At 45.5% G+C, this 72,089-nt stretch overlaps 2 protein-coding genes across 3 annotated transcripts; one reads left to right on the top strand and one right to left on the bottom strand.

Moving 5' to 3' along the window:
* The first annotated feature begins 23,875 nt into the window (after nucleotides 1-23,875).
* Nucleotides 23,876-26,144, top strand: LOC123127338 (cytochrome P450 711A1-like). Its single transcript, XM_044546989.1, has 2 exons — nucleotides 23,876-24,201; nucleotides 24,281-26,144. The coding sequence occupies exons 1-2, from the start codon at nucleotides 23,942-23,944 to the stop codon at nucleotides 25,632-25,634; spliced, it is 1,614 nt and encodes a 537-aa protein (XP_044402924.1). The 5' UTR covers nucleotides 23,876-23,941; the 3' UTR covers nucleotides 25,635-26,144.
* Nucleotides 26,145-26,522: 378 nt separating this feature from the next.
* On the bottom strand, nucleotides 26,523-30,876 carry LOC123127337 (reticulocalbin-2). Of its 2 annotated transcripts, none has more exons than XM_044546988.1 (8): nucleotides 30,187-30,876; nucleotides 29,247-29,349; nucleotides 29,098-29,163; nucleotides 27,661-27,825; nucleotides 27,471-27,567; nucleotides 27,113-27,239; nucleotides 26,927-27,034; nucleotides 26,523-26,824 (listed from the first exon to the last, which is right to left on the bottom strand). In XM_044546988.1, the coding sequence occupies exons 1-6, from the start codon at nucleotides 30,773-30,775 to the stop codon at nucleotides 27,123-27,125; spliced, it is 1,137 nt and encodes a 378-aa protein (XP_044402923.1). In that variant the 5' UTR covers nucleotides 30,776-30,876; the 3' UTR covers nucleotides 26,523-26,824; nucleotides 26,927-27,034; nucleotides 27,113-27,122. The 2 variants fall into 2 exon arrangements, with proteins under 2 accessions (XP_044402923.1, XP_044402922.1); XM_044546987.1 differs by having other exon boundaries at nucleotides 26,927-27,031; nucleotides 30,187-30,875.
* Between the last annotated feature and the right edge of the window lie 41,213 nt (nucleotides 30,877-72,089).

The raw sequence follows: 72,089 nt of genomic DNA, 5'->3' as shown, positions 1-72,089 counted from the left end.
ACAGGCAAGAACTCCTTCTTTGACTATTCCATTTTGAACTACTTCAATGTAGCGACCCGACCCGAATGGATCAAGTGCTCTGTGCTCAAGTGTCATCCATGGATCAGTAATGCTGACACCACACAGTACATCGAAGGATTTATAGCAGAGTGGCAATCACACACTTATTACATCGTTGTCTCAAAGAGAACTTATTACAATAAAAATGGCTTAAGGCCATCTAATAATGATAACAGCGGAAGACTTGGAAGATAAATGGGTCCATCAACTCCAACGGCATCACTGAGTATAGAACCACGACCTAAAAGCACCTTACTCGTCGTCTGAAAAGTCTGCAACATGAAAGTTGCAGCCCGAAAACGGGTCAGCACATGGAATATGCTGGCAAAGTAACACATAGAGAGTAATGGAATGAAACAGCTATACTATATGCATATATGGCTGGTGGAAAGCTCTATGGTTACAGTTTTGCGTAAAGCCAGTTTTTCCCTACTGCAAAGGAATAAATTTATTTAACTATCATGGTGGTTGTTAAACATCGAGAATGGTTGACAGCATTCCGATCCCAATTAAGTGAACAATTAAAACCCAACAACATTAATTAGAAGTAACGTGATGAGATTCACATGATATTCAAGTACTAGATACTCAAGTTGTCCATAACCGGGGACACGGCTAATCATGATTAGTTTGTACACTCTGCAGATGTTTGCGCACTTTTCCCCACATGACTCGATCGCCTCCGTTTGTTTTCTCGCACTACATGGTGTTTGAGAAACGGATGACCGAGACACAGTCTTTCAGAATCGCTAGCACCTTACATGTGGGGTAGACCGTACCACCTACAACCCCTACATCTGCTAGTCCACCCCGTAAGAGTTCGCACAACTTAGTCAACTATGCCAGAGCCCATAGTAGCATGTGGCTGCACACGGAAGTTTCTAGCATGAATTATCTTATGATCCCTTTGAGCCTGGGTGGCGGTCCAAAAGAAAACAGGCAAGTCCTGATAGACATCAGGTGCCTCAATCCACCCAGATGTGTGTTTAAGTGGCCACCTTAGATAAACCATTAAAAAATATCAACTCACATCTGTCATGGATATCACTCACCCAATCCACGTCTACTAGCATAGCATGGCATAATAAGCAAACGTAGAAGTAACTCCCAAAGGTTTCATAATAATACAGGTAATAGGTACTACCTCATCTACTTCCCATCCCACAATTTAATTAGATCCTAATCATGCAATGTGAGAGGATTGATCTAATGCAATAAAACATGGGTTGTAGAAAAGGTATGATCAAAGTGTTACTTGCCTTGCTGATGATCCGCGAGACCTAGGGTTTCGAAGTAACAAGCGGCGCAATCCGGGTGATCTATCGCAGACAAACAACAAGCACACAATAAGTACTCATCTAATGCACAGGTAAAACTCTAACAAGAGAACGAACCAGAAAGTTCAACTTAAGAACTCCGGTTGCAAAGAAAGAACGAACCGAACAAAAAAACGGAAAACCAACGGCGGAAGAAAACAACTCGGTTCTAGCAAGTTGAAACTAGGTCAAATTTTACTGTAGCAAAGGCTTGTTCAAGTTGATTAGTCGGAACGGCGGTTTCGAAAAGAAACTCCAGGCGCTTGAATCACCTGATTCTGATAAACGAGCGAGAAGAAAGACTAGAACGAAGATCGGATCTGAGATCGCGATCGCGGAATAAATCCGACGAAAAGAAAAAGAAGAACGATTAAACGAACGGGCGTCGTTAACCGGGGAATAATTGGTGATCACGTTCATTGAGACGAACGGTCCGAAAGAAGAACGAAAACCGATCTAGGGTTTTTGGAAAAGAAAACCGAAACAAAGAACGAAAGAAAACCGGAACGGTTAAGAAAGAACCGGAACGGTTTAGAATAAAAACTGAACCAAGGGGAGAAAAAGAGACGCGGCGCGGGACAACCTCGGCGAGGCTCCGGCGTACGGCGGCGACGGCGGCTATAGGGCGGCGGTGGCGGGTGAGGGGCGCGGGGTGGGGCGCGGCTAAGGAGGAGAGGGGCTTGGGATTGATGTGAGGAGAGGGGGGGTTTGGGGTGTATTTATATAGGTGGGGGGGATTACTTGGGGTAGGGGGCAAGCAAAAGAGGGAAAACAAAACAAGGAAAGGGGGGGCTAACCGGCCTAGAGTCCCTCTGGGACTCGGCCTAGAGCGAGGGAGGCGGCGGCCTAGCGCTGCGCATGGCGCGCGCGCTGGCTGGGGAGGCGGCCGGCTGGCTGGGCCTTTGGCCCGGCTGGCCTTGGTCCTTTTTTTTGACTGGATTCGCGCGCAGAAAAACAAAAGAAAACTAAACTAAACGAACTCCAAAATTACTAAAGTAAATTTTCCCCGACTGCTAAAAATGAGTCGAACAAAAGGAACTTTACTCCGGACCTAGAATGCAATTTTTGAAATCGCGCATTTTTCCCTATCCAAATAAAAAGCAAACAAACACCGAAAACCAAAATTTGATTTATTCATTAGATCTTCATTTTTCCTAAATTTGGGAAAGTCATATTATTCCCTCTCTTATATTTTTGATATTGGAAAAATAATTGAAGATGCAATAAATAAATCAAATGATCCTCTTTTCCAAAATTTGAGAGAACTCAAATATGAAAATAACGAAACCTCCAACTCTCTCCGTGGGTCCTTGAGTTGCGTGAAATTTCTAGGATCAACCAAAATGCATGAAAATATGATATGCATGATGATCTAGTGTATAACATTCCAAATTGCAAATTTGGGATGTTACAAACCTACCCCCCTTAAGATGAATCTCGCCCTCGAGATTCGGGTTGGCTAGAAAATAGGTGAGGGTGGTCCTTGAGCAAGTCTTCTTCTCTTTCCCAGGTGGCTTCATCCTCTGAGTGGTGGTTCCACTGAACTTTGCAAAACTTGATAACTTTGCTGCGGGTAACTCTGCTGGCATAATCGAGAATCTTGACTGGCTTATCCTCATACGTTAAGTCGTCCTTCAACTGAATCGCTTCGAGTGGCACGGTATCTCTTAGCGGTACCTCCGCCATCTCGGCGTGACATTTCTTCATCTGAGAAACATGGAATACATCATGAACTCCTGACAGCTCCTCGGGTAATTCCAACTTATAAGCGACTTCTCCCATACGTTGCAAGATCTTGTACGGTCCAACGAAACGCGGTGCTAACTTTCCCTTAACTCCAAAGCGCTTAATTCCTCGAAGTGGGGATACTCGAAGGTAAACTCTGTCTCCGGTTTCGTAAACTATCTCCTTGCGTTTAGAATCTGCGTAGCTCTTCTGCCTGGACTGGGCTACCTTGAGCCTATCGCGAATCAACTTAACTTTCCGTTCAGACTCCTTAATCGAATCTGGTCCAAAGAATTGACGATCTCCAACTTCGTCCCATGACAACGGTGTCCTGCACCTCCTTCCGTATAAAGCTTCGAAAGGTGCCATCTTCAAACTAGTTTGGTAACTGTTGTTATAAGAAAACTCCGCATACGGCAAGTTATCGTCCCAGCTAGATCCATAATCTAGTGCACAAGCTCTCAGCATATCTTCCAAAATCTGATTGACTCTCTCGGTCTGTCCATCTGTCTGTGGATGAAAAGTTGTGCTGAACTCCAGTCTGGTTCCTAAAGTTTCATGCAACTGATTCCAAAACTTTGAGGTAAATTGGGTTCCTCTATCTGATACGATGCTCCTCGGAACTCCATGCAAACAAATGATCCTAGTCATGTATATCTTTGCCAACTTAGCACTGGTGTAAGTGGTCTTAACTGAAATGTGCTACCTTTGTCAAACGATCAACTACTACCCATATCGAGTCATAGCCTGCTTTCGTCCTGGGTAGTCCTATGATAAAATCCATGCCTATCTTATCCCACTTCCATTCGGGTATCGGCAATGGTTGTAACAATCCTGCTGGCTTCTGATGCTCTGCCTTTACTCTCTGACATACGTCACAAACTGCTACATATGCCGCAATATCCTTCTTCATTCCGGTCCACCAAAATGTTTCCTTCAAATCCAAATACATCTTGGTATTCCCTGGATGAATCGAATACGGTGAATCATGTGCCTCGTGCAAAATCAACTTCCTGATCTCTGGGTCATTGGGCACATAAACACGGTCCTCAAACCATAAGGTATCATGCTCATCCTCACGAAATCCCTTTGCTTTTCCTTCGCTCAATTTCTCTTTTATAGCAGCAATCTCCTTGTCAGATTTCTGAGCTTCTCTGATCTTATCCATCAATGTTGACTGAATCTCCAATGTTGCTACATAGCCTCTCGGAACTATTTCCAAACATAGCTCACGAAAGTTTTCTGCTAACTCCTTTGGTACTTCTCCCGTCACTAGGGTATTGACATGGCTCTTACGGCTCAATGCGTCAGCTACTACATTAGCTTTTCCGGGATGGTAATGCAATCTCATGTCATAATCCTTGATGAGCTCCAACCATCTCCTTTGTCTGAGGTTCAACTCCTTCTGCGTGAAAATGTACTTCAAACTCTTGTGATCCGTGTACACCTCACAATGATTTCCAATGAGGAAATGTCTCCATGTTTTCAATGCATGCACTACAGCTGCTAACTCCAAATCATGTGTGGCATAATTCAACTCATGAGGCTTCAGTTGCCGTGAAGCATACGAAACAACTCTCCCTTCCTGCATAAGCACTGCTCCAAGTCCTCGACGTGAAGCGTCGCAATACACCTCATAATCCTTGGTCTGATCTAGCAAAATCAATACTGGTGAGGTAACCAAGCGTTTCTTCAATTCCTGGAAACTAGCCTCACATTCCTCAGTCCAATTGAACTTAGTATCCTTCTTCAACAATTCATTCATAGGCTTTGCAATCTTTGAAAAGTTCTCAATGAACCTCCGGTAGTATCCTGCGAGTCCAAGAAAACTCCGGATCTCTCCAACTGTCGTTGGTGATTCCCATTCGGTTACAGTCTCAACCTTAGTGGGGTCAACTGCTATACCTTCTCCGGATATAACGTGTCCGAGGAATCCAACTTCCTTCAACCAAAACTCATATTTGCTGAATTTGGCGTATAACTGATGTTCCCTTAGTTTCTCCAAAACCAAACGCAAATGTTCCTTATGCTCCTCTTCATTCTTTGAATAAACTAGGATGTCATCAATGAACACTACAACGAACTTATCCAAAAACTCCATAAACACTTTGTTCATCAGGTTCATAAAATAGGCAGGTGCGTTAGTCAATCCAAATGACATAACGGTATACTCATACAGTCCATATCTCGTGGTGAATGCTGTCTTAGGTATGTCCTGCTCCCGAATCTTCAATTGATGGTACCCTGATCGCAAATCGATCTTGGAAAACACTTTAGCTCCTTGCAACCGATCAAACAGATCGTTGATCATTGGCAGTGGGTACTTGTTCTTGATGGTTACTTCATTCAATCCCCGATAATCTACAACCATCCTTAATGATCCATCCTTCTTTTCCACTAGAAGTACGGGTGATCCCCAAGGCGAAGAACTTGGGCGAATGTAACCTTTATCCAATAACTCCTTAATCTGATTCTTAATTTCCACCAAATCCTTTGCTCGCATCCGGTACGGTCGCTTCGATATTGGGCCTGTACCTGGCAATAACTCAATCAAAAACTCAATGTCTCTATCTGGTGGCATGCCTGGTAATTCCTCAGGAAATACATCAGGAAAATCCTTCACCACTGGTACTTCCTCTTGCACAACTCCTGTTAGGCAGTTTACTTGTGTCCTGTTTGGCACATGCCGGGATACATACTTGATCCTTCTTCCTTCTGGTGTGGTAAGCAAAATTGACTTACTAGCGCAATCGACGTTTCCTCCATACATCGACAACCAATCCATACCAAGAATCACATCCAGACCTTGAGATTCCAATACTATTAGGTCTGAGGGGAACACATAGTTACCAATCCTTAATGGTAACCGCTCACACCATCGTCTAGCCATAAACTCCGCTCCTAGTGAGCTTACTAACATGGGCGACCTAAGGGCTTGGGTTGGCAGGTTATATTTATCCACAAATCCCCTTGATATGTATGAATACGATGCACCAGTATCAAAAAGTACGAGTGCGGTAAATGACTTAACCAGAAACTTACCGATTACTGCATCAGGCTGATCTTCAACCTCCTCCACATTAATGTGGTTCACCTGTCCCCTATTGAAAGGGTTCGGCTTTTTCCCAGAGCTTCCATTGCCATTTCCATTCTGGCCTTCAGGACATTCATTGGCATAATGTCCGGTCTTGGAACACTTGAAACAGGTGACTTGACTCAGGTCTCTCTTGGTTGGGGTCGATGGGGTGGTCCGGTTCTGGCCGTTGCTTCCTCCATTCCCATTACCATTCTTGTGGCCATTATGGTTGTGCGAACTACCTCCTCCATGGGTATGCTGAAACTGAAATCCCGGTTTAGGGGCAAAACAAGGCTTCTGCTGGGCTCCAGAGTTATACTTCCCCTGTCCATACTTCCTCTTACGGTTCTCAATCTGCTGTTGCTTTCCTTCAATCATGATGGCACGATCTACCAACTCCTGGTAGTTGTTGAAACTCGCTACCATCAACTTCATGCTTAGTTCATCATTCAGTCCTTCCAAAAACTTCTCCTGCTTAGCGGCATCCGTAGCAACGTCATCTGGGGCATAACGTGCTAACTTGCTAAAATCGTCAACGTACTGGCCAACTGTCCTTCCTCCTTGGCGTAAGTTGCGAAACTCACGCTTCTTCATGGCCATAGCTCCTGCTGAAACATGGGCAGTGCGGAAAGCTTGCTGAAACTGATCCCATGTGACAGTGTCAACTGGGTAAGTGGCTGTGAAATTCTCCCACCATGCTGCCGCGGGTCCGTCAAGCTGGTGAGCGGCAAACTTCACTTTCTCACCATCCGTGCATCCTGCAGTGGTCAACTCCCTTCCTATCTTGCGGAGCCAATCGTCTGCTACTATTGGCTCGGTGCTACTGGAAAACACCGGCGGATTCAGCCTAAGGAAACGGGCTAAGTGGTCAACAGGTGGTGGTGGTGGTGGTGGGTTGTTGTTGTTGTTCTGCTGGTTCTGGACTAACATCTGCATCAATTGATTCTGCTGCTGGATCAACTGAGTGAGCTCCGGTGGGAATCCATTGTCACGTCTCGGAGGCATCTGAGGGTTTAGAAAAGACGAGAATTAAGAATAGAGTGAGGTCTAAAGGGAAAACACTACCCCAATGCACATGAGCAAATGCACACAAAATCACTTCATTCAATCAAACAAGGGCTTACAATCGGTCTAAAACTATCGCAAAAGTGCTCGAACTATATGTTTACATGGGGGAATACTACTACTATCTGGTGGTCATCTAGAAATTTGAACCGGTGGAAGACTCCATGATATCTGCTCCAGCTTCGTCTTCAAAGTCGGGTTCACTTGGATCCGAATCGGTGTCGTCGATGATGATGTAGTTGTCCGGACATGCGACGTACTCGTCTTCCTCCTTGGATGCTAACTTCCTCTTGAGTTCTTCAATCTCCTGCTTAAGATCGCCATTGTGTCTTGCTAGAGCTACGATCTCGTCCATGTAGTCCTTGCGTGTAGACTTCAGTTCTCCTTCTAGCTCGATGATCCTTGCCTTCGCATTCTTCAACTCTATCATATCATTGCACATCTGGTTCTCGTGGCGTCGAATGTGCTGGTTTAACTCCTGGATGAAAGATGCAATGGATCTATCCTTCTTGGTGCTGACTAACTCCCATTGTTCATCTCGGCGTCCGCAAATCTGGTAGATAGTGTCCTTGAGGTCTTCTTGATAAACTTCTCCAATGCGTCCCATGGTGATATGAGCTGCCATGCTCCTTCCCAGACTCCAGGTTGGTGCATTGAAAACACTATCTATGGGCTTCGTGATTGGTGCGAATGTCCTTCCCGGAACGTGAGCTTGAATCTTCCAGCGCTCCTCTTCAGGCAGAGTGGCGTTGAAGGTTCCCGTGAAGCTTGGTAATCCAATGTTCAGGTACTTGGTGACTTCCTTCAGGTGAAATCCAAATGGTGTGCCTTCATCCGGTTGAGCGTACTTAATCTTCGCGTTCGTCATCCTAAAAGAGTAGAAAAGATGAGGAGTTAGAAAATGAGAAGAGAATGGTGATCTATGGCTTTAACTTAGTGGTCGTGTCCTACAGTCAGCGTGTGCTCTGATACCATCTCTGTAGCGACCCGACCCGAATGGATCAAGTGCTCTGTGCTCAGGTGTCATCCCTGGATCAGTAATGCTGACACCACACAGTACATCGAAGGATTTATAGCAGAGTGGCAATCACACACTTATTACATCGTTGTCTCAAAGAGAACTTATTACAATAAAAATGGCTTAAGGCCATCTAATAACGATAACAGCGGAAGACTCAGAAGATAAATGGGTCCATCAACTCCAACGGCATCACTGAGTATAGAACCACGACCTAAAAGCACCTTACTCGTCGTCTGAAAAGTCTGCAACATGAGAAGTTGCAGCCCGAAAACGGGTCAGCACATGGAATATGCTGGCAATGTAACACATAGAGAGTAATGGAATGAAACAGCTATACTATATGCATATATGGCTGGTGGAAAGCTCTATGGTTACAGTTTTGCGTAAAGCCAGTTTTTCCCTACTGCAAAGGAATAAATTTATTTAACTATCATGGTAGTTGTTAAACATCGAGAATGGTTGACAGCATTCCGATCCCAATTAAGTGAACAATTAAAACCCAACAACATTAATTAGAAGTAACATGATGAGATTCACATGATATTCAAGTACTAGATACTCAAGTTGTCCATAACCGGGGACACGGCTAATCATGATTAGTTTGTACACTCTGCAGAGGTTTGCGCACTTTTCCCCACATGACTCGATCGCCTCCGTTTGTTTTCTCGCACTACATGGTGTTTGAGAAACGGATGACCGAGACATAGTCTTTCAGAAGCGCTAGCACCTTACATGTGGGGTAGACCGTACCACCTACAACCCCTACATCTGCTAGTCCACCCCGTAAGAGTTCGCACAACTTAGTCAACTATGCCAGAGCCCATAGTAGCATGTGGCTGCACACGGAAGTTTCTAGCATGAATTATCTTATGATCCCTTTGAGCCTGGGTGGCGGTCCAAAATAAAACAGGCAAGTCCTGATAGACATCAGGTGCCTCAATCCACCCAGATGTGTGTTTAAGTGGCCACCTTAGATAAACCATTAAAAATTATCAACTCACATCTGTCATGGATATCACTCACCCAATCCACGTCTACTAGCATAGCATGGCATAATAAGCAAACGTAGAAGTAACTCCCAAAGGTTTCATAATAATACAGGTAATAGGTACTACCTCATCTACTTCCCATCCCACAATTTAATTAGATCCTAATCATGCAATGTGAGAGGATTGATCTAATGCAATAAAACATGGGTTGTAGAAAAGGTATGATCAAAGTGTTACTTGCCTTGCTGATGATCCGCGAGACCTAGGGTTTCGAAGTAACAAGCGGCGCAATCCGGGTGATCTATCGCAGACAAACAACAAGCACACAATAAGTACTCATCTAATGCACAGGTAAAACTCGAACAAGAGAACGAACCAGAAAGTTCAACTTAAGAACTCCGGTTGCAAAGAAAGAACGAACCGAACAAAGAAACGGAAAACAAACGGCGGAAGAAAACAACTCGGTTCTAGCAAGTTGAAACTAGGTCAAATTTTACTGTAGCAAAAGCTTGTTCAAGTTGATTAGACGGAACGGCGGTTTCGAAACGAAACTCCAGGCGCTTGAATCACCTGATTCCGATAAACGAGCGAGAAGAAAGACTAGAACGAAGATCGGATCTGAGATCGCGATCGCGGAATAAATCCGACGAAAAGAAAAGAAGAACGATTAAACGAACGGGCGTCGTTAACCGGGGAATAATCGGTGATCACGTTCGTTGAGACGAACGGTCCGAAAGAAGAACGAAAACCGATCTAGGGTTTTCGGAAAAGAAAACCGAAACAAAGAACGAAAGAAAACCGGAACGGTTAAGAAAGAACCGGAACGGTTTAGAAGAAAAACTGAACCAAGGGGAGAAAAAGAGACGCGGCGCGGGACAACCTCGGCGAGGCTCCGGCGTACGGCGGCGACGACGGCTATAGGGCGGCGGTGGCGGGTGAGGGGCGCGGGGTGGGGCGCGGCTAAGGAGGAGAGGGGCTTGGGATTGATGTGAGGAGAGGGGGGGGTTTGGGGTGTATTTATATAGGTGGGGGGGATTACTTGGGGTAGGGGGCAAGCAAAAGAGGGAAAACAAAACAAGGAAAGGGGGGGCTAACCGGCCTAGAGTCCCTCTGGGACTCGGCCTAGAGCGAGGGAGGCGGCGGCCTGGCGCTGCGCCTGGCGCGCAAGCTGGCTGGGGAGGCGGCCGGCTGGCTGGGCCTTTGGCCCGGCTGGCCTTGGTCCTTTTTTTTGACTGGATTCACGCGCAGAAAAACAAAAGAAAACTAAACTAAACGAACTCCAAAATTACTAAAGTAAATTTTCCCCGACTGCTAAAAATGAGTCGAACAAAAGGAACTTTACTCCGGACCTAGAATGCAATTTTTGAAATCGTGCATTTTTCCCTATCCAAATAGAAAGCAAACAAACACCGAAAACCAAAATTTGATTTATTCATTAGATCTTCATTTTTCCTAAATTTGGGAAAGTCATATTATTCCCTCTCTTATATTTTTGATATTGGAAAAATAATTGAAGATGCAATAAATAAATCAAATGATCCTCTTTTCCAAAATTTGAGAGAACTCAAATATGAAAATAACGAAACCTCCAACTCTCTCCGTGGGTCCTTGAGTTGCGTGAAATTTCTAGGATCAACCAAAATGCATGAAAATATGATATGCATGATGATCTAGTGTATAACATTCCAAATTGCAAATTTGGGATGTTACATTCAAAATCTTGTCAAGGTATGTACTCATTGAAAACTTTTATCAAGCGTCTTGATCTATCTCTATAGATTTTGATGCTCAATGTGTAAGCAGCTTCACCAAGGTCTTTCTTCCAAAAAAACTCCTTTCAAACACTCCTTTATGCTTTCCAAAAAATTCTACATCATTTCCGATCAACAATATGTCAGTCACATATACTTATTAGAAAGGCTGTAGTGCTCCCACTCACTTTCTTGTAAATACAGGCTTCACCACAACTCTGTATAAAACTATATGCTTTGATCACTTTATCAAAGCATATATTCCAACTTCGAGATGCTTGCACCAGTCCATAGATGGATCACTGGAGCTTGCACACTTTGTTAGCACCTTTTAGGATTGACAAAACCTTCTTGTTGCATCATATACAACTCTTCTTTAATAAATCAATTAAGGAATGCAATTTTGACATCCATTTGCCAGATTTCATAAAATGTGGCAATTGCTAACATGATTCGGACACACTTAAGCATCGCTACTAGTGAGAAAATCTCATCGTAGTCAACATCTTGAACTTGTCAAAACCTTTTGTGACAATTCAAGCTTAGTATATAGTAATACTACTATCAGCGTCTTTCTTCCTCTTGAAGATCCATTTATTCTCAATGGCTTGCCGATCATTGGGCAAGTCAACCAAAGTCCACACTCTGTTCTCATACATGGATTCTATCTCAGATTTCATGGCCTCAAGCCATTTGCGGAATCTGGGCTCATCATCGCTTTCTCATAGTTTGTAGGTTCGTCATGGTCAAGTAACATCACCTGCAGAATAGGATTTCCGTACCACTTTGATGCGGATCTTACTCTGATTGACCTACGAGGTTCGGTAGTAACTTGATCAGAAGTTTTCATGATCATCATCATTAGCTTCCTCACTAATTGGTGTCGGAATCACTAGAACTGATTTCTGTGATGAACTACTTTCCAATAAGGGAGCAGGTAAAATTACCTCATCAAGTTCTACTTTCCTTCCACTCACTTCTTTCGAGAGAAACTCCTTCTCTATAAAGGATCACTCTTAGCAACAAAGATCTTGCCTTCGAATTTGTGATAGAAGGTGTACCCAACAGTCTCCTTTGGGTATCCTATGAAGACGCACTTCTCCGATTTGGGTTTGAGCTTAATTAGGTTGAAACCTTTTCACATAAGCATCACAACCCCAAACTTTAAGAAATGACAACTTAGGTTTCTTGCTAAACCACAGTTCATATGATCTCGTCTCAACGGATTTACATGGTGCCCTATTTAACGTGAATGCAGCTGTCTCTAAAGCATAACCCCAAAACAATAGCGATAAATCGTAAGAGACATCATAGATCACACCATATCTAATAAAGTACGGTTATGACGTTCGGACACACCATTACGTTATGGTGTTCCAGGTGGCGTGAGTTGCGAAACTATTCCGCATTGTTTCAAGTGAAGACCAAACTCATAACTCAAATATTCTCCTCCACGATCAACTTGTAGAAACTTTATTTTCTTGTTACGATGATTTTCCACTTCACTCTGAAATTCTTTGAACTTTTCAAATGTTTCTGACTTATATTTTATCAAGTAGATATACCATATCTGCTCAAATCATCTGTGAAGGTCAAAAAATAATGATACCCGCTGCGAGCCTCAACACTCATCGGATTGCATACATCAGTATGTATTATTTCCAATAAGTCAGTTGCTTGCTCCATTGTTTCGGAGAACGGAGTTTTAGTCATCTTGCCCACGAGGCATGTTTCGCAAGCATCAAATGATTCATAATCAAGTGATTCCAAAAGCCCATCAGCATGGAGTTTCTTCATGCGCTTTACACCAATATGACCTAAACGGCAGTGCCACATATAAGTTGCACTATCATTATTAACTTTGCATCTTTTGGCTTTAATATTATGAATATGTGTATCACTACGATCGAGATTCAATAAACCATTCACCTTGGGTGTATGACCTCAGAAGGTTTTATTCATGTAAACAGAATAACAATTATTCTTTGTCTAAAATGAATAACCATATTGCAATAAACATCATCCAATCATATTATGCTCAACACAAACACCAAATAACATTTATTTTAGGTTCAACACTAATCCCGAAGGTAAAGGGAGTGTGTGATGGTGATCTTATCAACCTTGGAATCACTTCCAACTCACATCATCACCTCGCCCTTAACTAGTCTCTGTTTATTTTGCAACTCTCGTTTCGAGTCACTACTCTTAGCAAGTGAACCAGTATCAAATACTTAGGTTGCTATAAACTCTAGTAAAGTACACATCAATAACATGTATATCAAATATACTTTTGTTCACTTTGCCATCCTTCTTATCCGCCAAGTATCTAGGGCAGTTCCACTTCCGGTGACCATTTCCTTTGCAGTAGAAGCACTAGGTTCCAGGCTTGGGTCTAGCTTTGGGCTTCTTCATGGGAGCAGTAACTTGCTTGCTATTCTTCTTTGAAGTTCCTTTTCTTTCCCTTTGCCCTTTCTTGAAACTAGTGGTCTTGTTAACCATCAACACTTGAAGCTATTTCTGGATTTCTACCTTCACCGATTTCAGCATCGTGAAGACTTTGGGAATTACTTTCGTCATCCCTTGCATATTATAGTTCATCACTAAGTTCTAGTAACTTGGTGATAGTGACTAGAGAACTTTTGTCAATTACTATCTTATCTGGAAGATTAACTCCCACTTGATTCAAGCAATTGTAGTACCCAGACAATCCGAGCACATGCTCACTGGTTGAGCTATTCTCCTCCATCTTGTAGGCAAAGTACTGTCAGAGGTCTCCTACCTCTCGACACGGGATGAGTATGAAATACCAATTTAAACTCTTAGAATATCTTATATGCTTTGTGGCATTCAAAAACATTTTTGAAGTCCTGGTTCCAAGCCGTAAAGCATGGTGCACTAAACTATTAAGTAGTCATCATACCGAGCTTTGTTAAACTTCATAACGTCTGCATTCGCTCCTACAATAGTTATGTCACCTAGCGGTTCATCAAGGACATAATTCTTCTATGCAACAACGAGGATAATCCTCAGATCACGGATCCAGTCCGCATCATTGCTACTATCACCTTTCAACATAGTTTTCTCTAGGAACATGTCATAAATAAAACGGGGAAGCTATATGAGAGCAATTGATCTACAACATAGATATGCAAAATACTATCAGGTACTAAGTTCATGATAAATTAAAGTCCAATTAATCAAATTACTTAAGAACTCCCACTTAGATAGACATCCTCTAATCATCTAAGTTATCACGTGATCCATATCAACTAAACCATGTCCGATCATCACGTGAGATGGAGTAGTTTTCAATGGTGAGCATCACTATGTTGATCATATCTACTATATGATTCACACTTAACCTTTCGGTCTCAGTGTTCCGAGGCCATATATGCATATGCTAGGCTCGTAAAGTTTAACCCGAGTATTTTGCTTGTGCAAAACTGGCTTGCACCCATTGTATGTGAATGTGGAGCTTATCACACCCAATCATCACGTGGTGTCTCAGCACGAAGAACTGTCGCAACGGTGCATACTCAGGGAGAACACTTGTACCTTGAAATTTAGTGAGATATCATCTTATAATGCTACCGCCGAACTAAGCAAAATAAGATGCATAAAGGATAAACATCACATGCAATCAAATATAAGTGATATGATATGGCCATCATCATCTTGTGCCTTTGATCTCCATCTCTAAGGAACCGTCATGATATCCTTCGTCATCGACATGACACCATGATCCATCATCTTGATCTTTATCAATGTGTCATCACATGGTCGTCTCGCCAACTATTGCTTTTCCAACTATTGTTATCGCATAGCGATAAAGTAAAGCAATTACATGGCGCTTGCATCTTATGCAATAATGAGACAACCATAAAGCTCCTGCCAGTTGCCGATAACTTCAACAAAACATGATCATCCCATACAAAAATTCATATCTCGTCACGTATTGACCATATCACATCACAACATGCCCTGCAAAAACAAGTTAGACGTCCTCTACATTGTTGTTGCAAGTTTTACGTGACTGCTACGGGCTAAACAAGAACCGTTCTTACCGACGCATCAAAAACCACAACGCGGTATAGTGATTGCTTTTTGATCTTCAGAAAGAACCCTGTTCATTGAATCCGATTCAACTAAATTTGGAGAAACTGACACCCACCAGCCACCTGTGTGCGAAGCATGTCGGTAGAACCAGTCTCGCGTAAGCGTACGCGTAATGTCGGTCTAGGCCGCTTCATGCAACAATACTACCGAATCAAGAAACAACTAGTGACGGCAAGCAATATGTATATACCCACACCCACAACTCCTTTGTGTTCTACTCGTGCATATAACATCTACGCATAGACTTGGCTCGGATGCCACTGTTGGGGAACACAGTAATTTCAATAAAAAATCCTATGCACATGCAAGATCTACCATGGTGATGCATAGCAACGAGAGGGGAAGAGTGTTGTCCACGTACCCTCGTAGACCGTAAGTGGAAGCGTTATGACAATGCGGTTGATGTAGTCGTACGTCTTCACAATCCGGCCGATCCTAGTACCGAAAGTACGGCACCTCTGCGATCTACACACGTTCGGCTCGGTGACGTCCCACGAACTCTCGATCCAGGTGAGTGTTGAGGGAGAGCTTCGTCAGCACGATGGCGTGATGACGGTGATGATGAAGCTACCGTCGCAGGGCTTCTCCTAAGCCTACGATGATATGATCGAGGTGGATTATGGTGGAGGGGGGCACCGCACACGGCTAAGCGATCAATGATCAACTTGTGTGTTCTAGGGTGCCCCCTGCCCCCGTATATAAAGGAGCAAGGGGGAGGCCGGCCGGCCCTTGGAGGCGCGCCAAGGAGGGAAGGAGTCCTCCTCCTAGTAGGAGTAGGACTCCCCCTTTCCTAGTCCAACTAGGAGGAGGAAGGGGAAATGAAGGAGAGGGAGAGAAGAGAAGGAAAGGGGGGCGCCGCACCCTTCCCTAGTCCAATTCGGACTAGAGGGGGAGGGGCGCGCGGCGCTGCCTTGGCCGGCCCTCTTTCTCTCCACTAAGGCCCATGTTGGCCCATTAGTTCCCCCAGGGGTTCCGATAACCCCCGGCACTCCGATAATTACCCGGTGACCCCCGGAACTCATCCGGTGTCCGAATATAGTCATCCAATATATCAATCTTTATGTCTCGACCATTTGGAGACTCCTCGTCGTGTTTGTGATCATATCCGGGACACTGAACTACCTTCGGTACATCAAAACACATAAACTCATAATACCGATCGTCGCCGAACGTTAAGCGTGCGGACCCTATGGGTTCGAGAACTATGTAGACATGACCGAGACTCACCTCCGGTCAATAACCAATAGCGGAACCTGGATGCTCATATTGGTTCCTACATATTCTACGAAGATCTTCATCGTTCAAACCGCACAACAACATACGTTGTTCCCTTTGTCATCGGTATGTTACTTGCCCGAGATTCGATCATCGGTATCTCAATACCTAGTTCAATCTCATTACCGGCAAGTCTCTTTACTCGTTCCGTAATGCATCATCCCACAACTAACTCATTAGTCATATTGCTTGCAAGGCTTATAGTGATGTGCATTACCGAGAGGGCCCAAAGATACCTCTCCGATACTCGGAGTGACAAATCCTAATCTCGATCTATGCCAACTCAACAAACACCATTGTAGACACCTGTAGAGCATCTTTATAGTCACCCAGTTACGTTGTGACGTTTGATAGCACACTAAGTGTTCCTCCGGTATTCGGGATTTGCATGATCTCATAGTCATAGGAACATGTATAAGTTATGGAGAAAGTAATATCAACAAACTAAACGAGCATCGTGCTAAGCTAACGGATGGGCCAAGTCAATACATCATTCTCTAATGATATGATCTCATTAATCAAATGACAACTCATGTCTATGGTTAGGAAACATAACCATCATTAATTCAATGAGCTAGTTAAGTAGAGGCATACTAGTGAAACTTTGTTTGTCTATGTATTCACACATGTACTAAGTTTCCGGTTAATACAATTCTAGCATGAATAATAAACATTTATCATGATATAAGGAAATATAAATAAAAACTTTACTATTGCCTTTAGGGCATATTTCCTTCACCACATACATCAGTATATATGGTTTCCAATAACTCTGTTGCTCGCTCACTTGTTCCGGAGAACGGAGTTTTAGTCATCTTACCCATGAGGCATGGTTCGCAAGTACCAAGTGATTCATAATCAAGTGATTTCAGACGTCCATCAGAATGGAGTTTCTTCATGCGCTTTACACCAATATGACCCAAACGGCAGTGCCACAAATAAGTTGCACTATCATTATCAACTCTGCATTTTTTGGCTTCAATAATATGAACATGTGTATCACTACTATCAAGATTTAGTAAAAATAGACCACTCATCAAGGGTGCATGACCATAAAAGATATTACTCATATAAATAGAACAACCATTATTCTCTGATTTAAATAAATAATCGTCTCACATCAAACAAGATCCAGATATAATGTTCATGCTCAACGCTGGCACCAAATAACAATTATTTAGGTCTAAAACTAATCCCGAAGGTATATGTAAAGGTAGCATGCCGACGGCGATCACATCGACTTTGGAACTAATTCCCACGTGCATCGTCACCTCGTCCTTAGCCAATCTTCGCTTAATCCATAGCCCCTGTTTCGAGTTGCAAATATTAGCAATAGAACCAGTATCAAATACCCAAGCGCTACTGCAAGCATTAGTAAGGTACACATCAGTAACATGTATATCAAATATACCTTTCACTTTGCCATCCTTCTTCTCCGCCAAATACTTGGGGCAGTTCCGCTTCCAGTGACTAGTCCCTTTGTAGTAGAAGCACTCAGTTTCAGGCTTAGGTCCAGAGTTGGGTTTCTTCACTTGAGCAGCAACTGGCTTGTTGTTCTTCTTGAAGTTCCCCTTCTTCCCTTTACCCTTTTTCTTGAAACTAGTGGTCTTGTTGACCATAAACACTTGATGCTCCTTCTTGATTTCTACCTCCACAGCCTTTAACATTGCAAAGAGCTCGGGAATAGTCTTATCCATACCTTGCATATTATAGTTCACCACGAAGCTCTTGTAGCTTGGTGGCAGTGATTGAAGAACTCTGTCAATGACACTATCATCAGGAAGATTAACTCCCAGCTAAGTCAAGTGGTTGTGGTACCCAGACATTCTGAGTATATGTTCACTGACAGAACTATTCTCCTCCATTTTGCAGCTATAGAACTTATTGGAGACTTCATATCTCTTAATCCGGGCATTTGCTTGAAATATTAACTTCAACTCCTGGAACATCGCATATGATCCATGACATTTAAAACGTCGTTGAAGTCCCGGTTCTAGGCCGTAAAGCATGGCACACTGAACTATCGAGTAGTCATCAGCTTTGCTCTGCCAGGTGTTCACAACATCTGGCGTTGCTCCTGCAGCAGGTTTGTCACCCAGCGGTGCTTCCAGGATATAATTCTTCTGTGCAGCAATGAGGATAATTCTCAAGTTACGGACCTAGTCCGTGTAGTTTCTACCATCATCTTTCAACTTAGCTTTCTCTAGGAACGCATTAAAATTCAACGGAACAACAACACGGGCCATCTATCTACAACAACATAGACATGCAAAATACTATCAGGTACTAAGTTCATGATAAATTAAAGTTCAGTTAATCATATTACTTAAGAACTCCCACTTAGATAGACATCCCTCTAATCATCTAAGTGATCACGTGATCCATATCAACAAAACCATGTCTGATCAGCACGTGAGATGGAGTAGTTTTCAATGGTGAACATCACTATGTTGATCATATCTACTATATGATTCACGCTCGACCTTTCGGTCTGAGTGTTCGAGGCCATATCTGCATATGCTAGGCTCGTCAAGTTTAACCCGAGTATTCTGCGTGTGCAAAACTTGCTTGCACCCGTTGTATGTGAACATAGAGCTTATCACACCCGATCATCACGTGGTGTCTCAGCACGACGAACTGTAGCAACGGTGCATACTCAGGGAGAACACTTGTACCTTGAAATTTAGTGAGAGATCATCTTATAATGCTACCGCCAAACTAAGAAAAATAAGATGCATAAAGGATAAACATCACATGCAATCAATATAAGTGATATGATATGTCCATCATCATCTTGTGCCTTTGATCTCCATCTCCAAAGCACCATCATGATCACCATCGTCACAGGCTTGACACCTTGATCTCCATCGAAGTATTGTTGTCGTCTCACCAACTATTGCTTCTACGACTATCGCTACCGCTTAGTGATAAAGTAAAACAATTACATGGCGATTGCATTTCATACAATAAAGCGACAACCATATGGCTCCTGCCAGTTGCCGATAACTCTGTTACAAAACATGATCATCTCATACAATAAAAATTTAGCATCATGTCTTGACCATATCACATCACAACATGCCCTGCAAAAATAAGTTAGACGTCCTCTACTTTGTTGTTGCAAGTTTTACGTGGCTGCTACGGGTTGAGCAAGAACCGTTCTTACCTACGCATCAAAAACCACAACGCGGTATAGTGATTGCTTTTTGATCTTCAGAAAGAACCATGTTCATTGAATCTGATTCAACTAAAGTTTGATAAACTGACACCTACCAGCCACCTGTGTGCGAGGCATGTCGGTAAAACCCGTCTCGCGTAAGCATACGCGTAATGTCGGTCTGGGCCGCTTCATCCAACAATACCGCTGAATCAAGAATCAACTAGTGACGGCAAGCAATATGTATATACCCACGCCCACAACTCCTTTGTATTCTACTCGTGCATATAACATCTACGCGTAGACCTGGCTCGGATGCCACTGTTGGGGAACGTAGTAATTTCAAAAAAAATCCTACGCACACGCAAGATCTATCATGGTGATGCATAGCAACGAGAGGGAAGAGTGTTGTCCACGTACCCTCGTAGACCGTAAGTGGAAGCGTTATGACAATGCGATTGATGTAGTCGTACGTCTTCACGATCCGACCGATCCTAGTACCGAAAGTACGGCACCTCTGTGATCTGCACACGTTCAGCTCGGTGACGTCCCATGAACTCTCAATTCAGGTGAGTGTCGATGGAGAGCTTCGTCAGCAAGACGGCGTGATGACGGTGATGATGAAGCTACTGGCGCAGGGCTTCGCCTAAGCACTACGACGATATGACCGAGGTGGATTATGGTGGAGGGGGCACCGCACACGGCTAAGACAATGATCAACTTGTGTGTCTATGGGGTGCCCCCTCCCCCGTATATAAAGGAGTGGAGAAGGGGGAGGGTCGGCCCTCTATGGCGCGCCCTAGGGGAGTCCTACTCCCACCGGGAGTAGGATCCCCCCCTTCCAAGTAGTAGGAGTAGAAGAGAAGGAAGGGGAGGAGAGAGGGAAGGAAAGGGGGAGCGGCCACCACCCAATTCGGATTGGGCTAGGGGGGCGCGCCTCCCATCTTTTTCCTTCCTCTCCTCTATTCCACTAAGGCCCAATAAGGCCCATATACTCCCCGGGGGGGTCCGGTAACCTCCCGGTACTCCAGAAAATGCCAGAACTCATTCGGAACCATTCCGATGTCCAAACATAGGCTTCCAATATATCGATCTTTACGTCTCGGCCATTTTGAGACTCCTCATCATGTCCATGATCATATCCGGGACTCCGAACTGCCTTCGATACATCAAAACACATAAACTCATAATACCGATCGTCACCGAACGTTAAGCATGCGGACCCTACGGGTTCGAGAACTATGTAGATATGACCGAGAATCATCTCCGATCAATAACCAATAGCGGAAGATGGATGCTCATATTGGTTCCTACATATTCTACAAAGATCTTCATCGGTCAAACCGCACAACAACATACGTTGTTCCCTTTGTCATCGGCATGTTACTTGCCCGAGATTCGATCGTCGGTATCTCAATACCTATTTCAATCTTGTTACCGACAAGTCTCTTTACTCGTTCTGTAATGCATCATCCCGCAACTAACTCATTAGTCATATTGCTTGCAAGGCTTATAGTGATGTGCATTACTGAGAGGGGCCAGAGATACATCTCCGATACTCTGAGTGAAAATCCTAATCTCGATCTATGCCAACTCAACAAACACCATCGGAGACACCTGTAGAGCATCTTTATAGTCACCCAGTTACATTGTGACATTTCATAGCACACTAAGTGTTCCTACGGTATTCAGGAGTTGCATGATCTCATAGTCATAGGAATATGTATAGGTTATGGAGAAAGCAATAGCAACAAACTAAACGATCATCGTGCTAAGCTAACGGATGGTTCAAGTCAATCACATCATTCTCTAATGATGTGATCCCATTAATCAAATGACAACTCATGTCTATGGTCAGGAAACATAACCATCATTGATTTAACGAGCTAGTCAAGTAGAGGCATACTAGTGACACTCTGTTTGTCTATGTATTCACACATGTACTAAGTTTCCGGTTAATACAATTCTAGCATGAATAATAAACATTTATCATGATATAAGGAAATATAAATAACAACTTTATTATTGCCTCTAGGGCATATTTCCTTCAGTTCAACCCCTATCCTCCGACCGCCCCGCGAGGTACCATCCGCTACTTCTATACTGACCATTCCCGGCAACTGGTCGATGAATTACCGGAGCTAAAAACAATTTTTCCTTTCTAGCAATGGATTTCGATTTGGAGCATGTATACGTATGTTGAGTCGTCCGACGAGGAGGAGTACTAGGATGATACGGCGATGTTATAGGTGGTCCTTTAAGACACAGAGCGTGCAGGGGAGCATGTTCTCAATTTCAAGGGTTCGGTCAAGGGTCAGCGAGTGCTCAAATGCAATAGGGTGCGTGGCCATTTGACACTGATGACCGACTACTTTGCCTTGGATGCGCTCTTCGCTCACCATTTTCGTTGGTGTTTTCAGATGCGCAAGACTGTCTTCGATCGTTTGTACCATGGCGTACGGTCTTATGATTACTACTTCGTCTTCAAGAAGGATGTCATGAGAGTGATTGGCTTCTCTGGCTATCAGAAGTGCACGAGTGCGCTACAGATGCTTTCATATGGCACCGTCGTTGATTCATGGGATGAGTACCAACGGGTGTTTGAGAGCACAGGCGGAGATGCCATGGTCAAGTTTGCAACTGCCGTGGTCGAGGTGTTCGGACCTCAGTACCTGAGAGAACCAACTGTGGCAGACACCAAGAGGCTCTTGGCAATCTCAGAAGCAAGAGGATGGCCAGTCTCTTGACTACATGCATTGAAAATGGAAGAACTGTCCAAAGGCTTTACAAGGGCAATATTAGGGTCACGTTAAGAAGCCCACCATCATTTTTGAAGCAGTTGCATTACAAGATCTTTGGATTTGGCACGCTTTCTTTAGCATGTCCGGGTCTCACAATGACATCAATGTGTTGCAGTGATTACCATTGTTTGTGAGGCTGGCTGGAGGAAAAGCTCCTCCTGCCACAATATTGTTAATGGACATGAGTACAAGATGGGCTACTATCTGGTTGACGGTATCTATCCTCCGTGGGCTACCTTTGTCAACATCATCTCTAACCCAGTTAGCCAGAAAAAGGCTCACTTTGTCCAAAGACAAGAAGCAGTTAAAAAGGATGTCGAGAGTGCATTTGGAATACCGTAGGCCCATTTTGCAGGTGTTTGTGGACCTACTAAACAATGGGATCCGGAGACCTTGTGGAAGGTGCTGACATATTGTGTGATCATGCACAACATGAGTTGAGGATGAGGGTGATGATGCTGCCGCCGCTCTAGAATTTGAGAACATATGGGTGATCCTATCCAACTTCCAGACTAGATTCCGACCACATTTGAAGAGTTTATTCAAATGCATCAACAAAATCGGCAGCGACCAACTCACGAGCAGCTGAACAAAGATCTGATTGAGTATCAGTAGGTGGTTTAAGGGGACAACAATGTTGGCATGTACTCTATGATAAGGTTTGATCAAAGTCAAACTTTGTTAACTTTGACTAAGTTTATAAAAAATAATATCGAGATTCACAATATGAAATCAATATTGTTAGATGCATCATGAAATTAATTTTAATACGATATAGCTTTAGTATTGTAGATGTTGATATTTTTTTTCTATAAAGTTGGTCAAACTTCACAAAGTTTGACTTTGACCAAATCTTATACGCAAACTAAAAAGGAACAGAGAAAGTAATATTTAAACTTTTCAAAATTTGAATTAGTGTTGCATGCGCGCTATTTGATCGTGCGGACTTTAAAAAATGAGGGAGCCTAGATGTCTGGATGTATGCAACTATGATTGGATGACGGTCTCCCGTATCCGTGTCCCCGGACAAATGCGAAAGAAAATTTACGGATTACCGTTGGAGATGCTCTAACCAGGTTTAATTTACCCCTGAGTTTTCTTTGTATCCTTCTTTGTAACAACCAACAACTATGAGTTTTAATAAGAGCTGGGCTACATGAGGCACCGGAGAAGAGATAAAAGCAAAAAATGTATACACCAACAGCACACATAGCATAGAGAAACAAAGGGGGGAAACACAACACAGCAAAGAGCACCGTGGGCAAAGTCGAACGGCATCGGCCAGCCGAGACCAAAACCAACACACTGCTTTGTCGAAGCAATTCAATCGAGACTGCACGACGCCGCGAAACCTGGCAGAGAGGCAGAGACACCCCTGCTGCCACAGACATCATGATTTATTTTGATTTACTTGTGGGGAGCCACAGACAACATCTGACCAAGACGACACTGAAGACAGCAACGTCGACGACGAACGCTGCTTTATAAACCGGCAGGCACGAGCAACACGAGCCAATGCAGAGACCAGACCGAACACTGATAAGCAGCAGCCACAGCTCCTAGCTCCTCCTTCCTCCTCCATCTCCATGGAAGCCACCAACTGCTCCATTGCTCTGGAAACAGCAGGCCATGCCGCCGCACACGGCACGAGCGCGCCCGCTCTGCTCCTCATGTCTTCTGCGGCCGTGATCGTCGCGTTTCTGGTCTACTTCTACGTGCCATTCTGGGCCCTCAGGAGGGTCCCGGGGCCTCCAACCAGGTTTCCCCTCGGCCATCTCCATCTCCTCGCCAACGACGGCCCAGACGTCTTCCGCGCCATCGCCAAGGAGCACGGCCCCATCTTCAGGTAGCAATGTTGTATCCATCTTCTGGTGCCATGTAGTAATGGCGTTCCAAAACATGGACGTGATGCTCGATCGGTGCAGGTTTCACATGGGGAGGCAGCCGCTGGTGATCGTGGCGAACGCGGAGCTGTGCAAGGAGGTGGGCATCAAGAAGTTCAAGGACATCCGCAACCGGAGCACCCCGCCGCCGACGGTGGGGTCGCTGCACCAGGACGCGCTCTTCCTCACCCGGGACTCCACGTGGTCCTCCATGAGGAACACGGTGGTCCCGCTCTACCAGCCGGCCAGGCTCGCCGGCCTCGTCCCGACGATGCAGCCCTACGTGAACGCGCTGGTGGACAGCGTCGCCGCCTGCCCGGACCAGGACTGCGTCCCCTTCTGCCAGCTCTCGCTGCGCATGGCCATCGACATCATCGGCAGGACGGCCTTCGGCATCGACTTCGGCCTCTGCAAGAAGGTCGCCGCTGCGGACGGCGGCGAGGACGTGAGGGGGTTCCTGGAGGAGTACAAGAGGTCCATGGAGTTCATCAAGATGGACCTGTCCAGCTCGCTGTCCACCATCCTCGGGCTCTTCCTCCCGTGCGTGCAGACGCCGTGCAAGCGCCTGCTGCGGCGGGTGCCCGGCACGGCGGACTACAAGATGGAGGAGAACGAGCGCCTGCTGTGCCGCCGCATCGACGTCATCATCGCCGGCCGGCGCAGGGAGCGCGAGAACAGCGCCTCCCCGTCGGGCGCCGCGCTGGACTTCATCGCGGCGCTGCTGGACGCGAGGGAGAGCGGCGCCAGGGACGTGGCGCTGGAGGACAGGCACGTGCGCGCGCTGGCGTACGAGCACCTCATCGCCGGGACCAAGACGACGGCGTTCACGGTGTCGTCGGTGGTGTACCTCGTGTCGTGCCACCCGCGCGTGGAGGGGAAGCTGCTGGCGGAGGTGGACGCGTTCGGCGGCGCGGCCCCCGACGCCGACGACCTCCAGGATCGGTTCCCGTACCTGGACCTGGTGATCAAGGAGGCCATGAGGTTCCACCTGGTGTCGCCGCTGATCGCCAGGGAGACCTCGGAGGAGGTGGAGATCGCCGGGTACCGCCTCCCGAAGGGCACGTACGTGTGGCTGGCGCCGGGGGTGCTGGCCCGCGACGCGCGGCAGTTCCCGGAGCCGGAGGAGTTCCGGCCGGAGCGGTTCGCGGCGGAGGGGGAGGAGGAGCGGGCGCGGCACCCTTACGCGCACATCCCCTTCGGCATCGGGCCGAGGGCGTGCGTGGGGCACAGGTTCGCGCTGCAGCAGGTGAAGCTCGCCGTGGTGCACCTGTACCGACGGTACGTCTTCCGCCACTCGCCGGCCATGGAGTCGCCCATCCAGTTCGACTTCGACCTCGTCCTCGGCTTCCGCCACGGCGTCAAGCTCAGAGCCATCAGGAGGACGACGAGGGACTGATTCGCCAGGCCTTTCGACGTGCAATCACAAGCATGAGCATGATACGACGGCTTGGGTGGCGTGGTGTGTCCGTCTGTGAGTGAGCTGAGTTTACATCATGTATAGCTAGGGATATGTCGGCGTGATTAAGCTGCTAATATTCTGATTAACTAGTTCTAAGTTGTTTAAGAAACGGTAATCTGAAATGTGCGGCAACTAGCTCTTTTGTGTTCAACTTGGAACTATCAGTCCGATCAACTTGGAAACAGGCAATCCCATCAATATTTTGATATTGGAAGTTGTAAATGTGCTGCGGAAATTGATTTGCACGCAATGATACTATTATTACCAGGTCAATTGATTTGCAAAAATGTTATCAGATGCGAGCATGGATTTGGACAATTTTAGACAAATGAAACTAACACCTTGATCTGCAAGAATACATTAATAAGATGGATAAACACTGGCACTGTAGGAATGTTGATACACTTGATTTCTTGCTTCACTTAACAGTTACTCCTCCTGCTCGAAAATGCAAGCAATTCTACTAGTTTTGTCCCGAAGTCCAACTTCTTCTCAGTTTGACCGAGTCTATAAAAAAAATGTACTACCAAAATCCATATTTTTTTCCCATAAACTTGGTCAAAGTGACAAAACTAGAACCACTTACATTTCGGATCAGAAGGAACATTAACAGTTATCATGTTCCAAACATGCTTTAACCTTGGCTGGACAGATGATATTTACGAGTAGGCTTAGGTACTTAGATATATTTTACTAAAGCTATATATGCTTCAGGTGCTGGATGTTCTCCTTTCATTTTGACTGCGCCTGCCCAAAGAAAGAACGAGTGCTCTTTCTGGCAAAATAAGGCAGCGGATTATCGATGCCAAAATGTTGCACGAGGAGGAAGAGAATAGAATCACTTTCATAGAACATAACTTCACAATGTTTACAGATAGGGTTCAGGAATGCCAGTTACATACATACAAGCCCTACAGCTGCACCTTCCTGGTTTTCATAGTTTACAAGTGTGTGATCCTGGAACAACAACCTACTTTTGCACACCAAAAACTATATATGGAAGAACCAATGCTAACTTGCCATGCAAAACATGAAACTAATTCAAGAACTCTTAATGTAACAAATGAATGCTCTGTTGCTAAAACAGGCGTGTGGAAATGCACGCTTGTGTTATACATGGAAATCGCCTGGTAAAGAAGGAAATCATGGATTAGAAAATAGTAAGCACTCGAATACTTTGGTGCAAAGGCGAATGAATAAGAACCGATAAGGTACTTCAACTGATATACCTGAAATGTGCTTGGCAAGGCAGTAGATGGGGCCAACAGATCATTGAAGATATATATCTGCAGCAAATGTCTAACCAAGCGTTGAAAGGTCCTGAATACCACCTACTGCTAAACATTCAAGCTCATTGATTATTAAAAGTAACAGTGAAATAAAGCATATGAAGTCTGATACCGAGCACCACGTACCTTGAAGGAACTACCGGAGCTCGTCATGAGACCCATAATCATCTTCTGTGAATAAAGCACTGTAAAATACATAGGGGTTCTCAATCATCTCATTCAAACTCAGCTGTCCATCTTTGTTTGTGTCAGCCTACATACAGAAAGGTCTATCAGATAACAAATCAGCAGGTAATTTCTTGAGAAACATACTGCAGAATTACTCATTCAACTTGGTTGGAGTTGACAGAATGTATCGAAGCAAAGGTTGCTAGAAGATCATGGTACATGGGTTACGAAATCTAGAGGACAATTCTGACAGCATTAAATAGAAAGGCAAGCCAAAATATCCTAGAAACAGAATGAGATGCTGTCATCTCGTTACCTGTGATATCACATAGTCAGCTTGTTGCTTGGCATAGAAGTTTTCTGCTGGATGGAGTTTTCCGATGATAGGTTTTAGCTCGTCTGCTGACAAAAGCCTACAGAAAGGGCGAAGCCTCCAAACTCAGACTCACAATTACATTATTCAGTAAATATGACAAATAGATGACACCAGGAACTGTAATTTTTACCCATCATTATCCAGATCAAGCTGTGAAAACGATTTTCTAGCCGGTGCATCAGAGCCATTGGAGTCATCTGTTGAAGTTTCATCATCGTAATGTCGAACTGAATAAAACAATCCATTATAAAACTCTTGGAAATTGAGCTTCCCGTCATTATCTTTGTCTCTTTCCCTGAATAGTCAACAAAAACCGATCTTACAATGGTGATTGTCAAAATGTAACCTGACTCCTATAAGAGAAGCTCACAGGCATGTGATTGTGTCAGGGTTCCTAAAATAAATTCAGTTTGATAAACATTTCAGCCTGGATCACCTGCTTGGTACTGGCTAACACAATAGTACAAAGATTTTGGACAATCCATAAACTGGATGAAATAGCTGGTTTTAATTGGTTTGCGGTGTGATGGGCAGAGATTTTGAGTCAACATGATTCATACTAGTTTCAAGAAATGCTATACTATTCTGTTTACCTGCACAAATGGTTTGGGACTCAGCAAGAATCAGTATAATTATACGTAATAAACCAAATTCAGAGTATGGACTTGTTGTTTTCATATGACTCCTTGATACCCAAAGTGCCTAACCAAAACCATGACAAGTTAGCCTTAGTTCGGCAATGTTTAGCTTGAGGCCGAAATTTTGGTAATGTGATGTTTTTGGTGGCTCTCTAGTTCAACTATAGGAGCCAAATAACAGCAAGAACCTGGCCAGCCAATTAGCCAACGTACTACAGTAACACCCAAAAAAATCAGCTAGGTTTCATAAGCTACTTTGGGCACAAATCAAACACACACTAAGTCTTCCATTAAATTCCTAAGGCTTAGTTCTTAAAACGGCTGGATTCAAGTACCAACGAATTCCATGCAGCTGTTTGACATAGTTGACTAATCAAGTACCAAGATACTCCCTCCGTACCATAATATAAGAGCGTTTTTACACTAGTGTGGTGTCAAAAACGCTATTATATTATGGGACGGAGGGAGTATGTCATAAAATGCTTCAGAGTTCGGTTATAACTAAACCGCACGAAAACTAATACTAGAATAAGTCTAGAATGTATCTATAACTAAAATAAGTCTAGATACAACCATTTCTAGGACAAGTATTTCCGGACGGAGGGAGTGTGTAGTATCATGCAGCATCATAGTTGAGAAATAAGTCAATTACAGGAATTAATGAGAAGTCAAAATGTCGACCCCTTTACTATGATCCATGGTTTATTTGATTAACCAATAATAGTTTTCGAATTTCCAAATGATCTGCCTCTGATATCACTAAGAGTATGACCAGAAATTCCATAAAGGTTCTTCTTTTATTTTCAAGAAAAAAACTTTCCATCTTCATTCTTGTTTGCAGAACTGAACACTAATAAGGCCATGCAAAAGTATGCTGTTGAAATCTGAAAGGAAAATGTGCATGGAAAAAAGTTGGAGAAAAGAAGCACCTGACTTCTTCTTTGCACAACCAATGTATTAGCTTTGGGTTGGTAGTATCAGCTGGATGTAAGAAGCTGCATGCAGTGAATCAAGTAAATCATAGGTAGAACAATCATGGTACTTCAGAAGCTAAAGGAGGTCAGATAGAAAGTTATACTTGTTAAACTCCGTCAGATTTAGAAAGCCGTCACCGTCCATATCCGCAGCATTGAAGTGCCCCTCCTTCCACCATCCCATCCCATCACTGGTTGAGTTATTATCTGGACATATATGAGATTTAGTGCTCAACTCACATCGTTAAGGCACACATGTGATCATTTGGTAGTTGAAGAGCACGGTTTATCAAAGGATGCTTGACCTACTTATTACGAGCTTGATAGGCGCACATGAATTTATTTATTTTTACTTTCAGTGTGAGATACAACTTTGTTAAGCCACATGGGAACTATTCAAGCTGGATCTATATGCAAAACTCTGTTTAATAGATCTAGAATATGAATGCTCCAAGTTTACTAGTTGAACCAGGAAACACATTGAGAACTGTACAAGTAAAGTCTTCGCAAGATGCATAAAAATAGGTGCTTGGTATGCTTAGAAAATTGTTCAGGACGCGAACTTAGAATGGTACCTACCAGAGTTTCCCCAAATACGGTCAATCCTAGACAATGGCATTATATGAACGCTCAAAAGAGCACAGTGAGTTAAATGTAGTCAGGACTGAGGACCGGAGAGCCTATGTAAATGACTTAGAATATCCAGCAGAACGGGCATGAGCTGCACTCATTCTCTTCCTTTTTGAAGGCTGCATTCATTATACTAAGTGGATTGGACTACAGCTCTGAATCAAATACTACTCCCCGTCCCATAATGTAAGACGTTTTTTGACTTAGTGTAGTGTCAAAAATCATCTTGCATTATGGGACGGAGGGAGTACATCACAGCACCAAAATCCAGAGCTTACTCGGCTACCCTGACATTGGTATAATTATCTCCCAATAAACGAACTTTTTCCTGACTAGGCGCATCCGCGCATGTATCGCTACACAGATCCAAAAATGGGGACTTCAACAGCTCGGATCATACACATACGTACGTACCGTCGAACCGCCAAGCCCAGCTGGGCCTCTCGTACTCGGAGAAGGCGACGCGGCCGTCGTGGTCGCGGTCGTGCAGGTCGAGCTCCCGGGCGGTGCGGTGCAGCACCTCCCGCCGCGCGGACGCGAGATTCCACGCGGCCAGCTCGGCGCCCGTCACGGCGTCGTCGGCGGGGTCCACGTCGATCTTGGGGAAGAGCGCCGCCACGCGCAGCGTCATGTTGAACCGCGCGGCGTCATTGATGTACTCGTCCTCATAGTCTGCGAGGTCCTCTGGGACGGGGGCAGACTCCATGCCCGGCGCGTGCAGCCCCGCGGCAGCCAGGCGCTCCCACTCGCGGTCGTCCAGGCGGTGCTCGAGGTCGGCGATGACGGGGTCGAACGGGATCTGGTGCGGGGTGGCGCCTCCGTGCCTGAGGTGGGCACCACGCAGGCGGAGGCGGCGGTGGGGGTGCGGGTGCGCGGATGGCGACGAAGGGGACAGGTGGACTAGGAGGAAGAGGAGGCTCGCGGAGGCGAGGGCCAGGACAAGTGTCAGGACGACGGTTGGCGCTGCCGAGGGCTTCCTCGCCGCCGCCGACGGCTGCGCCATGGCCGACGAGTCACGACTTGGAGCGCTTCTCTCGCTTTCTTTTCTCGATGTTTCTTTCTTCGCTTTGAGAAGTGGCGACTGTCAAACTTGTCTCGAGGCCTCGTGGAGTCGTGGGTGAACTCACTGTACTTCTTTTTTGTTTTTTCGTTTCTTGGAGCATCTTCACTCAGCGCCCCAACAGCCCTCCAGGCCGAGTTTTTTTTATGCCGGCGCCGAAAAAAACGCAATCGGCCCGGACGTCGAATTCTGTCAGCTAGGCCCATTTTTTGACCCGGCAATCACAGGCCGAACCCAGCACACTGGGGGCGCTTGAAGGCTCCGGCGGAAGGAAAAACGACGCATGGGCCACCATCGTCAGGCGAAAATGATTTTTTGCACGTCCAGCTTCGCCCCGCGCGAGCACTGCCTCTTCCGCCGCCGTGCCAATCCCGACGATGCCCACCTGACCACCGCCGCTAGGAAGGCCATTTTCCCGTAAAAAAGAGAGGGTTCACCGCCGTATCCTTCATCCCGCTCCTGAGCGAGCTTTCCGGCGCTTCGGCCGCGCGGGCGGGGATACCGGCGGCTGCGCGCCCACCACGCCCGACAGGTGTTCGGCGGTTTGTCTGCTCGACGATGGACTCAAACGATGAGGAGGTGTTCGCGGTGCTGCTGGAGGAGGAAGCCTAGGCCGACGCACAGGACGAAGAGCACCTCATGGTCCTCGCCGCTCTGGCCAGCCTGTTCGCGAGCAATGCAAAGCCACGGCGAGGTGGCTCGGTGTCGGGCCGCCATTAGAGCAAGCAGAGGCATCGTATGGAGGGCTATTGCTTGCTCTACGCCGACTACTTCGCCGGCGCTCCACTGCACGGCGAGAAAGTATTTCGGCGCCGTTATCGGATGAGCCGAAAGCACTGCCTCGAGATTATGAATTCCATCCGAGAGTTTGACAGCTACTTCAAGTGCAAGAAGGATTGCACCGGCACATTTGGATTCACCTCACTCCAGAAGTGCACGACAGCTATGAGGATGCTTGCATACAGAGCACCCGATGATATACTGGAAGATTATGGACGCATGGCCGAGTCCACCACCATTGAGTGTTTGTACAAGTTCTGCAAGGCAACAGTGGTAGTGTTTGGACCACAATACTTGCGATCACCCAATGTTGAAGACACTGCTCAGGTCCTAGCACAAAATGCATCAAGAGGATTTCCTGGGATGCTTGGAAGCATCAACTGCATGCACTGGGCATGGAAAAATTGTCCATTTGCTTAGCAGGGGATGTATAAAGGCGCCAAAGGAGCTTGCAGTGTGGTACTTGAGGCAGTGGCCACACAGGACCTATGGATTTTCCACTCCTTTGGTATGCCAGGAACTCACAATGACATCAACGTACTGCAGTGCTCGAATGTCTTTGCCAAGCTTGTCGAAGGTCATGCTCCTTCGATGAACTTCGGGGTCAATGGGTGCCACTACAACAAGAGATACTACCTAGCAGATGGCATCTATCCGAGATCGTCCACATTTGTGAAGACCATTTCAAACCCTGCGCTAGGAGGCAAGAACTCCTACTTTGCCAAGTGTCAGGAGGCTTGCAAGAAGGATGTTGAGTGGGCATTTGGTGTACTCCAATATTGATTTGTTGTTGTTCGGTACCCCGCTCTAACCTGGTCGAAAGATCAAATGTGAGAAGTCATGACTTGTTGTGTCATCTTGCACAATATGATCATTGAGAGCGAGCAGGAAGAGTCAGTGCTTGACACTGAATCATATTACAGGCAAGTTCCTCTTGCCCAAGTTGATCACCAGCTACCGGCAATCTGGGTTGCCTTCCTCAATATGCGTCAGGAGATCCGAGACCCACAGATGCATCAAGAACTGCAGCACAATTTGGTGCAGCGCCTATGGAGGCTCAAGGGCAGCGCCTATGGAGGCTCAAGGGCAACGCCTAGCTCGACGTGTGATGAAATATGAGTTTTTATTTGTGTTTGGATTATGACTTTGATCGTTGAACTATTTGATTTGTATTGATTTCTGTGATGAACTATGTGATAAAAACTAGTTTTTGCTGAATTTGTGCTGAAACATGCCGAATGTGGGCCTCATTTGGGCCAAATTGCGCTGAAATTGGGTCGAAATCGGTGGCTAGGGACGAACTTTGGGGGTCGGCTGGGAACCCGAGCCCCCCCACCCCCCACCCACGCCGATTTTACCATTGGTTGGCCCCCAGGCGGTGATATTTCAAGGCTCTGGGGGGCTGAACGGCTGGAGATGCTCTTAAACTGATCACTGCACTCTGAAAATCTCAATTTAAAAGTCACCTTTTTGCAAATCCGGGCTCTTATTTTACAAATTCTTGACAAAATAGCCGTCTGGAGGAAGGCAGGCCTCGGAGGTGATGGTGGATTAGATTGTTTTGTGAGAGAGTAAACTAGTTTGTTCCTAGGGTGTTGGTGTTGGTGTTTGACGATGGTCCACGTCACCGAGATGTTCGCATCCTGTTCGCATTCTTGTAAATATTTTCTCCTTCTATAAAAATATGCTACGTCATTGGCGTACTCTAAAAAACACCTTCTTTCTGCGGGTATGGTTACTTTTTTTAGAGAGAGAAATTCTCAATCTATTCATCAGTCATGACGGTATAGAGAACACGAGAGGTAATAAAAATTACAACCAGGTCTATGAACCACCTAGCAACGACTACAAGCATTGGAGCGAGCCGAAGGCGCGCCGCCGTTATCGCCCCTCCCTCACCGAAGTTGGGCAAACCTTGTTGTAGTAGACAGTCGGGAAGCCGTCATGCTAAGGCTAAAAAGGACCAGCGCACCAGAGCAGCAACCATCACCGATTAAGAGAGTTGTAGATTGGAAAAGTCAAACTTGTAACCACACGGACAAAAACGAGCAAAAACATGATCCAAATAGAACAGTCTGAAAACTTGCATTCTTCAAACAATGTTGAAAGGTTGATGCGCAGTCTGAAAACACACCAGCACCAATCGCTACGTACGGGCTTCAAACTTTGATTACTTCATTTCACGCTTGCACAAGGTCTAAAGAATCCATGAGCGTCCCAACTTCACCAACAACTAGAAGCATAGGCATGTCTTGCCGCACCATTGAGGATTTACTTTAGTTAACAAAAATACCAGTGGAGTGACTGAATTTTTCCAAAATATCCTTAAGGTTCATGAACCGATTTTCAACAACATGCATAGTCACGAGGGGGCCATTAGCATATTGGATGATGGATATTTCTGACATGGAAATTATCAATATGGAGCCTAAGACCACCATTATACCAAGCTTCATTAATAACAGACCAAAGAAGGTCAACAACAAGCACAAATAGGAGTGAGGATAGGGGATCACCTTGTCAGTCCTCTCTTTCGCAGTGAGTGGCTTTTCGAGATGCTCCATTGAGCGGGAAAGAGGTGGAGGCAGATTGAAGAATTTTGTTTACCATCCAATCCATTTAGGACCAAATCCTTTTGCCTCAAGCATAACAAGAATAGTGCAATATTCCACTTTATCAAAAGCTTTCTCAAAGTCAAGTTTGAGAATCATGATGGGTTTCTTAGAGTGGTGGCACAAGTGGAGATACTAAAAAACCCAACCAAGATAATCATGGATGGTTTACCTTTTAATAAATCCATATTGGATTTGGTGAGGATTGGGATGCTTGGTGAAGAACTTCAAAGGGAGGCTAACCGGATAGATAGGCCTATAGTCATTCATTGTTTCAGAGGGCTATATTTTTAGGTATTAAAGTGATGTAAGCAATGTTGATACTGTGGACATCAGAGCTCACTTCAAATAAATCATTAGTCATTTGTATAAATCCTCTTTTATAATTCCCCGACATCTCTTGAGAAATAATCTGTGAGATCCATCTAGCTCAGGAGTTCTTCTAGCAATGAATTATTTGGCCACATTCAATTTCACCGATGTTAGGGGGGGGTCACGGTGAGCAATATCATGGGGTTGGATTAAGTGCTCAAGATTCAAAATCATGGTAGGGTTAATGGAAGTACCAAAATGTTCTTATACTAGGCGGGTGCCCGTGCGTTGCCATGGGGGCAAATATTTATTAACACAATAAGAAGACTGTATGAGACAAATCTTTATGCCAAATAAATAGATAAAATAAAATTATGTTTCGGTTATATAAAGTGTATTTTTTTCATTTATTAAACTGGCAAAATAGGTATGTGCTCGTAGTTGATTTGCTTTATTGGGTTCCAAAGACAAGATATTGACCGATATTTATTTGTCTACAAATAGGTAATTTATTCCTATTTATTTAGTTACCAAAAATCGATGAAGGATGGGAGTTTGGACAAAGGGGTGGTGGGGAGAAAGTGTAAGATGGAACCATGTGTTCTTTCTAAGTAGTATATAGATATAGATAGATAGATGGATGGATAGATATAGATTGAGAATACGAGATTGGTTGATATTTATTTGGCTACGAATAGGGAATTTATTCCTATTTATTTAGTTGCAAGAAAATCGATGGAGCATGGGAGGTTGGACAAAGGGGTGGTGAGGAGAAAGTGAAATATGGAACCTTATGTTCATCTTAAGTAGTATAGTAGAGATGAGTTCCAAATAACTGCAACCTTGTAATCATGGTTAAAAAAGTTATGTCATCATGACATACAATGGTGCATGTGTAATTTTTTCTATAACTCTGTGTAGCCATGGCATGAGACAAACTACTATTCTCATCCCCACACTTTTCCCATTTCATCTTAGGTCTGCTCTTCCAATATATTCTCTTGGCTTCATGCAACTTAAGTAAATGAGGCTTGAGAATTCTCCCGGCATTATTTTCCATGACCGAAAGATCTCTCTAGTCCCCCAGACCATCAAGCATGGTGAGAACACAACTGCGGTATTCAATGATATCGTTGAGTTGAAGAGGTTTTTGCTTCATTTTTTCAGCCCATGTCACAAGGATTCTTTGGCAATAATGACTTAAGCAGAATTCTGCCCAAATATGTTCTTATTCCAACAATGCAAAATAGTTTCATGAAATGTATCGAACTCTAGTCAATAGTTTTTAGATATGAAAATGCTAGCTTTAGGAATATCACTACCAACCTCGATGTATATAGGGACATGATGAGAAGTAATCCTGGCAAGTGGAACATCCATAGTATTTGGAAATTATGCATTCCAATTTTAAGAGGTAAATATCCAATCTAATTTCTGAAATAATGGCATTTCTTGCACTACTATAGATCGAAATACCACTGACCCCTCATCACTGACCAACCAGGAAATGTGCATCACTAATGACTAGTTTGGAAAGTCATCACTGACTATCCAATTGTAAGATACAATATCACTGACCGGACATTCTTGTAGGGGATCACTAACTGGTCTAAAAAGTGCAACTAATCCCCGAGTGATTTTGGTAACTAATAACAACATATGTGTCACTGAACTAATGCCTACTCAAAGATAAATTTCAGGAAAGTTCAATGTTGGCATGGCAAGGAAAGGTGATTGTGAACCCCTCAAAATGCTAAGAACATGGATTGGAAAAAGCTTTAAGACTCTACATTTTTAGTTAAGTGATCCAAGATCACATTGAGTCCATAGGAAAGCCAATACTATTAAAAGGGGATGATGTTTTGATCATGACTCAATTGCTCAAGTGATTGAAGGTATTGCTCCAAAAACCCTCGGCCACCTTCTCCAAATCCTATCTATCCAAACGCTAAAAGTCCAACTCGGTCCCTCTAAAACCTCCACATCTGGACCCACCAAGTTGATCCTAGACAGAGCCACAGCCAAACCCTAGCAAATTGGTTCTACCGAGATGACGTTCGTGTTGGGGAACGTAGCATGCAATTTCAAAAAAATTCCTACGATCGCGTAAGATCTATCTAGGAGATGCATAGCAAAGAGAGGGGGAGAGTGTGTCCACGTACTCTCGTAGACCGAAAGCGGGAGTGTTAGGTTAACGCGGTTGATGTAGTCGAACGTCTTCGCGATCCAACCGATCAAGTACCGAATGTACGACTGTTGGAAATATGCCCTAGAGGCAATAATAAAATGGTTATTATTATATTTCTTTGTTCATGATAATTGTCTATTGTTCATGCTATAATTGTGTTATCCAGAAATCGTAATACATGTGTGAATACATAGACCACAACACGTCCCTAGTGAGCCTCTAGTTGACTAGCTCGTTGATCAAAAGATAGTCATGGTTTCCTGACTATGGACATTGGATGTCATTGATAACGGGATCACATCATTAGGAGAATGATGTGATGGACAAGACCCAATCCTAAGCATAGCTCAAAGATCGTGTAGTTCGTTTGCTATAGCTTTTCCGAATGTCAAGTATCATTTCCTTAGACCATGAGATTGTGCAACTCCCGGATACTGTAGGAGTGCTTTGGGTGTGCCAAACGTCACAATGTAACTGGGTGACTATAAAGGTACACTACGGGTATCTCCGAAAGTGTCTATTGGGTTGGCACGAATTGAGACTAGGATTTGTCACTCCGTGTGACGGAGAGGTATCTTTGGGCCCACTCGGGAATGCATCATCATAACGAGCTCAATGTGACCAAGTGGTTGATCACGGGATCATGCATTACGGTACGAGTAAAGTGACTTGCCAGTAACGAGATTGAACAAGGTATTGGGATACCGACGATCGACTCTCGGGCAAGTAACGTACCAATTGACAAAGGGAATTGTATACGGGATTGATTGAATCCTCGACATCGTGGTTCATCCGATGAGATCATCGAGGAGCATGTGGGAGCCAACATGGGTATCCAGATCCCGCTGTTGGTTATTGACCGGAGAGTCATCTCGGTCATGTCTGCGTGTCTCCCGAACCCGTAGGGTCTACACACTTAAGGTTCGGTGACGCTAGGGTTGTTGAGATATTAGTATACGGTAACCCGAAAGTTGTTTGGAGTCCCGGATGAGATCCCGGACGTCACGAGGAGTTCCGGAATGGTCCGGAGGTGAAGATTTATATATAGGAAGTCAACTTTCGACCATCGGGAAAGTTTCAGGGGTAATCGGTATTGTACCGGGACCACCGGAAGGGTCCCGGAGGTCCATCGGGTGGGGCCACCTATCCCGGAGGGCCCCATGGGCTGAAGTGGGAGGGGAACCAGCCCCTAGTGGGCTGGTGCGCCCCCATGGGCCTCCCCTGTGCCTAGGGTTGGAAACCCTAGGGGTGGGGGTGCCCCACTTGCCTTGGGGGGCACTCCACCCCCCTTGGCCGCCGCCCCCCTTGGAGATTGCATCTCCTAGGGCCGGCGCCCCCCCTAGGGGTCCTATATATAGTGGGGGTGAGGGTAGGCAGCCGACCCTAGCCCCTAGCGCCTCCCTCTCCCTCCCGTGACACTTCTCCCTCTCCCTGAGCTTGGCGAAGCCCTGCCGAGATCAGCGTTGCTTCCACCACCACGCCGTCGTGCTGCTGGATCTCCATCAACCTCTCCTTCCCCCTTGCTGGATCAAGTTGGAGGAGACGTCTTCCCAACCGTACGTGTGTTGAACGCGGAGGCGCCGTCCGTTTGGCGCTAGGTCATCGGTGATTTGGATCACGATGAGTACGACTCCATCAACCCCGTTCTCTTGAAGGCTTCCGCTCGCGATCTACAAGGGTATGTAGATGCACTCCCCTCTCCCTCGTTGCTAGATGACTCCATAGATTGATCTTGGTGATGCGTAGAAAATTTTAAAATTCTGCTACATTACCCAACAGTGGCATCATGAGCCAGGTCTATGCGTAGTTTCTATGCACGAGTAGAACACAAAGCAGTTGTGGGCGTCGATATTGTCAATTTACTTGCCGTTACTAGTCTTATATTGATTCGGCGGCATCGTGGGATGAAGCGGCCCGGACCGACCTTACACGTACGCTTACGTGAGACTGGTTCCACCGATTGACATGCACTAGTTGCATAAGGTGGCTAGCGGGTGTCTATCTCTCCCACTTTAGTCGGATCGGATTCGATGAAAAGGGTCCTTATGAAGGGTAAATAGAAATTGGCATATCACGTTGTGGTTTTGGCGTACGTAAGAAACGTTCTTGATAGAAACCTATAGCAGCCACGTAAAAACTTGTAACAACAATTAGAGGACGTCTAACTTGTTTTTGTAGCATGTGCCGTGTGATGTGATATGGCCAAAAGGATGTGATGAATGATATGTGTGATATATGAGATTGATCATGTTCTTGTAATTGGAATCACGACTTGCATGTCGATGAGTATGACAACCTGCAGGAGCCATAGGAGTTGTCTTAATTTATTTATGACCTGCGTGTCAACATAAACGTCATGTAATTACTTTACTTTATTGCTAAAGCGTTAGCCATAGTAGTAGAAGTAATAGATGACGAGACAACTTCAAGAAGACACGATGATGGAGATCATGGTGTCATGCCGGTGACAATGATGATCATGGAGCCCCGAAGATGGAGATCAAAAGGAGCAAATGATATTGGCCATATCATGTCACTATTTGATTGCATGTGATGTTTATCATGTTTTACATCTTATTTGCTTAGATCGACGGTAGCTTAAATAAGATGATCCCTCGTAATAATTTCAAGAAAGTGTTCCCCCTAACTGTGCACCGTTGCGAAGGTTCGTTGTTTCGAAGCACCACGTGATGATCGGGTGTGATAGATTCTAATGTTCGAATACAACGGGTGTAAGCCAGATTTACACACGCAATACACTTAGGTTGACTTGACGAGCCTAGCATGTACAGACATGGCCTCGGAACACGGAAGACCGAAAGGTCGAGCATGAGTCATATAGAAGATACGATCAACATGAAGATGTTCACCGATGTTGACTAGTCCGTCTCACGTGATGATCGGACACGGCCTAGTTGACTCGGATCATGTTTCACTTAGATGACTAGAGGGATGTCTATCTGAGTGGGAGTTCATTGGATAATTTGATTAGATGAACTTAATTATCATGAACTTAGTCTAAAATCTTTACACTATGTCTTGTAGATCAAATGGCCCACGCTAATGTTGCCCTCAACTTCAACGCATTCCTAGAGAAAACCAAGCTGAAAGACGATGGTAGCAACTATACGGACTGGGTCCGGAACCTAAGGATCATCCTCATAGCTGCCAAGAAATATTATGTCCTAGAAGCACCGCTAGGTGACGCACCCATCCCAGAGAACCAAGACGTTATGAACGCTTGGCAGTCACGTGCTGATGATTACTCCCTCGTTCAGTGCGGCATGCTTTACAGCTTAGAACCGGGGCTCCAAAAGCGTTTTGAGCAACACAAAGCATATGAGATGTTCGAAGAGCTGAAAATGGTTTTCCAAGCTCATGCCCGGGTCGAGAGATATGAAGTCTCTGACAAGTTCTTCATTTGTAAGATGGAGGAAAATAGTTCTGTCAGTGAGCACATACTCAAAATGTCTGGGTTGTATAACCGCTTGACTCAGCTGGGAGTTAATCTCCCGGATGACGCGTTCATTGATAGAATCCTTCAGTTGCTTCCACTGAGCTACAAGAGCTTTGTGATGAACTTCAATATGCAGGGGATGGAAAAGACCATTCCTGAGGTATATTCAATACTGAAATCAGCAGAGGTGGAGATCAAAAAGGAACATCAAGTGTTGATGGTTAATAAAACCACTAAGTTCAAGAAAGGCAAGGGTAAAAATAACTTCAAGAAGGACGGCAAGGGAGTTGCCGCGTCCGGTAAGCAAGCTGCCGGGAAGAAGTCAAAGAATGGACCCAAGGGACTGAGTGTTTTTATTGCAAGGGAAGTGGTCACTGGAAGCGGAACTGCCCCAAATACTTAGCGGACAAGAAAGCCGGCAACACTAAAGGTATATGTGATATACATGTAATTGATGTGTACCTTACCAATACTCGTAGTAGCTCCTGGGTATTTGATACCGGTGTGGTTGCTCACATTTGTAACTCAAAGCAGGAGCTGCGGAATAAGTGGAGACTAGCGAAGGACGAGGTGACGATGCGCGTCGGGAATGGTTCCAAGGTCGATGTGATCGCCGTCGGCACGCTACCTCTACGTTTACCTACGGAATTAGTTTTAAACCTCAATAATTGTTATTTAGTGCCAGCTTTGAGCATGAACATCGTATCAGGATCTCGTTTAATTCGAGATGGCTACTCATTTAAATCCGAGAATAATGGTTGCTCTATTTATATGAGAGATATGTTTTATGGTCATGCCCCGCTGGTGAATGGTTTATTCTTAATGAATCTCGAGCGTAATGTTACACATATTCATAGTGTGCATACCAAAAGATGTAAGGTTGATAATGATAGTCCCACATACTTGTGGCACTGCCACCTTGGTCACATAGGTGTCAAACGCATGAAGAAGCTCCATGCAGATGGACTTTTGGAGTCTCTTGATTACGAATCATTTGACACGTGCGAACCATGCCTCATGGGTAAAATGACCAAGACTCCGTTCTCAGGAACAATGGAGCGAGCAACCAACTTATTGAAAATCATACATACTGATGTGTGCGGTCCAATGAGTGTTGCGGCTCACGGTGGCTATCGTTATGTTCTCACCCTCACAGATGACTTGAGTAGATATGGGTATGTCTACTTAACGAAACACAAGTCTGAGACCTTTGAAAAGTTCAAGGAATTTCAGAGTGAGGTTGAGAATCAACATGACAGGAAAATCAAGTTCTTGCGATCAGATCGTGGGGGAGAATACTTGGGTCACGAATTTGGCACACACTTAAGGAAATGTGGAATAGTTTCACAACTCATGCCGCCTGGAACACCTCAGCGTAACGGTGTGTCCGAACATCGTAATCGCACTCTATTGGATATGGTGCGATCTATGATGTCTCTTACCGATCTACCGCTGTCATTTTGGGGCTATGCTTTAGAGACCGCCGCATTCACTTTAAATAGGGCTCCGTCGAAACCTGTTGAGACGACACCGTATGAATTATGGTTTGGGAAGAAACCTAAGCTGTCGTTTCTAAAAGTTTGGGGATGCGATGCTTATGTCAAGAAACTTCAACCTGAAAAGCTCGAACCCAAGTCGAAAAAATGCGTCTTCATAGGATATCCTAAAGAAACTATTGGGTATACCTTCTACCTCAGATCCGAAGGCAAGATCTTTGTTGCCAAGAATGGATCCTTTCTAGAGAAAGAGTTTCTCTCAAAAGAAGTAAGTGGGAGGAAAGTAGAACTCGATGAAGTATTACCTCTTGAACCGGTAAGTGGCGCAGCTCAAGAAAATGTTCCTGAGGTTCCTGCACCGACTAGAGAGGAAGTTAATGATGATGATCATGAAACTTCAGATCAAGTTGCTACTGAACTTCGTAGGTCCACAAGGACACATTCTGCACCAGAGTGGTACGGCAACCCTGTCCTGGAAATCATGTTGTTAGACAACGGTGAACCTTCGAACTATGAGGAAGCGATGGCGGGCCCAGATTCCGACAAATGGCTGGAAGCCATGAAATCCGAGATAGGATCCATGTATGAAAAGGAAGTATGGACTTTGACTGACTTGCCCGATCATCGGCGAGCCATAGAAAATAAATGGATCTTTAAGAAGAAGACAGACGCGGATGGTAATGTAACTATCTATAAAGCTCGGCTTGTCGCTAACGGTTATCGACAAGTTCAAGGGGTTGACTACGATGAGACTTTCTCACCCGTAGCGAAGCTGAAGTCCGTCCGAATCATGTTAGCAATTGCCGCATTCTATGATTATGAGATATGGCAAATGGACGTCAAAACGGCATTCCTTAATGGTTTCCTTAAGGAAGAATTGTATATGATGCAGCCGGAAGGTTTTGTCGATCCTAAGAATGCTGACAAGGTGTGCAAGCTCCAACGCTCGATCTATGGGCTGGTGTAAGCATCTCGGAGTTGGAACATTCGTTTTGATGAGATGATCAAAGCGTTTGGGTTTACGCAGACTTATGGAGAAGCCTGCATTTACAAGAAAGTGAGTGGGAGCTCTATATCATTTCTCATATTGTATGTGGATGACATACTATTGATGGGAAATGATATAGAATTCTTGGAAAGCATAAAGGCCTACTTGAACAAGTGTTTTTCACTGAAGGATCTTGGAGAAGGTGCTTACATATTAGGCATCAAGATCTATAGAGATAGATCGAGACGTCTCATTGGTCTTTCACAGAGTACATACCTTGACAAGATATTGAAGAAGTTCAATATGGATCAGTCAAAGAAGGGGTTCTTGCCTGTATTGCAAGGTACGAGATTGAGCACGGCTCAATGCCCGACCACGGCAAAAGATAGAGAAAAGATGAGTGTCGTCCCCTATGCCTCGGCCATAGGGTCTATCATGTATGCTATGCTGTGTACCAGACCTGATGTAAACCTTGCTGTAAGTTTGGTAGGAAGGTACCAAAGTAATCCCGGCATGGAACACTAGACATCGGTCAAGAATATCCTGAAGTACCTGAAGAGGACTAAGGATATGTTTCTCATTTATGGAGGTGACGAAGAGCTCGTCGTAAAGGGTTACGTCGATGCTAGCATCGACACAGATCTGGATGACTCTAAGTCACAAACCGGATACGTGTATATTTTGAATGGTGGGGCAGTAAGTTGGTGCAGTTGCAAGCAAAGCGTTGTGGCGGGATCTACATGTGAAGTGGAGTACATGGCAGCCTCGGAGGCAGCACAAGAAGCAATCTGGGTGAAGGAGTTCATTACCGACCTAGGAGTCATTCCCAATGCGTCGGGCCCGTCTCTTCTGTGACAACACTGGAGCTATTGCCCTTGCCAAGGAGCCAAGGTTTCACAAGAAGACCAGGCATATCAAGCGTCGCTTCAACTCCATTCATGAAAGTGTTGAAAAATGGAGACATAGATATTTGTAAAGTCATACGGACCTGAATGTGGCAGATCCATTGACTAAACCTCTCCCTAGAGAAAAACATGATCAACACCAGAACTCTATGGGTGTTCGATTCATCACAATGTAACTAGATTACTGACTCTATTGCAAGTGGGAGACTGTTGGAAATATGCCCTAGAGGCAATAATAAAATGGTTATTATTATATTTCTTTGTTCATGATAATTGTCTATTGTTCATGCTATAATTGTGTTATCCGGAAATCGTAATACATGTGTGAATACATAGACCACAACACGTCCCTAGTGAGCCTCTAGTTGACTAGCTTGTTGATCAAAAGATAGTCATGGTTTCCTGACTATGGACATTGGATGTCATTGATAACGGGATCACATCATTAGGAGAATGATGTGATGGACAAGACCAAATCCTAAGCATAGCTCGAAGATCGTGTAGTTCGTTTGCTATGGCTTTTCCGAATGTCAAGTATCATTTCCTTAGACCATGAGATTGTGCAACTCCCAGATACCGTAGGAGTGCTTTGGGTGTGCCAAACGTCACAATGTAACTGGGTGACTATAAAGGTACACTACGGGTATCTCCGAAAGTGTCTGTTGGGTTGGCACGAATTGAGACTGGGATTTGTCACTCCGTATGACAGAGAGGTATCTCTGGGCCCACTCGGTAATGCATCATCGTAATGAGCTCAATGCGACCAAGTGGTTGATCACGGGATCATGCATTACGGTACGAGTAAAGTGACTTGCTGGTAACGAGATTGAACGAGGTATTGGGATACCGACGATCGAGTCTCGAGCAAGTAACGTACCGATTGACAAAGGGAATTGTATACGGGATTGATTGAATCCTTGACATCGTGGTTCATCCAATGAGATCATCGAGGAGCATGTGGGAGCCAACATGGGTATCCAGATCCCGCTGTTGGTTATTGACCGGAGAGTCGTCTCGGTCATGTCCGCGTGTCTCCCGAACCCGTAGGGTCTACACACTTAAGGTTCGGTGACGCTAGGGTTGTTGAGATATTAGTATACGGTAACCCGAAAGTTGTTCGGAGTCCCGGATGAGATCCCAGACGTCACGAGGAGTTCGAAAATGGTCCGGAGGTGAAGATTTATATATAGGAAGTCAAGTTTCGGCCATCAGGAAAGTTTCGGGGGTAATCGGTATTGTACCGGGACCACCGGAAGGGTCCCGAGGGTCCACCGGGTGGGGCCACCTATCCTGGAGGGCCCCATGGGCTGAAGTGGGAGGGGAACCATCCCCTAGTGGGCTGGTGCGCTCCCCATGGGCCTCCCCCCTACGCCTAGTGTTGGAAACCCTAGGGGTGGGGGGCGCCCCACTTGCCTTGGGGGGCACTCCACCCCCCTTGGCCACCGCCCCCCTTGGAGATTGCATCTCCTAGGGCCGGTGCCCCCCTAGGAGTCCTATATATAGTGTGGGGAGGGAGAGCAGCCGACCCTAGCCCCTGGCGCCTCCCTCTCCCTCCCGTGACACTTCTCCCTCTCCCTGAGCTTGGCGAAGCCCTGCCGAGATCAGCGTTGCTTCCACCACCACGCCGTCGTGCTAATGGATCTCCATCAACCTCTCCTTCCCCCTTGCTGGATCAAGTTGGAGGAGAGGTCTTCCCAACCGTACGTGTGTTGAACGCGGAGGTGCCGTCCGTTCGGCGCTAGGTCATCGGTGATTTGGATCACGACGAGTACGACTCCATCAACCCCGTTCTCTTGAAGGCTTCCGCTCGCGATCTACAAGTGTATGTAGATGCACTCCCCTCTCCCTCGTTGCTAGATGAATCCATAGATTGATCTTGGTGATGCGTAGAAAATTTTAAAATTCTGCTACGTTACCCAACAACGACACCTGCGACTTCAGCACACATTCAGCCCGATGACGTCCCTCGAACTCTTGATCCAGCAAAGTGTCGAGGGAGAGTTTTGTCAGCACAACGACGTGGTGACGGTGATGGTGATGTGATCCGTGCAGGGCTTCGCTGTAGCGACCCGAGTCGAATGGATCGGAATCTATGTGTTTAAGTGTCATCCCTGGATCGGTATTGCTGACACACACAATACTCAGGGATTTATAACAAAGTTCAATCACACACTTATTACATCGAGAGAATCTCATAAACAGTACTTATTACAATAACATGGTTGAAGGCCATCTAAACAAAATAATTGGGAAGCTTCGAAGATAAATGAGTCCATCCAACTCCACGGCAAAACTGAGTGCATGACAACGACCTATCGCACCATACTCTTCATCTGAAAATTCTGCAACATGATACGTTGCAGCCGTGCAGGTCAGCACATGGAATATGCTAGCAAGATCACATTAAAGATAAATGATGAAATAATAGCTATCACTACATGCATATTTGGCTGGTGGAGGCTCTAATTTTAACATTTGCATAAAGCTAATTTTTCCCTACAACAAAGGAATAGATTTTATTTAACTACCAAGTTTGTGCCACTATTGAGAAGGTTCCCCAACTCAATCCCAAATTACCATGTAATAATATTAATAGCCCAATAAATTCATTAAGTAAAATGATGAGATCAATCAACAATTCAAATACCAGATACTCAAGATGTCCATAACCGGGGACATAGCTAACCATGATTAGTTTATACACTCTGCAGAGGTTTGCGCACTTTTCCCCACAAGACTCGACCACCTCCATGATTGGAAGATCGAGACATAGTCTTTTTGAAGCATTAACTCTTTACTCTAGGTAGACAATTACACCTACTTTCCTCTACATCAGCTGGCCTACCACTGAAGGAGGTCACACGACTTACTCAACTATGCCAGAGCCCATAATGGCTTGTGGCTGCACACGGAAGTTTCTAGCATGAATAATTTTATGATCCCTTTGAGCCTGGGTGGTATTCCATAGGATGGTCACACGAGTACTCCGGGATATCCTAGGACAACACTGGATTCTCCAGGTGCCCGCAACCAAGCCACCTAGATGTGTATTAGAGTAGCCACCTTAAGTTTCCCTTAGATATTATCTCTCACAACTTGCATGATTTATCACATACCAATCCCCGTCTATGAGCATGGATACGCTATGAGCATAACGTATGTTCCCGGGGTGACCAAAGGTAATACGTTCCTACCTCATGAACTACATAGCAATAACCACATGTTCCCAATCCTACTCATGCAATGTTTGAGGATTAAAACTAATGCATAAAAACTAGGTAATAAAGGGTATGATCAAAGTGTAACTTGCCTTGCCGACGATCAGAAAACCCCAGAGATTCGTAGTAGCAAGCTTCGCACTCCGGAAAATCTATCATTGACAAAAAATAGCATACATAAGCACTCAAGCTTGAATATGCAAAGAAAACCAAAGAAAAAGATCTAAAAAGAAAGTTCAAGTGAAGAGCTTTGATTTGCAAAAAAGAATCAATCAAATCGGAGATACGAAACTCAAGTTACGATCAAAAGAAGTTCAAATTCAAATCTGTTTGAAACCAAATTTTAAACTTTCAAAAACATGTTTAAGTTGATTATCTGAATAGAGGGGATCATAAGGAAGAATTTGGCGTTGGTTTCATTGGATTTGGATAAACGAGCAAAAAGTTGGGAGGGTTTAAAGATCAGGGACTAATCTACAAAGAAAATAATTATGTATAGGTCCCTGGCCGAAAATAAACAGAAAAAGAAAAATGTAACGAATGAACGTTCGCTACAGAACCTAATCCGATGAATTCCGTTCGCTACAGAACCCTAACTAAAGAACGTTCACTAAATAACTAAAAAAATGAACCGGGTTTAAATGAAAACCGAAAACCTAAAAGGAAACGGTGAACCGGGGCGGTTTATTACCGGACCGGGAAAACCGGTGGGTCGGGCGATGGATTGGGCGATTCCGGCGACGGGCGGTGGTGGCGGTGGCTCCGGTGACGAGCTCCAGTGGCAGCGGCTCCGACGAGAGGTGGCGGCGTGGGCGACGGGTGGAGCGGCAGCGGCTGGGGCTACGCGGGGCAAAGGTGGAGCAGCGACGGCGGGGATCTGCGGCGAGCGGTGGCTGCTGCTGCGAGGAGGTAGCGCGGCTGACAAGGGCAGAGAGGGGCGGCGGCGGCGACTTATAAAGAGGCCCGGGGGGTCCGACTTGGGGGAGGGGGCGGCCAGTGGCGGGGTGCGCTCGGACTCCGGGAGGAGTCCGGCTCAGGCACGAGACGAAGGCGGCGCGGCTTTGGGCCGACTGGGCTTCGGCCCAGTTCGGTCCGAAAGGGATTTAAAAAAACATTTTCCAAAAATATGAAAAACAGGAAAAACCTAATATTTTTTTTCAAAAATTCCAGAAAAATTCACACAGTCCCCTCCTAATATTTGGGCTAAAGTGAACATTTTTATCGACCTAAATGCCTAAAATAAAATAAACATAAAAATAAATAAAGTCGCAAATAAAATTCAAAAAAATATTTTTTATTCAAAATTAAATTTTCAATATTTCCTTGCTGTTTTGAAGAAGTCATACTATCTTATCTCATTATTTTATTTATTTTAAAATAATTGGAAAATAATTTCGAATAAAACATTTGATCCAATTTGCCAATTTTGAAAATTCAAAAATGGATTTTTGTGAGAACCTCCAACTCTCTCATTTGGTCCTTGAGTTGCTTAAGGTTTCTAGGATCAAAGATTCCAATTAAAATAAATTCAAAAATGCACAAATTATGGATGCATATGATGATCTAATGAATAACATCCAAATTGAAAAATTGGGATGTTACATTCGCCTAAGCACTACGACAATATGACTGGAGAGTAAATTGTGGAGGGGGTCATCGCACATGGCTAAGAAACAATTATTGTGTTTTGGGGTGCCCCCCTACCCCCTTATATAAAGGAGGAGAGGGAGGAGGCCGGCCAAGGGGCGCTCCATAGGGGGGGGGGGAACCGACTAGGACTCCTAGTCCAAGTCCGGATCCAACCTCCAAGGTCGGTGGATGCCTTCCTCTGTCACAGAGGAGGACATCAAGAAGCTGAGAGAGGCCAGATATCTGACCGCCGAAATTTTGGATAGGCTGCCTGCCCGAGGACAGGTCATCCCCATTCCCGAACCCAACGAGAGTGTTGTGTTTGTCTCTCACTTCCTCCGAGGACTAGGCCTCGCTCTGGATCCCTTTGTTAGGGGACTCATGTTCTACTATGGGCTGGATTTCCATGATCTGCCCTGGATTCCCTCCTTCACATCTCATCGTTCATCGTCGTATGTGAGGCCTTCCTCCGCATTACCCCTCACTTCGGCCTGTGGCTCAAGACCTTCAATGTGAAGCCGAAGATGATCGAGGGGCGGCACGTAGAGTGCGGAGGTGCTGTAATAAGCAAAAGCGCTAATGCTCCATGGCCAGAGGGTTCCTTCCCAGAGGTATCCAGTTTGTGGCAGCAGGAGTGGTTTTATATCACAGCTCCCCAAAGTGCCAAGTGGGCAGCCATCCCTGCCTCTCGCTCGCCCCCCACCACAACTGACGTCATGGATCAACGAGGGGCTAAACTGGGGTCCAGTAAAGGATGTGCCGATATTGCAGAGTCGCATCCGAGATCTCATTGAGAGAGACGTCCACCTGGTCACGGTGATGCAGGTCATGCTAGTTCGCCAAGTCCCGCCTTGCAAACGTAGACCTCTTCGTTTGTGGGAGTTCAACCCGGAGGGACCGCGAATCATTCAGCACTTCCTCGGCATGACGCTCGAGGAGATGTACAAGTTGTTCTTCGGATCACAAATAAAGTGTCCGGACACCACCGAGGATGCGGGTCTGAGCTGTAATTGCCCGGATACCCAAGTAAGTAATCCCATGGCCGAACACACTGTTTCTCTTATTTATCACAACATCATGCTGAAAAGTCGCTCTTTGACCAGGACTGGATAACAAAGGCGAAGATGATCAGGTGTCCGCCCCCCCTTCCCGAGGGCTTGGCCAATCCAGTACTAGACAGAATGCTGGAGCCGGCGCCTTATCAGGTGCCCTCGAAGGAAGATGAATGGGGGAATAAAGAGGCCGGAAGCGAGCCTCACTCACTACTTATCCCAACCGGGGGAACGAGCGCCTCCGCGAAGGAGGGCAATCAGGGAGAAGAATCTGACATCCGTCTCCCCGGGGAAGGAAGAGGACCACCTCTGAAGATCCGGAAACATAGGTTTCCAAATGAGGGAAGAAATCTTCGCCAAAGGGTCCTGCCCCGGGGGGTACCCTTTCCGCATAGCGTCCGCAAGGGAATCAGCCCTCTACCGAGCTGTAAGTAAAAAAGTACTTAGTAGTGAAAATATCCTACCTTACTTCTAAAGACAATAACCAAAGCTTATATCTTGTAGTTCGGATTGTAGCCCTTCTCGACAGAGTTCGTCTTCGGGGGATCTTCTTTCGGAGATGATGGAGAGCGAAACACCTTCCCCTGCCACCCCGCCTTATGAGGGGGCGACCCAGAAGTGTCGTCGCGGAGGGTTTCTCCTGATCCGCCAAGGCCAGGGGTAATCCCTTGGCCACCCGGAGTCCTCAGTATTCGGCTCCTAAAGAGAGCAACAGAAAGAGTCCGGAACCGTATAGTGTGTGGCCGGGCACACTGAAGGATCTTCTGGAGCAAGCGGCCATCTCGGAAGCGCATTGTACTCTAATGAGTATGGTACTTGAAAGGATTTCATCCGCTGAAAGTGGATTGCATGAAGCTTTTATGAGTCTGCCAAAAGGCTTTGAGGTACGTGACATAGTGTATGTTTTTGATAGTACCACACACGTTAGGTGTGCCCAATGCAGACAGTAGCCCCTGAGACTCTTGTTGTCATCGAAAACAGCGGCAAATAGAGGAGCATGATGCCAGTATCTTTAATATGTTGTGACTGCAGATGGAGCTGCCACCATGGAGACCCTTCGGGCAGAGCTTGCCCGAGCCAAGGAACAAGCAAGGAATAGCGATGTGGCCGCTCTAAAGGCGGTCGAAGAGCTGAGGGCCGAACAGTCCGTGCATCGCTAGAGCAAGGAAAGGATAGCCAAGATGGCCATTGAGTTGAAAGATGCCGCTGACCGTTACCAGCTTCTTGATAAAGAAAGCCGGGCAAGGGCGACGGACCTGGAAAAGGCCATGGTAGCAACCAAGGAAGCTCGCTCTAAAATTAGAGCGACGAAGGAGGAGTTGCGTCAAGCTACAGATATCGTGGCTGGGAAGCCCTTCTTGTTGTAGACTAAGTTCGAAGATCCGAAGTATGCTCCTCTTGACCAACTATGGAGTTCGGCGGACGCCTACGTTGATTTGGCGACAAGTGCTGCTGATGCGGCCGAGTACCTCAAGGATCAAAAAGATTGCGAAGTGGAAAAGCTGTTCTGGTCACAGTTCCATGCTCCAGTGCGTCCGCTGTTGTTGAATGAGCGAATGGCTGAGTGGGCCGAGCTCCATAGGTTGTTCGGACTCGCCATGAGGTCTGTTGTGGATCATCTATGGCCGGGAGGGCCAAGGCCGAATAGTTACTTTAGTTTAGTGCAACAATTCCTTGGTGTTGTGCCACACATCGACGCTATGAAGAGGTCGGCGTGCATAGAGGCTGCACAGATGGCCTTTGCCCGTGTCAAGACATACTGGGCAGAGATGGAGGCCACCACTGTTGCAACACATGGATCGGCCGTGGGCCGAGTGGCTGCCGAGCACTGCTTTGAACAAGTTCTTGAAGGCGCTTGTTCGATAGAGGCTCAATGCTCGAAGAATATTATGTTCTAGTGACATGTACTCCCATTGTAAGAACAATGTTTTATTGAGTTGTCAAGGTTGTGTTTATACTTTTGCCTGAAAGTATTATGATGCCTCCTGTGCGGCCGTTTATGTATATATGTATATAACCTGAAAGTTTGCAGTCGTCGGCTTCCGCCCCCACGGATATAATGTGGGGGTGTTCGCAAAAAACGCGTATTCACACTTGATCCAACGTCTTGGTCCATTAAGGAGGTGGTAGCGCAGCGAACGAGGCAATCAGACTATATTGCTTTAACACTTTCACTTAGCCATAGGAGTTTGACGGTGGGGCTACTATATAGCCCCTGGTACTTCTGCGCTCGTCTGAATACAGGGTGCGTACATACATGACCGAGAAACGGCCCTTCGTTAATGTGTAGGAATCCCGAAGATTCCGCTAAGTCATCGAGTGGTTGACCAGTCTCGCGCTATATCATGACAGTCAGTTTTTGGCTTTCTCTACTGAGGTGCTCATCGGGATGACCCAGGGCACAATCGCAGTAGTTCTCCCAGTGCTACCTTAGCCGATATAGCGGAACGTAAGGTACCAAAACATGGGAGCCGGGCAAACCCAACATTTGACCAAAGACATGATTCGGAGCTGATGCATATAAGGCCAAACTCGCGACGCCAAACACTCCCTAAGGTATTCGGTCTTTATAACATATGTCGGGCTGAACAATGCCCTGAATAATAAACCCCGGGTGTCCAGGTACGTGCAATATCCTTACGTGGCCACATGCCAATACGTTGGCATCCTTCTCAGTTGTATTGAGTATCCGGAGGATGTGAACAACAAGAGACAGTCAAAAAGGTTGACACAGGGTCTTAATCTAAAAAGAAACCTTTGAGCAGGTCCCTGCTGCACGTCTGCGCCTGTGTCTCCGTTGTGCCATGTCCTGGACGAGTGTAGCACGATTCTCATCTGTAAAAGAGAAGAACTTAGGTGAAAGTTGCCGTGCCAGAAAATTGGTTATTATCAATAAACCAGTAAAATTCAAGATAAGTCAAGTTGAGCCGGACTAGCCCTGATTACACGCGGGAAGCCCCTGGTACCATCTAGGGGGCTTGATCATCAAACCCATCTCATGTATATGTATTGGTGCACCGGACTCGTCTAACCGTGTCCGTGGTCTTGACGACCTGTCATTTTTCCTGGTTGGTGAGGCCGTCTAGTGCTCGGTGGCTAAAGCCGCCGCACATTCTCCCGCGCATAGAGCACGCTCAATATTTCCGCTAACTGTGATGGTGCCACGTGGACCGGGCATCTTAAGCTTGAGAGAAGCATAATGCGGGATTGCATTAAAACGAGCGAAAGCCGCTCTTCCGAGTAGTGCCTGATAGCCACTTCGGAATGGAGCGATGTAGAAATTTAACCTTTCGCTTCGAAAGTTGTCGGAAGAACCGAATACAACCTCTAGTAATAGAGAGCCCATGCAGCGGGCCTCTAGGCCTGGTAGTACTCCCTTGAAGGTAGTAGTACTGTGGCTTATTTTTGTCGGGTCTATCCCCATTTTGCAGACTGTGTCCTGATATATCAGGTTTAGATCACTGCCGCCGTCCATGAGGACTCGTGTGAGATGGTATCCGTTTATTATTGGGTCTAACACCAAGGCAACCAATCCTTCGTGCCGGATGCTTGTCACGTGATCCCCGCGATCAAAAGTGATCGAGCAGGCCAACCAGGGGTTGAACCTAGGGGTGACGGGCTCTATGGCGCGTGTGTCTCGGGGTGCATGTTTGCTTCTCCTTTTCGTCACATGGATCATGTTGACTGTTTTAACCTCTGGTGGGAATTTTTTCTGTCCTCCAGTGCTTTGCTGGCGAGGCTCGTCCTCGCCTTCGCTTGGTGTCTCCCCCCTTGTGTTCGGCGTTTAGCTTACCGGCCTGCTTGAAGACCCAACATTCTCTGTGGGTGTGATTTGCAGGTTTATCAGGGGTGCCATGAATCTGACATAGTTTGTCAAGAATCTTGTTTAGGCCAGACGGTCCGTCTCTGCTGCCTTTGGAAGGCTTTTTCCGCTACCTGGTCGAGAGCCCCTGAATCCGGCATTTACCGCCGTATTATCTGGGCTATCTTCTTTATTTCGATGCTTGCTTTTATTGTGTCGTGGTTTTCCATTGTCATCCCCGACTTCGGATGTGCTTGGGTCGCTGGTGCTACTGCGGGCTAACCAGCTATCTTCGCCCGCGCAAAAGAGGGTCATGAGACTTGTTAGAGCTGCCATTGTTCTCGGTTTTTCTTGGCCGAGGTGTCTGGCGAGCCATTCGTCTTGGACGCTGTGTTTGAAAGCTGCTAACGCTTTAGCGTCCGGACATTCGACGATTTGGTTCTTTTTGGTGAGAAACCTGTTCCAAAGCTTTCGGGCGGACTCTCCGGACTGTTGAATTATATGACTTAAATCGTCTGCATCCGGAGGTCGGACGTAGGTCCCTTGAAAATTATCCCGAAAAGCATCCTCAAGCTCCTCCCAACTTCCAATTGAGTTTTCGGGGAGGCTTTTCAGCCAGTGCCGAGCTGGTCCTTTAAGCTTGAGGGGCAAGTATTTAATGGCATGGAGATCGTCTCCGCGAGCCATATGGATATGGAGGATAAATTCCTCAATCCAGACCCTAGGGTCTGTGGTCCCGTCGTATGCTTCTATGTTCACTGGTTTGAATCCTTCTAGGAATTCGTGGTCCAGCACCTCATCGATGAAACATAGGGGGGGTGTGGCACCCCTGTACTTGGATGTACCATGGCGTTCAAACGGTTGTGGTATTTGGTTTTGATTTTGTGCCGGAGCATGCTTCCTAGATCCATAGATGGATCTGGTCGTACCGGATTTTTGGCGCAAGTCCTCACGTACATCGTGTGTTGACTTATGTGCGTATTTGTTATCCGCTCTATCACGGTCACAAAGTGGTGGATCCGGATGGTTGGTCGTTTCATTATTTGGCTGTGTGGGCTCTAAGGCCTCGTCGTCGAATTCAGGTAACAGCTTGCGCTTTGGATAGCTCTCTGTGTGGTAACTTCCACCATACTTTGCTTCGCTGTCGAGCACTTTGTTTCAACTGCTGTTGAGTGTGTTTTATGCGGCCTTAAGCCTTTGCTTCTGCTTCTTCAGACTCCTCACCGTGGCAATAAGCCTTCTGCGGAGGTTCTCTTGCTCCAAGTGCGTTTTTGGGATGATGTGTGCATCTTCGTCCGGACTGTTTTCCTCCCCGGATGGGGTTTGATGAGGGTTATCCTCGGCGTCGCCGTGCTCGGACGTCGGATCTGTACTATGTTCACCGCTTGCAGCTTCATCGTGCTCTGCCGTCGGGGCAATGTGGTCGTCGTTTCTTCTGGAGTCGACTGGAGTGTTATTTTCTCTTGCGTTGTTATCGCTGTTTTTGCTATGGCGGGACTTAGAGCGGCGCCGCTGACGTCAGCGCTTGGGTTGCTTCTTGGAGGGGACATCCTCCGCTGTCTCTTCGCCATTGCCTTCTTTGGGTGTATCCACCATGTATATGTCATGTGATGAAGTGGTTGTCCGGTGCCTTGTGGGCGTTGGATCCGGTCCGTCTCCTGCATCTCCGTCCATGCCGTCGATGTCTTCGGAGTCGAAGTTGAGCATGTCGGTTAAGTCGTCGATAGTGGCTACTAAGTGGGTGGTGGGCGGGTAGAGAATTTCTTCGCCGTCCATATCCCATTCTAGTCGGACATAGTTCGGCCAAGGTTCTCCTGACAAGGAGAGAGACTTTAATGAATTTAGCACATCACCGAAAGGCGAGTGCTGAAAGATATCCGCGGAGGTGAACTCCATGATTGGCGTCCAGTCGGATTCGATGGGCATGGATGTAGGCGGCTCGGAGTCCGTGGCTGGAGATGAATCCAGTGGTTCGGTGACACGGCTCTCGTAAGGGGTGAAGTCAGTATCTGGTTCCATCACCACTGAGAGTGCGGCCTCCATGGCGGGGTCTATCCCTCCGTCCTTGGATGGCGCAATTTGCCCTGGATTGAAGGCCAGAGTAGTTGCAGATGCGATCTCCCGAACACTGTCCGACGACAGAGTTACGTCATGCTTGTCGTGACTGTGCGGTGCACCTGACACAGGCTCAAATCCGTCGAAGATCAAGTCTCCACGGATGTCGGCAGTGTAGTTTAAGTTTCCGAATCTGACCTAATGGCCAGGGGCGTAGCTCTCTACCTGCTCTAGATGGCCAAGCGAATTGGCCCGCAGTGCGAAGCCGCCGAATACAAAGATCGGTCCAGGGAGGAAAACCTCACCCTGGACCGCATTGCTATCGATGATCGAAGGAGCCATCAAGCCTTATGGTGACGACACAATGGAACTCTCAATGAAAGCACCAATGTCGGTGTCAAAACCGTCGGATCTCGGGTAGGGGGTCCCGAACTATGCGTCTAAGGCGGATGGTAACAGGAGGCAGGGGACACGATGTTAAGTTCACCACACAGGCATGTTAGTACTAAACTGCAGAAAACTATTAAGTCATCCCAAAAACACAGGTCTCCCAAAGTCGTAAGACTATGTATGGGGGCTGACGCCTGCCCAGTGCCGGAGCTAAGAATTTCTAAGAGATTTAGGTCTGGAGGAACTACACCAGTCCCAATGCATACTCCACCTAATATACTTAGTTTAACGTGTATCTGTTTTAATTCTGTTCTTTATCCTACTAGTTTTTTCTTTGCCAAATTACCAGGTTCGGGCCCTCTTGATGGAGGTAATACCCTACGTCCTTCTTGATTGTTCTTGATGATATGAGTATTACAAGAGATGATCTACCACGAGATTATAGAGGCTAAACCCTAAAAGCTAGCCTATGGTATGATTGTCTGTTGTCCTACGGACTAAACCCTCCGGTTTATATAGACACCAGAGGGGGCTAGGGTTACACAGAGTCGGTTACAAGGGAGGAGATCTACATATCCATATTGCCTAGCTTGCCTTCCACGCCAAGGAGAGTCCCATCCGGACACGGGACGAAGTCTTCAATCTTGTATCTTCATAGTCCAACAGTCCGGCCAAAGGATATAATCCGGCTGTCTGGAGACCCCCTAATCCAGGACTCCCTCAGTCTCCAATAAGTTCTACAGCTGCAAGATGGAGGAGAATAGTTCTGTCAGTGAACATATACTCAGAATGTCTGGGTACCATAACCACTTGACTCAACTGGGAGTTAATCTTCCTGTTAATAGTGTCATTGACAGAGTTCTTCAATCACTGCCACCAAGCTACAAGAGCTTCATGATGAACTATAACATGCAAGGGATGAATAAAACAATTCCTGAGCTCTTCGCAATGCTAAAGGCTGTGGAGGTAGAAATCAAGAAGGAGCATCAAGTGTTGATGGTTAACTAGATCACCAGTTTCAAGAAAAAGGGTAAAGGAAAGAAGAAAGGGAACTTCAAGAAGAACAACAAACAAGTTGCTGCTCAAGAGAAGAAACCCAAGTCTGGACCTAAGCCTGAGACCGAGTGCTTCTACTGCAAACAGACTGGTCACTGGAAGCGGAACTGCCCCAAGTATTTGGCGGATAAGAAGGATGGCAAGGTGAACAAAGGTATATGTGATATACATGTTATTGATGTGTACCTTACTAATTCTCGTAGTAGTGCCTGGGTATTTGATACTGGTTCTATTGCTAATATTTGCAACTCGAAATAGGGACTACGGATTAAGCGAAGATTGGCAAAGGACGAGGTGAGATGCGCGTGGGAAATGGTTCCAAAGTCGATGTGATCACAGTCGGCACGCTACCTCTACATCTACCTTGAGGATTAGTATTAGACCTGAATAATTGTTATTTGGTGCCAGCGTTAAGCATGAACATTATATCTGGATCTTGTTCGACGCGAGACGGTTATTCATTTAAATCAGAGAATAATGGTTGTTCTATTTATATGAGTAATATCTTTTATGGTCATGCACCCTTAAAAAGTGGTCTATTCTTTTTGAATCTCGATAGTGGAGATACACATATTCATAGTGTTGAAGCTAAAAGATGCAGAGTTGATAATGATAGTGCAACTTATTTGTGGCACTGCTGTTTAGGCATATTGGTATAAAGCGCATGAAGAAACTCCATTCTGATGGACTTTTGGAATCACTTGATTATGAATCACTTGGTACTTGCGAACCATGCCTCATGAGCAAGATGACTAAAACGGTGTTCTCCGGAACTATGGAGCGACCAACAAATTTGTTGGAAATCATACATACTGATGTATGTGGTCCGATGAATATTGAAGCTCACGGCGGGTATCATTATTTTCTCACCTTCATAGATGATTTTAGCAAATATGGGTATATCTACTTGATGAAACATAAGTCTGGAACATTTGAAAAGTTCAAAGAATTTCAGAGTGAAGTGGAAAATCATCGTAAGAAGAAAATTATGTTTCTGCGATCTGATCATGGAGCAGAATATTTGAGTTTCGAGTTTGGTCTTCATTTGAAACAATGCGGAATAGTTTCGCAACTCACACCACCCGGAACACCACAACGTAATGGTGTGTCCGAACGTCGTAATCGTACTTTACTAGATATGGTGCGATCTATGATGTCTCTTACTAATTTACCGCTATTGTTTTGGGGTTACACTTTAGAGACGGCTGCATTCACGTTAAATATGGAACCATCTAAATCCGTTGAGACGACTCCTTATGAACTGTGGTTTGGCAAGAAACCAAAGTTGTCGTTTCTTAAAGTTTGGGGCTGTGATGCTTATGTGAAAAAACTTCAACCTGATAAGCTCGAACCCAAATCGGATAAATGAGTCTTCATAGGATACCCAAAAGAGACAGTTGGGTACACGTTCTATCACAGATCTGAAGGCAAGACTTTTGTTGCTAAGAATGGATCCTTTCTGGAGAAGGAGTTTCTCTCAAAATAAGTGAGTGGGAGGAAAGTAGAACTTGATGAGGTAACTGTACCTGCTCCCTTATTGGAATGTAGTTCATCACAAAAACCGGTTTCTGTGACACCTACACCAATTAGTGAGGAAGCTAATGATGATGATCATGAAACTTCAGATCAAGTTACTACCGAACCTCGTAGGTCAACCAGAGTAAGATCCGCACCAGAGTGGTACGGTAATCCTGTTCTGGAGGTCATGTTACTAGACCATGACGAACCTACGAACTATGAGGAAGCGATGATGAGCCCAAATTCCGCAAAATGGCTTGAGGCCATGAAATCTGAGATGGGATCCATGTATGAGAACAAATGGTGGACTTTGGTTGACTTGCCCGATGATCGGCAAGCCATCGAGAATAAATGGATCTTCAAGAAGAAGACGAACTGAGGGAGTCCTGGATTAGGGGGTCTCCGGACAGCCGGACTATATCCTTTGGCCGGACTGTTGGACTATGAAGATACAAGATTGAGGACTTCGTCCCGTGTACGGATGGGACTCTCCTTGGCATGGAAGGCAAGCTTGGCAATACGGATATGTAGATCTTCTTCCTTGTAACCGACTCTGTGTAACCCTAGCCCCCTCCGGTGTCTATATAAACCGGAGGGTTTAGTCTGTAGGACGACAACAATGAGACCATAGGCTAGCTTCTAGGGTTTAGCCTCTACGATCTCGTGGTAGCTCAACTCTTGCAATACTCATATCATCAAGATCAATCAAGCAGGAAGTAGGGTATTACCTCCATCGAGAGGGCCCGAACCTGGGTAAACATCGTGTCACTCGCCTCCTGTTACCATCCGCCTTAGACGCACAGTTCGGGACCCCCTATCCGAGATCCACCGGTTTTGACACCGACATTGGTGCTTTCATTGAGAGTTCCACTGTGTTGTCACCATAAGGCTTGATGGCTCCTTCTATCATCGGTAACGATGCGGTCGAGGGTGAGGTTTTCCTCCCCGGACAGATCTTCGTATTCGGCGACTTCGCACTGCGGGCCAACTCGCTTGGCCATTTGGCGCAGATCGAGAGCTACGCCCCTAGCCATCAGATCAGGTTCAGAAACTTAAACTACACTGCCAACATCCGCGGAGACTTGATCTTCGACGGATTCGGGCCCATGTCAGGTGCGCTGCACAATCACGACGAGCATGACGTAACTCTGCCGTCGGACAGTGTTCGGGAGATCACACCCGCAACTACTCCGGCCCTCAATCCGGAGCAAATCGTGCCATCCGAGGACGGGGGGATAGACCCCGCCATGGAGGCCGCACTCTCAGTGGCGATGGAGCCGGATACTGACTTCACCCCTTACGAGAGCCGTGTTGCCGAACCACTGGATTCGTCTCCGGCCACGGACTCCGAGCCGCCTGCGTCCGTGCCTATCGAATCCAATTGGGTGCCGATCATGGAGTTCACCTCCGCGGATATCTTTCGGCACTCACCTTTCGGCGACGTGCTAAATTCATTAAGGTCTCCCTCCTTATCGGGAGAACCTTGGCCGAACTATGTCCGGTTAGAATGGGATGCGGACGACGAAGAAATTCGCTCCCCACCCACCACCCACTTAGTAGCCACTGTCGACGATTTAACCGACATGCTCGACTTCGACTCCAAAGACATCGAGAGTATGGACGAAAATGCAGGAGACGAATAGGAACCACCGCCCACAGGGCGCTGGTCTGCCACCTCATCATATGATATATACATGGTGCACACCCCCAAAGAAGGCAATGGCGACGAGACAGCGGGGGATGACCCCTCCAAGAAGCAACCCAAGCGCCGATGTCAGCGACGCCACTCTAAGTCCCGCCGTAGCAAAAGTAGTGATACCGGCACAAGAGACAATAACACTCCGGATAGTGTCGAAGACGACAACAATCCCCTCCAGCACGATTTAGAGCGGGAGGGTGAACAAGCTAGCCCTCCAGAGCAGGCAGCGGATAGAGAATCGAAGGAGGACAATTACATGCCTCTCTCCGAAGATGAGGTGAGCCTCGGCGATGAATAATTTATCGTGCCTGAGGATCCCATCGAGCAGGAGCGCTTCAAGCGCCGACTTATAGCCACAGCAAATAGCTTGAAGAAAAAGCAACAACAGCTTCGAGCTGATCAAGATTTGCTAGCAGACAGATGGACCAAAGTCCTTGTGGCCGAGGAATACAAATTTGAGCGCCCCTCCAAGAGTTACCCAAAGTGCAGGTCGCTACCCCGACTCGAGGAGGAAGCATTGAAACCTACATCACCAGCGTACGATGCGGCTGACCGGCCACCTTGTGGCCGAGCTAGAGAGGCGTTTTGCTACCTCTTAAGCACTGCGTTGGTTTTCCCCGAAGAGGAAGGGATGATGCAACAAAGTAGCGTAAGTATTTCCCTTAGTTTTTGAGAACCAAGGTATTAATCCAGTAGGAGGCTACGCGCGAGTCCCTCGTACCTGCACAAAACAAATAAATCCTCGCAACCAACGCAAATAGGGGTTGTCAATCCCTATAAGGCCACTTAGGAGAGTGAGATCTGATAGATATGATAAGATAATATTTTTCGTATTTTTATGATAAAGATGCAAAGTAAAGTAAAGGCAAAGTAAATAGCAAAGGAAATAACTAAGTAGTGGGAGATTTAATATGATGAAGATAGACCCGGGGGCCATAGGTTTCACTAGTGGCTTCTCTCGAGAGCATAAGTATTCTACGGTGGGTGAACAAATTAATGTTGAGCAATTGACAGAATTGAGCATAGTTATGAGAATATCTAGGTATGATCATGTATATAGGCATCACGTCTGAGACAAGTAGACCGACTCCTGCCTGCATCTAATACTATTACTCCACTCATCGACCGCTATCCAGCATGCATCTAGAGTATAAAGTTAAAAACAGAGTAACGCCTTAAGCAAGATGGCATGATGTAGAGGGATAGACTCATGCAATATGAAGAAAACCCCATCTTGTTATCCTCGATGGCAACAATACAATACGTGCCTTGCTGCCCCTACTGTCACTGGGATAGGACACCGCAAGATTGAACCCAAAGCTAAGCACTTCTCCCATTGCAAGAAAGATCAATCTAGTAGGCCAAACCAAACTGATAATTCGAAGAGACTTGCAAAGATAACCAATCATACATAAAAGAATTCAGAGAAGATTCAAATATTATTCATAGATAGACTTGATCATAAACCCACAATTCATCGGTCTCAACAAACACACCGCAAAAAGAAGATTACATCGAATAGTTCTCCACAAGAAAGGGGGAGAACATTGTACTGAGATCCAAAAAGAGAGAAGAAGCCATCTAGCTACTAACTATGGACCCGTAGGTCTGAGGTAAACTACTCACACTTCATCGAAGGGGCTATGGTGTTGATGTAGAAGCCCTCTGTGATCGATGCCCCCTCCAGCGGAGCTCCGGAACATGCCCCAAGATGGGATCTCGTGGATACAAAAGGTTGCGGTGGTGGAATTAGGTTTTTGGCTCCGTATCTGACCGTTTGGGGGTACATAGGTATATATAGGAGGAAGGAGTACGTCAGTGGAGCAACAGGGGGCCCACGAGGGTGGAGGGCGCACCTGGGGGGGGGGGTAGGCGCGCCCCTACCTCGTGGCCTCCTCTTTTCTTTCTTGACATAGGGTCCAAGTCTCCCGGGTCTTGTTCGTTGAGAAAATCACCTTCCCGAAGGTTTCATTCCGTTTGGACTCCGTTTGATATTCCTTTTCTTCGAAACCCTAAAACAGGCAAAAAAACAACAATTCTGGGCTGGGCCTCCGGTTAATAGGTTAGTCCCAAAAATAATATAAAAGTGGATAATAAAGGCGAATAATGTCCAAAACAGTAGATAATATAGCATGGAGCAATCAAAAATTATAGATACGTTGGAGACGTATCAAGCATCCCCAAGCTTAATTCCTGCTCGTCCTCGAGTAGGTAAATGATAAAAACAGAATTTTTGATGCGGAGTGCTACTTGGCATAATTTTAATGTAATTCTTCTTAATTGTGGTATGAATATTCAAATCAAAAGATTCAAGACAAAAGTTTAATATTGACATAAAAATAATAATACTTCAAGCATACTAACAAAGCAATTATGTCTTCTCAAAATAACATGGCTAAAGAAAGTTATCCCTACAAAATCATATAGTCTGGCTATGCTCTATCTTCACCACACAAAATATTTAAATCATGCACAACCCCGATGACAAGCCAAGCAATTGTTTCATACTTTTGACATTCTCAAAACTTTTTCAATCTTCACGCAATACATGAGCGTGAGCCATGGATATAGCACTATAGGTGGAATAGAGTGGTGGTTGTGGAGAAGACAAAAAGGGAGAAGATAGTCTCACATCAACTAGGCGTATCAACGGGCTATGGAGATGCCCATCAATAGATATCAATGTGAGTGAGTAGGGATTGCAATGCAACAGATGCACTAGAGCTATAAGTATATGAAAGCTCAAAAAGAAACTAAGTGGGTGTGCATCCAACTTGCTTGCTCATGAAGACCTAGGGCATTTTGAGGAAGCCCATCATTGGAATATACAAGCCAAGTTCTATATGTTGGGTTTCGTAGTAATTTCAAAAATTTTCCTACGCACACACAAGATCATGTGATGCATAGCAACGAGGGGGAGAGTGTTGTCTATGTACCCAACGCAGACCGACTGCGGAAGCGATGACACGACGTAGAGGAAGTAGTCGTACGTCTTCACGATCCAACCGATCAAGCACCGAAACTACAGCACCTCCGAGTTCGAGCACACGTTCAGCTCGATGACGATCCCCGGACTCCGATCCAGCAAAGTGTCGGGGAAGAGTTCCGTCAGCACGACAGCGTGGTGACGATCTTGATGAACTACAGCAGCAGGGCTTCGCCTAAACTCCGCTACAGTATTATCGAGGAATATGGTGGCAGGGGGCACCGCACACGGCTAAGGAATAGATCACGTGGATCAACTTGTGTGTTTCTGGGGTGCCTCTGCCTCAGTATATAAAGGAGCCAAGGGGGAGGGGGGGCGCCGGCCAGGGAGAGGGCGCAGGAGGAGTCCTACTCCTTTCGGGAGTAGGACTCCCCCCCAATCCTATTCCAACTAGGATTCCCAAGGGGGAAAGAGGGAGAGGGGTGGCCGACCACCTCTCCTAGTCCTAATAGGACTAGGGGAGGGGGGAGGTGCGCAGCCCCCTTGGGCTGCCCCTTTCTCCTTTCCACTAAGGCCCATGAAGGCCCATATGGCTCCCGGGGGGTTCCGGTAACCTCCCGGTAACCCGGTAAAATCCCGATTTCACCCGGAACACTTCCGATGTCCAAACATAGGCTTCCAATATATCAATCTTTACGTCTCGACCATTTCGAGACTCCTTGTCATGTCCGTGATCACATCCGGGACTCCGAACAACCTTCGGTACATCAAAATGCATAAACTCATAATGTAACTGTCATCGTAACCTTAAGCGTGTGGACCCTACGGGTTCGAGAACAATGTAGACATGACCGAGACATGTGTCCGGTCAATAACCAATAGCGGAACCTGGATGCCCATATTGGCTCCTACATATTCTACGAAGATCTTTATCGGTCAGACCGCATAACAACATACATTGTTCCCTTTGTCATCGGTATGTTACTTGCCCGAGATTCGATCGTCGGTATCCAATACCTAGTTCAATCTCGTTACCGGCAAGTCTCTTTACTCGTTCCGTAATACATCATCTCACAACTAATCATATTAGTTGTAATGCTTGCAAGGCTTATGTGATGTGTATTACCGAGAGGGCCCAGAGATACCTCTCCGACAATCGGAGTGACAAATCCTAATCTCGAAATACGCCAACCCAACATCTACCTTTGGAGACACCTGTAATGCTCCTTTATAATCACCTAGTTAAGTTGTGACGTTTGGTAGCACCCAAAGTGTTCCTCCGGTAAACGGGAGTTGCATAATCTCATAGTCATAGGAACATGTATAAGTCATGAAGAAAGCTATAGCAACATACTAAACGATCGGGTGCTTAGCTAATGGAACGGGTCATGTCAATCAGATCATTCAACTAATGATGTGACCTCGTTAATCAAATAACAACTCTTTGTCCATGGTTAGGAAACATAACCATCTTTGATTAACGAGCTAGTCAAGTAGAGGCATACTAGTGACACTCTGTTTGTCTATGTATTCACACATGTATTATGTTTCCGGTTAATACAATTCTAGCATGAATAATAAACATTTATCATGATTATAAGGAAATAAATAATAACTTTATTATTGCCTCTAGGGCATATTTCCTTCAGTCTCCCACTTGCACTAGAGTCAATAATCTAGATTACACTGTAATGATTCTAACACCCATTGAGCCTTGGTGTTGATCATGTTTTGCTCGTGGAAGAGGCTTAGTCAACGGGTCTACAACATTCAGATCCGTATGTATCTTGCAAATCTCTATGTCTCCCACCTGGACTAGATCCCGGATGGAGTTGAAGCGTCTCTTGATGTGTTTGGTCCTTTTGTGAAATCTGGATTCCTTTGCCAAGGCAATTGCACCAGTATTGTCACAAAAGATTTTCATTGGACCAGATGCATTAGGTATGACACCTAGATCGGATATGAACTCCTTCATCCAGACTCCTTCGTTCGCTGCTTCCGAAGCAGCTATGTACTCCGCTTCACATGTAGATCCCGCTACGACGCTTTGTTTAGAACTGCACCAACTGACAGCTCCACCGTTTAATGTAAACATGTATCCGGTTTGCGATTTAGAATCATCCGATCAGTGTCAAAGCTTGGATCAACGTAACCTTTTACGGTGAGCTCTTTGTCACCTCCATATACGAGAAACATATCCTTAGTCCTTTTCAGGTATTTCAGGATGTTCTTGACCGCTGTCCAGTGATCCACTCCTGGATTACTTTGGTACCTCCCTGCTAAACTTATAGCAAGGCACACATCAGGTCTGGTACACAGCATTGCATACATGATAGATCCTATGGCTGATGCATAGGGAACATCTTTCATATTCTCTCTACCTTCTGCAGTGGTCGGGCATTGAGTCTTACTCAACTTTACACCTTGTAACACAGGCAAGAACCCTTTCTTTGCTTGATCCATTTTGAACTTCTTCAAAATTTTGTCAAGGTATGTGCTTTGTGAAAGTCCAATTAAGCGTCTTGATCTATCTCTATAGATCTTAATGCCTAATATGTAAGCAGCTTCACCGAGGTCTTTCATTGAAAAACTTTTATTCAAGTATCCCTTTATGCTATCCAGAAATTCTATATCATTTCCAATCAGCAATATGTCATCCACATATAATATCAGAAATGCTACAGAGCTCCCACTCACTATCTTGTAAATACAGGCTTCTCCGAAAGTCTATATAAAACCAAATGCTTTGATCACACTATCAAAATGTTTATTCCAACTCCGAGAGGCTTGCACCAGTCCATAAATGGATCGCTGGAGCTTGCACACTTTGTTAGTTCCCTTTGGATCGACAAAACCTTCCGGTTGCATCATATATAACTCTTCTTCCAGAAATCCATTCAGGAATGCAGTTTTGACATCCATCTGCCAAATTTCATAATCATAAAATGCGGCAATCGCTAACATGATTCGGACGGACTTAAGCATCGCTACGGGTGAGAAGGTCTCATCATAGTCAATCCCTTGAACTTGCCGAAAACCTTTTGCGACAAGTCGAGCTTTGTAGACAGTAACATTACCATCAGCGTCAGTCTTCTTCTTAAAGATCCATTTATTTTCAATTGCTTGCCGATCATCGGGCAAGTCAAACAAAGTCCATACTTTGTTCTCATACATGGATCCCATCTCAGATTTCATGGCTTCAAGCCACTTTGCGGAATCTGGGCTCACCATCGCTTCTTCATAGTTCGTAGGTTCATCATGATCTAGTAGCATGACTTGCAGAACAGGATTACCGTACCACTCTGGTGCGGATCTTACTCTGGTTGATCTACGAGGTTCAGCAGTATCTTGATCTGAAGTTTCATGATCATTATCATTGGCTTCCTCACTAACTGGTGTAGGTGTCACTGAAACAGTTTTCTGTGATGTACTACTTTCCAGTAAGGGGGCAGGTACAGTTACCTCATCAAGTTCTACTTTCCTCCCACTCACTTCTTTCGAGAGAAACTCCTTCTCTAGAAAGGATCCATTCTTGGCAATGAATGTCTTGCCTTCGGATCTGTGATAGAAGGTGTACCCAACAGTTTCCTTTGGGTATCCTATGAAGACACATTTCTCCGATTTGGGTTCGAGCTTATCAGGTTGAAGCTTTTTCACATAAGCATCTCAGCCCCAAACTTTAAGAAACGACAACTTTGGTTTCTTGCCAAACCACAGTTCATAAGGCATCGTCTCAACGGATTTTGATGGTGCCCTATTTAATGTGAATGCGGCCGTCTCTAGAGCATAACCCCAAAACAATAGCGGTAAATCAGTAAGAGACATCATAGATCGCACCATATCTAGTAAAGTACGATTACGATGTTCGGACACACCATTACGCTGTGGTGTTCCAGGTGGCGTGAGTTGCGAAACTATTCCACAATTTTTCAAATGTACACCAAACTCGTAACTCAAATATTCTCTTCCACGATCAGATCGTAGAAACTTTATTTTCTTGTTACTATGATTTTCAAGTTCACTCTGAAATTCTTTGAACTTTTCAAATGTTTCAGACTTATGTTTCATTAAGTAGATATACCCATATCTGCTTAAATCATGTGTGAAGGTGAGAAAATAACGATATCCGCCACGAGCCTCAATATTCATCGGACCACATACATCGGTATGTATGATTTCCAACAAATCTGTTGCTCTCTCCATAGTACCGGAGAACGGTGTTTTAGTCATCTTGCCCATGAGGCACGGTTCGCAAGTACCAAGTGATTCATAATCAAGTGGTTCCAAAAGTCCATCAGTATGGAGTTTCTTCATGCGCTTTATACCGATATGACCTAAACGACAATGCCACAAATAAGTTGCACTTTCATTATCAACTCTGCATCTTTTGGCTTCAACATTATGAATATGTGTATTACTACTATCGAGATTCAATAAGAATAGACCACTCTTCAAGGGTGCATGACCATAAAAGATATTACTCATATAAATAGAACAACCATTATTCTCTGATTTAAATGAATAACCGTCTCGCATTAAACAAGATCCAGATATAATGTTCATGCTCAACGCTGGCACCAAATAACAATTATTTAGGTCTAATATTAATCTCGAAGGTAGATATAGAGGTAGCGTGCCGACCACGATCACATCGACTTTGGAACCGTTTCCCACGCGCATCGTCACCTCGTCCTTTGCCAGTGCCCGCTTATTCTGTAGTCCCTGTTTCGAGTTGCAAATATTAGCAACAGAACCAGTATCAAATACCCAGGTGCTACTGCGAGCTCTAGTAAGGTACACATCAATAACATGTATATCACATATACCTTTGTTCACCTTGCCATCCTTCTTATCCGCCAAATACTTGGGGCAGTTCTGCTTCCAGTGACCAGTCTGCTTGCAGTAGAAGCACTCAGTTTCAGGCTTAGGTCCAGACTTGGGTTTCTTCTCCTGAGCAGCAACTTGCTTGCCGTTCTTCTTGAAGTTCCCCTTCTTCTTCCCTTTGCCCTTTTTCTTGAAACTAGTGGTTTTGTTAACCATCAACACTTGATGCTCCTTTTTGATTTCTACCTCCGCAGCTTTCAGCATTGCGAAGAGCTCGGGAATAGTCTTGTTCATCCCTTGCATATTATAGTTCATCACGAAGCTCTTGTAGCTTGGTGGCAGTGATTGGAGAATTCTGTCAATGACGCAATCATCCGGAAGATTAACTCCCAATTGAATCAAGTGATTATTATACCCAGACATTTTGAGTATATGCTCACTAACAGAACTGTTCTCCTCCATCTTGCACCTATAGAACTTATTGGAGACTTCATATCTCTCAATTCGGGCATTTGCTTGAAATATTAACTTCAACTCCTGGAACATCTCATATGCTCCATGACGTTTAAAACGTCGTTGAAGTCCCGATTCTAAGCCGTAAAGCATGGCACACTGAACTATCGAGTAGTCATTAGCTTTGCTCTGCCAGACGTTCATAACATCTGGTGTTGCTCCAGCAGCAGGCCTGGCACCCAGCGGTGCTTCCAGGATGTAATTCTTCTGTGCAGCAATGAGGATAATCCTCAAGTTACGGACCCAGTCCGTGTAATTGCTACCATCATCTTTCAACTTTGCTTTCTCAAGGAACGCATTAAAATTCAACGGAACAACGACACAAGCCATCTATCTACAATCAACAAGCAAGATACTATCAGGTACTAAGTTCATGATAAATTTAGGTTCAATTAATCATATTACTTGAGAACTCCCACTTAGATAGACATCCCTCTAATCTTCTAAGTGATTACGTGATCCAAATCAACTAAACCATAACCGATCATCACGTGAGATGGAGTAGCTTTCAATGGTGAACATCGTTTATGTTGATCATATCTACTATATGATTCACGCTCGACCTTTCGGTCTCCGTGTTCTGAGGCCATTGCATATGCTAGGCTCGTCAAGTTTAACCTGAGTATTCTGCGTGTGCAAAACTGGCTTGCACCCGTTGTAGATGGACGTAGAGCTTATCACACCCGATCATCACGTGGTGTCTGGGCACGACGAACTTTGGCAACGGTGCATACTCAGGGAGAACACTTCTTGATGATTTAGTGAGAGATCATCTTATAATGCTACCGTCAATCAAAGCAAGATAAGATGCATAAAAGGATAAACATCACATGCAATCAATATAAGTGATATGATATGGCCATCATCATCTTGTGCTTGTGATCTCCATCTCCGAAGCACCGTCATGATCACCATCGTCACCGGCGCGACACCTTGATCTCCATCGTAGCATCGTTGTCGTCTCGCCAATCTTATGCTTCCACGACTATCACTACCATTTAGTAATAAAGTAAAGCATTACATCGCGATTGCATTGCATACAATAAAGCGACAACCATATGGCTCCTGCCAGTTGCCGATAACTCGGTTACAAAACATGATCATCTCATACAATAAAATTCAGCATCATGCCTTGACCATATCACATCACAACATGCCCTACAAAAACAAGTTAGACGTCCTCTACTTTGTTGTTGCAAGTTTTACGTGGCTGCTACGGGCTTAAGTAAGAACCAATCTCACCTACGCATCAAAACCACAACGATAGTTTGTCAAATAGACTCTGTTTTAACCTTCGCAAGGACCGGGCGTAGCCATACTTGGTTCAACTAAAGTTGGAGAGATAGTCGCCCGCAAGCCATCTATGTGCAAAACACGTCGAGGGAACCGGTCTCGCGTAAGCGTACGCGTAAGGTTGGTCCGGATCGTCTCGTCCAACAATACCGCTGAACCAAAGTATGACATGCTGGTAGGCAGTATGACTTGTATCGTCCACAACTCACTTGTGTTCTACTCGTGCATATAACATCAACATAAATAACCTAGGCTCGGATGCCACTGTTGGGTTTCGTAGTAATTTCAAAAAAATTCCTACGCACACACAAGATCATGTGATGCATAGCAACGAGGGGGAGAGTGTTGTCTACGTACCCAACGCAGACCGACTGCGGAAGCGATGACACGACGTAGAGGAAGTAGTCGTACGTCTTCACGATCCAACCGATCAAGCACCGAAACTACGGCACCTCCGAGTTCGAGCACACGTTCAGCTCGATGACGATCCCCGGACTCCGATCCAGCAAAGTGTCGGGGAAGAGTTCCGTCAGCACGACGGCGTGGTGACGATCTTGATGAACTACAGCAGCAGGGCTTCGCCTAAACTCCGCTACAGTATTATCGAGGAATATGGTGGCAGGGGGCACCGCACACGGCTAAGGAATAGATCACGTGGATCAACTTGTGTGTTTTCGGGGTGCCTCTGCCTCAGTATATAAAGGAGCCAAGGGGGAGGGGGGGCGCCGGCCAGGGAGAGGGCGCAGGAGGAGTCCTACTCCTTCCGGGAGTAGGACTCCCCCCCAATCCTATTCCAACTAGGATTCCCAAGGGGGAAAGAGGGAGAGGGGTGGCCGGCCACCTCTCCTAGTCCTAATAGGAATAGGGGAGGGGGGAGGTGCGCAGTCCCCCTTGTGCTGCCCCTTTCTCCTTTCCACTAAGGCCCATGAAGGCCCATATGGCTCCCGGGGGGTTCCGGTAACCTCCCGGTAACCCGGTAAAATCCCGATTTCACCCGGAACACTTCCGATGTCCAAACATAGGCTTCCAATATATCAATCTTTACGTCTCGACCATTTCGAGACTCCTCGTCATGTCCGTGATCACATCCGGGACTCCGAACAACCTTCGGTACATCAAAATGCGTAAACTCATAATGTAACTGCCATCGTAACCTTAAGCGTGCGGACCCTACGGGTTCGAGAACAATGTAGACATGACCGAGACATGTCTCCGGTCAATAACCAATAGCGGGACCTGGATGCCCATATTGGCTCCTACATATTCTACGAAGATCTTTATCGGTCAGACCGCATAACAACATACGTTGTTCCCTTTGTCATCGGTATGTTACTTGCCCGAGATTCGATCGTCGGTATCCAATACCTAGTTCAATCTCGTTACCGGCAAGTCTCTTTACTCGTTCCGTAATACATCATCTCACAACTAATCATATTAGTTGTAATGCTTGCAAGGCTTATGTGATGTGTATTACCGAGAGGGCCCAGAGATACCTCTCCGACAATCGGAGTGACAAATCCTAATCTCGAAATACGCCAACCCAACATCTACCTTTGGAGACACCTGTAATGCTCCTTTATAATCACCCAGTTACGTTGTGACGTTTGGTAGCACCCAAAGTGTTCCTCCGGTAAACGGGAGTTGCATAATCTCATAGTCATAGGAACATGTATAAGTCATGAAGAAAGCTATAGCAACATACTAAACGATCGGGTGCTCAGCTAATGGAATGGGTCATGTAAATCAGATCATTCAACTAATGATGTGACCTCGTTAATCAAATAACAACTCTTTGTCCCTGGTTAGGAAACATAACCATCTTTGATTAACGAGCTAGTCAAGTAGAGGCATACTAGTGACACTTTGTTTGTCTATGTATTCACACATGTATTATGTTTCCGGTTAATACAATTCTAGCATGAATAATAAACATTTATCATGATTATAAGGAAATAAATAATAACTTTATTATTGCCTCTAGGGCATATTTCCTTCACTATAATGAAAAATTCCCACTAGTATATGAAAGTGATAACATGAGAGACTCTCTACTATGAAGATCATGGTGCTACTTTGAAGCACAAGTGTGGTAAAAGGATAGTAACATTGTCCCTTCTCTATTTTTCTCTAATTTTTTATTTGGGCCTTTTCTCTTTTTTATGGCCTCTTTTCTTTCCTTTTTTTATTTTTTGTCCGGAGTCTCATCCCGACTTGTGGGGGAATCATAGTCTCCATCATCCTTTCCTCACTGGGACAATGCTCTAATAATGATGATCATCACACTTTTAGTTTTCTTACAACTCAACAATTACAACTCGATACTTAGAACAAAATATGATTCTATATGAATGCCTCCGGCGGTGTACCGGGATATGCAATGAATCAGGAGTGACACGTATGAAAGAATTGTGAATGGTGGCTTTGCCACAAATACGATGTCAACTACATGATCATGCTAAGCAATATGACAATGATGGAGTGTGTCATAATAAACGGAACGGTCGAAAGTTGCATGGCAATAATATCTCGGAATGGCTATGGAAA

Source organism: Triticum aestivum, chromosome 6A (genome assembly GCF_018294505.1).
Source record: "Triticum aestivum cultivar Chinese Spring chromosome 6A, IWGSC CS RefSeq v2.1, whole genome shotgun sequence".
In the NCBI taxonomy this organism is placed as follows: domain Eukaryota; kingdom Viridiplantae; phylum Streptophyta; class Magnoliopsida; order Poales; family Poaceae; genus Triticum; species Triticum aestivum.
This window is presented reverse-complemented; position numbering and strand designations above follow the sequence as displayed.

Coding starts and splice junctions, on each gene's coding strand:
- LOC123127338 (XM_044546989.1), top strand. CDS start 23,942: ATGGAAGCCACCAACTGCTCCATTGCTCTGGAAACAGCAGGCCATGCC. Junction 24,202..24,280: donor GAGCACGGCCCCATCTTCAG/GTAGCAATGTTG, acceptor CGATCGGTGCAG/GTTTCACATGGGGAGGCAGC.
- LOC123127337 (XM_044546988.1), bottom strand. CDS start 30,775: ATGGCGCAGCCGTCGGCGGCGGCGAGGAAGCCCTCGGCAGCGCCAACC. Junction 29,350..30,186: donor CTGGGCTTGGCGGTTCGACG/GTACGTACGTAT, acceptor ATATATGTCCAG/ATAATAACTCAACCAGTGAT. Junction 29,164..29,246: donor AATCTGACGGAGTTTAACAA/GTATAACTTTCT, acceptor CACTGCATGCAG/CTTCTTACATCCAGCTGATA.